Consider the following 72,089-nt stretch of genomic DNA (forward strand, 5'->3'; position numbering starts at 1 on the left):
GGGGTACAATTTGAGGGAGAGGATCTGAGACTGGGCGGGGGGGGGGGATTGTTGCCACAACTCCACACTTGAACGCACACGAACCAACACCTGTTACTAAAAAGTTGAGAATGAGGCTTAGTATTTTTAAAAATGCAGAGTAGGCACATACATCCAACCACTAGGGGAGTTCTCCACTAAATTTTCTCCCTCTCCTCTGACAGTTCACATATCTGAAGGATCCCCCTATCTGGATTCATGCATCAGTTTCTCCTCATCCTCCCTCTGCTCAGGACTGTGTGCTGATTCTCCAAAGTCCACACACTTCCCATGATTACACCTGCCTGTAGAATGGGCTTCTCGAGGAAGTTACATGCCTTTCTCTTCAGGTGTTCAGGAACATGGCAAAATGTGCTTTTGTGGTTTGTGCTTTTAATAGGGTTTTCATTAAGTTTGTGGGTACTGGATGGATTGTTACTGGGTTTTACTGTGTGGCCTATTTTAGTTTTGATAGAACTAATTACAAATCATCTTGACCCAATATATGGGAAAGCTAGTTAAAAATGCTTTAGATAAAAAATGATGTTGCAGAAGCATTACTACACTGCCTCAGGAGCCCAGTGTGAAGGCAGAGAAAAGAGACTTCTCTACATCTTCTGCATATGCAACATGACTTAGGAAAGGGATCTGAGCAACCACCAATAACTCTGGCTATCACTACCTGAAACGTCTAAGGAATGCCAAGACTCCCCAGAATTTAATCTGAAAATCACTGTAGTAGCAGGATTACTACCCACTCTTAACACTGCACCACACTACAGTAGGAGCATGCCTATTATATTAGGTGCTGTGGAACACAGGCAGGATGGTGCTGCTGCAGTTGTCTTGTTTGTGGGCTTCCTGGAGGCACCTGGTTGGCCACTGTGTGAACAGACTGCTGGACTTGATGGGCCTTGGTCTGATCCAGCAGGGCCTTTCTTATGTTCGAAGTATCTTAAAACCTTAATTTTAAAATATACCTACTATACTGATAAAGCTATATCTCTCTACATGTTTTTTTTACTATACACTTACAAAAAACGTAGTTTACAAAAACTGATTTAACAAAACCCTTAATAGAAACAGTAAACTGTTGACAAAAACAAACATGAATATGGGGGAATTATTTGTTATTACACTGTATAATACATATGGTTTCAGAGGCTGTTTTTTTTCTTTTTTGAAATTGCTTTTTAGCTTTAGCTACTTGATATTCAATACAGTAAAAGATGGGGAAAGTAAATGCTCAATATAAATGCTAACATCATTACAAGACAGATATTTAGTCCTCTACAGGACCTAAAGCTCCCTTTTCAACAAAGAACAAACTGTATTATGCTCAAATAATGCTTTTGTTGCTCCAAGTACAGGCAGCAAACACAACAGAAAATTGAGCAAAGAAAAAAAATGGTATTTTATTCAAGGCAGGCAGGTCTTCAGAATGGGAGGGGTGGGATCATTATTAATATAAGTCAGTTTCCAGGATACCATGAATTAAGTATTTTATGTTTTCCAAGAATATCTGCAGGTGACATCTTACAGAACTCTTATTTCCTGGAGTTGAGGACATTAGGTTTACGATGTGGGACTTTGACCCCAATAGTTTAATTTTTCAAGTCTAATTCATTGTTAACCTGGATTAAATTTTCTTCCCAACTATGATTTATTGTGCTATATCATAGATTAATACAGCAGGTTTATAAGGTGGAAGAAGTTTGAATGCTTTTTTCTGCAGTGCCATCGAAACTACATCTGCTTAAATAAGTAGTTCATTTCAAACGCTATGCAAAGAATGATAAAACAACTGATACAGGGGTACATCACAATTAAATGTTTAACTTTTAATGCATACCTTTCACATAGGCATGAAAAAGGCATCCCCTAGATAAAAGAATTGTACCTTCAAAATACATACAAAACTCTGAAGGATCATGAAGTCACAAATGCTTCAACAGTGCTTGAATTGCATGTACATTTTAAATGTATAATATAAATTATCTTTACATTTTTGTCAGATGTTCACTTCTTTATCAACAGAATGGACTTTTAAAAGTTATACAGATAATAAAATACCATAAAGCTAAAAAAACTTCTTTGTAAGGTAAGTTCAGTAAGGTAGACAGGAAAATGCACATCAAATTTGGTGCTCTGCATACCAATTCAAACTTTTTTTGTAAAATGCTCCCTGGGAACACAGATAAAGAAATGGCACTTTCTGCATGCAAGACAACACAGAGTAAACAGCAGTGGCTGCAATCCTGTTCCAGTTACCCATGCTTAATGTTCTCTTTATTTCAATGAAACAGAAGGAGCTTAATGCAGTGATTCTCAACCTGGCCTTGAATGTGGCTGTAGGTGAGGCCCCACACGACACCTATTCCATACATTTCTATGGAGCAAACAAATGCCGTGGAGGCTGCATCAAAAGCTCCAGGCCACAGTCTGAGAAGTCCTGCCGCCTCCATTAACTAGCCTTGGATACGCAGGCAAGCCCACAGCTGCTTCTTAGTTAAAATAAGGACAAGAATTATATTGACAATCCTCTGATGAGAGAGGCATTAATGCCATTTTAGTCAGAACTGCCATTTTAAAATGGAACTTGCAGTACACTTTTATTTTATACCATGAAATGATATCCAAGTCTTGTGATGATAGAGGGAGACATGGGTCCTTTTCAGCTTGTGTAAGTCAATTCTGCCTGTAGACTGAAGCATCAAGTCTGTTCCTTTCTCCCCTCCCCTTTATTGACAGGTTCCTAAATTACTTCTGCCACTCTGAATTGCTCATCAGAAATCAGAGGCACTTTCCGACTTCATTATGCCATTGTATAACCGTAGCTTCCGCAGTGTAATGCCACTAAAAGCCTGTCCTTAAGGATTTCTTTTCTTGGGTATTCAGGCAACTTCAGCATGTTGATACTGCAATGGAGAAAAATGCAGCCCCGTTAAAAATCTGAAAATAAAAATTTGTTATGTGCATGATAATTGACGTGACCCTATATTCTCCGATGTGCATTTTGATTCAGAACTCTTGAATAAAGGAATAAAGGGTGTGCCTGCACTGCAGTCCCCTTTAGCATTCAATTGTCTTACAGAAGGATACCTTTTTAGTTTAAGATAAAAAAGTTATACAGTAATTTAGCATGAAGTGTCCCATAGTGATATTGTACTGCTGCCCATTAAACTATACCATAGTAGTTAGAATTCATCCATAAACACGGTGGAGGAACTAACTGAAGTACCCATACTTTTTGAGTATCACAATTCATTCCGCAGTGACTAATGATACTGACCAGAGGCATTTCTGTAATGAGGTTATTTAAGGTGTTCCTCTGATCTTGAATAATTGTTTGCCATTCTCTTTCCCTCATCTCTCAAAACCATAATGACAACAAGAGACAATCTTAATGCATTTAAATAAGACTATTTAACCTACCATGTGCTTGATGTTGGCAGAAGATTTGGTGTATATGGCACAGCAGCAATTGTGAAATTCTGCAACCCACTACCACCCATTATATGTGCAAAGCCACCATGGGGTACCCTGGAACTGGGGGAAAATGCACAAATAAGACATTGAAAAGAGGCTACAACTTTTTAAGAATTAGAATAAAAAGAGTTGGTTTTTATATGCCGACTTTCTCTACCACTTAAGGAAGAATCAAACAGGCTTACAATCACCTTCCCTTCCCCTCCCCACAACAGACACCCTGTGAGGTAGGTGGGGCTGAGTGTGACTAGCCCAAGGTCATCCAGCTGGCTTCATGGGTAAAAGTGGGGAAACAAATCCAGTTCATCAGTTTAGCCTCCGCCACTCATGTGGAGGAGTGGGGAATCAAACCCGGTTCTCCAGATTACAGTCCACCACTCAAAACCACCACTCTAAACCACGGCTTTTAAGCACTACACCACACTGGCTTTCTTCTCAACTATATTCCCTGCCCTCAGAACAGTAAAGTTCAGTCATACTTTATGGTAGAATTTTGAGAATTTCTCTTCAGGAGAGCTGAGGGGCCATGTAGGGCCAGGGATCCTGAATTTTTTACTTCATGCCTTGTTACACTGCAGTTTTTATACTGAGAAATTCCATAATCAGCCCCCTTTTACACAGATTTCAGAGTTACCCAGATGAGTGGTTGGTTTTATACCTTTTATCTGACTGGAACCCTTACATTATCAATCAAGTTGCTAGGTATTTCCCAGCTGCTCTGAGGATCCGTGGGTTGGTTGTGAATGATCACGAATAATGTTATTTCTATATTATTTAATGTTATGATCACTTAGTGTGTTTTCTGATCTGTATATTTGGGCTAACTGGCTATGTAGTATTTTAGATTGTTTAGTGTCGGTAACAAATACCTAATGAAGGTTTTGTGATGTGTGATCTACAGGACATCACCACTCTATTTTCACCATCTTTGTTTTTTACTTATAAACATGTATCTTCTAATCCAATTAGTAAAAAGAGAAATCAAATTGCCAATCAATTCAAAGCACAAAATGGAAGACATAGATTTTCAGTTAGAAGCCTGAAGCAACCTATCAACTTAAGAAGGATATTTCTTTTGGATTGTTCCCCCTCCCCCGCCAAAAAAAAGAGCAATCCAACAAGAGAAGTTTAAGGGAAGCCACTTGTCTGTGTTAATAGCAATGAGCAGACTTTAACACCAAGCCTAGTATAAATTTCTCAAGTTTCTCATGCCCCTTGGTGTTACTGCAAGAGAAAGGCAGTCATTCAGTTGACAAATTATTTTAACAGCTGAATCTTCCGCTGAATTAAGAGAGATTCTAAAGCTTGCTAGTTCAATTCCTATAATAGTAGAACATCAGTTCTAACACACTAGAACCATAACCTCATATTGTGTAAAGGGACTAGCAGAATTCCAAAAACCGGCCAAGTGGTTAAGTATATTTATGATACAGAAGAAACCCATAGAAACAGAAGAAGTTGGCAGTCGATAATATGTTCACCCACGAGGGATTAACTAGCTTTGATGTGAATACTATAGTAACAAAGTGAACACTTTAGATATCCCCCTCTCACTAAGACAGCGGTTTTGGTAAATGATACAACACAATACTATGCAGTACAATCTCAAAATGTAGGTAAAACATTTTAATTGAATTGATATGTATACTCACCTGCCTGTAACAAACTGCAAAAGTAACACCCGTTCTTCCTGAGTCAATTCTTCTACGACTTCCCAAAACCACTAAATGAAAAATGAAAAACCACTAAATGAAATACTTTTCTTCAAGTATGGATAAAAAAGAGGAACATGTTTAGAGAGTTGCAATTTAAGTTACAGAAATCAACTGCCAAGTCTGACCTAAAACAACTCTATTTCATACTTTTTCACCTGCCTATACTTCAGGGAGCTCAAGAGTAGTATACACGGATCTTCCCTTCTCCATTTTTTCCTCTCATAGCAATCTTGCGAGGCAGGTTTATCTACGAAGGTCACTCGAGGTTTTCATGATGAGAAGGGATTTGAACCTCAAACCTAATCACGCACTGTAACCACTACACCACACTGACTCATTATGCCTCATTCCCATGATACAAACAAAACATGATCACTGTTCTATGATTTTTCTGATTCAATTTACAACCCACATTTCTTCATTAATGGAACTCAGGGAGGCCTGTAGAGGATTCTCATGAAGTTACTTGGGCCCAGACCTGCTTAGTTTCAGCACACTCTCTCTACCATTTGCCCTCCATCCCAGAGACCTCTGCTTTAACCTAGAAGTAGCAGAATCGATGAAATACGAATACACAACCATTTACATTCATCCCAAGGAAATTTTACCTGAACAACTAGATCATCTCTTTCATAACCACTTGTGTACTCTGTATTTTTTATCCAATCACTCACGTCGATTTCTGGCATGCCTGAAAGCAGCAATTCCTTCAAGAAGGAAGAAAATGAAACCAAACATTTCAAAGACAGATTATTTGCAACTTTAAGTTAAAATCAGACAACATTCAGCATGTAAGAAAGCAGTTATTTAGATGGGTGTTTGCTTTTTTCATATCAGCTACGCTAGTGCACCTGCCCATTACTGGACATAAAAAACAAGAGTTCATGGTTATCTAAAGTCAACTTGGGGGAATTTAATTTTATCTGGACTGATATAAAAACCTCTGCCCCAGTAAAATCAGTGAAGCACCTTCCCCAAACTGCTAAATCTAGTCTTTCAAAATTATTTAAAATATTTCTACCTGCTAACCTTTACACAACCTGCTAATCATCATTTAACTGCAGGCACTGATAGTCACCTGCCTGCACTAAATGCCACTTGACACAAGTTAAGCAAGTCATGCGACTTACCAGTTCATATTCATCGAACAGCTGTATCAGAGAAGGTGGAATGAACATGTGGAAGCCTTGCAGGAAAGCATTGATCTGAGGCTGAATGGCTCTCGTCATCCGAAGCTCAGTAACAAGCTGGACATATTCAGCCTGGGGGGAAAATGGTGTATATATTTATGCTGTCGGCACACATCCACAAATTTAGCTCAGCGCCTACATTAAAACCAGCTCTTATCAAAACAGAATCTATAAATGGGGAAGTTAGGGAGGAGTGATGCCTACAAGTAGATTGCCGAGGAAGAGTACAAACTATCATGGAGGCAAATAAAGTCTCATCAAGTCCTTTCCTGTTTAAGTATTTGCTGACTGATTTCCATAATTTCCCCCTAACAAATACCATTTTTACTTAAGACTATTTACAAGTGAAATAATTAAACTGTGTCTATTACTGAACAGATTTTAAAAGTTTTAATTAATGTATTTTGAAATATACACGCACATGATTGACATACATGTTCCCTACGAGTATGCATACTGGCTGGAGAACGTAGAAGAACTGTGCAGATACACATTCCCCAAGGCTTGTTGGGCATCATGCACTGTGACCAGGCTATATAAACCAGTCCCTCTTCAAAGAGGGATGTTGTGTACATTCTCCATGAGCTGTGGTGAATGTGCACAATGGCCAGTTGTGGATATCATTCAACTCACATTACTGCCCCTAAAAATATTTGCATACACCAGTGCCTAAATCAAAAAGCAAAAATTGTAATGTACCAATCAGAAGTCCACACAAGAACGTCCAAATTTTATAAAGTCTAGTAATGTTAATACTGACATCCTTCCTTTTCCTTTATCACAAAATACACTGGCTCAAGAAGGTGCACAAAACCTGCCCTTCACACAATTCAAACAAGACTAAAATTAAAACCGTGATTAGGAAGGCGATTCATAATTATTCAGCTGTCTGAAAGAAGTTCTATGCATTACAGCCCATTCCTGAAAAGGGGGATTGAAGCTTCTTTAGAACCAGCGTGGCCCTGTGCTGGTGTAGGTGCCACCTTATCACGGAATAAGGTGACACCTATGCCGGCGCAAGGGCAAACATGCCGGCATCTGGGTGCCGCCAGCCCAGTCATGCCAGCAGGTCTTTCCCAGAAGGGAAAGCCTGCGCCAGTGTGCGGAGGGGGTGTTCCTGGGGGTGGAGCTACCCCACTGCCCTTTCATCCCAGGAACGCCCCCTTGAGAGGCGGTGGGGCTGCACCACCTATTTGGGTAGTGCTGTTCCCTATGGGGCATTTCCCCCATTTTTATTTTTAAAAGGTTTTGTGTGTCTCCCCGCGGTGGATGGGAATCCTCTGAGGAGGCGGTGTGGCTCCACTGCTCCCGGCTGCTGCAGATCTACCCCCCTTCAGGATTGTGCTCTTCATTACTTAACATTTCCATGCCACATTTCCACCCAAATAGGGTCCTCAACATTGAAACAGCATTAATATATATATATATATATATATATATATATATATATATATATATATATATATATATATCAAACAGTAGACAAATAAATAAATAGATTGATAAATCTATCTATCTATATCTAGATCTATAAACACGGAGACAACACCACAGCCAGAAAGGTGGGCCAACAACAGTTATTGGGGGTACACTAAGCAAAACAAAAAGTCTTCACTCGCTGGTGGAACATAACAATAGAGGGAGATAGATAAATCTCCCTGGGGAGAGAGTTCCAAAGGTTTGGCTCCACAACCAAATGTATAACATTAGAGACAACACATTAGCTTTGAGCTAACGTTAGGTCTCTTTCCTTGCTCCTAGTCGCAGCTCCCAGCATTCAGGCATCTTCTCATGATTCTTGACTATATTTTCCATTACTATGGTCAGCTTTCTGCTTCAGTTTACAAGACAACAAATATGCACACCAATAATTGTGCGCTATACTGTTCAATGAATGTTTAATTTTTACAAAAAGAATGAGAAGGTTGGAAGACATGCTTGGGACTCACTCTGGAGCACCTTAGAAAGGTTGTGTTAGGTCAGCAATAACCTCGTCCCCAAAGGAACAAACAGTGTATTCTGGTAGATACACAATAGATAAATAATGCAAAATCATATAGTTACAAACTTGAGAAAGTACAGAAAACTTGCAGTACAGGAATGATGGTAGAGATATTCTAGACTGTTCAGGAAAATTTGGGCTTTTAATAAAATACTAATTAATGACCAGTCACAAAAAGATTGTGTGATAAAACTGTGCCTGGATGGCATCATATCACACTGCAGATGAATACTCACCAACAACAACACAACATTATCTAGTTATAATCCTGGCAACCAGATATGGTAGATGAACTCTCAAAAGAAGGAATCACATTAGATTTTGGGAACTAACTTCCACCACTATTTTAAAATAAGTCAGGGAAACAAAGCATTAAGGAGAATACTCCCCTCCAGCTCTGGCGATATCTTCAGATACATGCTACAGTCAAAACCCTTTTTGTAGCTGTGTGCAACCTAAACTACCACAGGGAAAAGGATAGAAGAGCACCCCCTCCTAAAAAAAACCAATTCCTGCCCTCACACTGGTTTTACACCTAAATTGAATGGAATGACTTTGTGAACTGCTTCTTAAAGCATTGTCCTGAGCACAAGCCTTTTTACATTTGTTGCTTACTGATGCAATTTCAGCATGTGCTATCCATGGCATTTTTTTCTTCAAATTTCACAGATCTTGTTCTTCACATACCGTGAAAATGGCTGGAAGCCACTAAGATGTAATCTTGCAAATACCGGCATTTAAGGGGGGGTGGTTCATGTTTACACCTCTTAAAGAAGCAAAACAAAAACAAAACAAAAGAATGCTGGATTTTCCTTTGTACCAAGCAAAATGCTGCTCCTGAAAAGCAGACAGAAAACCTTCACTGGAGCACATCACAGAAATCTCCTTGGTATTTAGAGATCTGGAGGATGAAATTAACACCATATGTTTGTACTGGTGCCAAGCCTATTCCTGCTCACCTTGATGAATACTGTAGACGTTAGTATAATCTCATCTCTGGAGACTTTTGCGAGAGGTGCCGACCCCTTGGCCAGAAGGGTTTTGTTTTTGGAATTCTAATGAATTTGCAATGGATTTTTCCAATGAGTTTGCACAGGTGGATGGCTGCTGGTTATGTAAACAAGAAATGCTGTCACACCAATGTTCTCAGCTTAAAAAAAATTCAGCTTTAGGTCATAAGAATCATGTATAAGATGAATTCAAAGTCTGCCACTGGCCCAACCTGCCTTGCGGCTATCCCTCCCTTACCCCACACACATTTCTGCAGGTCCTATTCCTTATTGGACCTTAGCCACTCATCCCAGATGCCAGAGAGTAAACTGACGGAAGACAGACTGCTTGGCTTAGATCCTAAGGTGACATTCTGATGGCAAAGCAGCAACTCCTCTGACTGAATGGGAGGGCTTTTCCCCCCAATTTCCCCCATCCTGCTGCAGATTTCCAATTTGCCCCGCACTGTTACTTTAATCCACTGACCTGATTTATTTTGGGGGACAAAGCAAACTGTAGTGAGCTGGGGAAGATGCTGCTCAGGAGTTAGGGTTTCCAGGTCCCTCTTCGCCACCGGTGGGAGGTTTTGGGGCGGAGCCTAAGAAGAGCGGGGTTTGGGGAGGGGAGGGGCTTCAGTGCCATAGAGTCCAATTGCCAAAGCGGCCGTTTTCTCCAGGTGAATCGATCTCTATCGGCTGGAGATCAGTTGTAATAGCAGACGATCTCCAGCTAGTACCTGGAGGTTGGCAACCCTATCAGGAGTCAACCCTCAGCCCTTCTGAACACTCAGCACTACAGGCCCACCTGATATGAGAAGTGAGGCCCCTGCAGCCTAATTCTGTACTACCTTAAACTTCCATGTTTCTTTGAGATCCTCGGCATTGGGTGCCTCCACTTAGGCAAGTGATGACCCGGCTGTGTTCTTTGTACGGACATGCCCCACTTTGGGAATCCCATCCCCCCCCCACAAACACACACACATATAATCAAATGTCTACTGTCTACCTGGATAAAACATCTCAAAAGCATTGATTGTTTTTCAGGCTGCCTTCTGCTTCTTCATTGTTACAAGTCATAGAGCAGGCTAAGGGCTCACATAAAGGGATAGCTAGGATAAGAAGCACTTTTCCTTTTCCATAAACATGTCAGATACCTCCAAAATGAAGACAGATACCACCAGATGACTATTAGCTAGCTTAATATCAATGCATTTTCTCAGCATGGCAAAGCTGTGGATACTTAAAGCCAGAGACTGGAACCATGAACAAACAAGACAGAGCTTTCTACAAACCTTAGGAAAACTAGAGGTTTGCAGAAAACTCTGATATCTAAAAGAAAACATACCAGAGAGTTAAAAAAAACAACCATATAATAGAAGAAGTGCCTAGAGCTTTAACAAATGCCCTTTCACTGACCACTGTGGGGGCTACAAGGCTATCACAAGCCTTGGTTGATGTCAGTAAAAGGCAGAGGGGAGGACAGGATAATTTCCAGGGCTGTTTGGGCTCTTGAAGAAGGACTCATCAGGGCCAGGCCTGGCAGCAATCACTGCATGACTTGCTACCGTTCATTTTGCAGGAATCACCCAGACCCCACTGCCTGCTACTGCTCAACCCCAAGCCACCCCATGAAAGCCTTTGTGGTACAGTGGTTAGAGTTTCAGATTAGGATCTGGGAAATTCAGCCTTGAATTACCACTCTGTCATGGAAGCTCACTGGGTGACCTTGGGCCAGTTATACATTCACAGCCTAATCTACCTCACAGGGTTGTTGTGAGGGCAAATGGAAGAGTGGAAAATGACATAAACTGCTTTCAGTCTGCATTGTGGAGAAAGATATACATTGAGTAAATAATCAATACAGCTGAATGTAGGTCGGTGGGTCCAGAGGGAAGATGCAAGGAAATTTGAGGATATAGGGGCTGCCAGAAGGAAAAGAAGAACAGCGTGGGGAGGGGAATACAGCGGAAAGTGAGGTCACCCTCACAAGTCCCCTACTGTGCAACTGGGCTAGGGTTGCCAGGTCCCTCTTCGCCACCGGCGGGAAATTTTATTCTGCTACCAAGCGGAGAAAGTACATGTCGTTACACTAAATGTATAACAGACAAATAAACCTGTTAACGTGAGTGGGGATACCCTTGTAAGACAGGAGAAATACAGAATGTAGGTCATGTTTTATTCAGATGTGTCTTTTATGAGAAATGCGCCAGAAATTGATTTTCCCACTTATTAATACAACAGATTTTAGCTCAGAGGTGGAGAAATTGAAATACCTCTTGTGGGAAGGAGATTGTAATAGACTGTTACAGGTAGCTAAATTCTGTTCTGTAGCGATTAAAATTCACTCTGAAAAGGTGAGTAGAGTCAATAATTTTAAATCCTGTTATTAAAAAATTTGGCCATTTTTTTAGGGAGAGAATATTTTATCTGGGTTTTTAGTAATTGCTTATTTTCTGTTTATAGTGTACTTAAGGTATGTTTGTTCTCTTTGCTGGCAATCACTGTATCAATAAACTGAACTGAACCTGTTAACATATCAGTTCATACTCCCAGACCAACTTCTTTGTGAATGTGTAAGATATGGGAGAAAAAAACCTGTCAAAATAACAAGGCTGTCACATTAGTATCTAAACTGGCAGGTCTCAATCTAGATGAGAGCCATCTGGTTTGGAAAGTACCTGGAAAAGTCCCTGACTGAGGTCATACTGTAAACCAGCTAGAACCTGATTAGGCCAAGCTAATGCAAGGTCCTGCAAGAGGTGGCATGACTAAGCACCTCACCTGATTGGTGGTTAGGACTCAGGAACTGCATATATGTGTGGATCCCTGTAACTGTTGTATGGGAGATTATTTAGTGGAAGAAGAACGTGAGTGGAGTTGTTGAAAACTATCACTGTAAATAAATCAAGCACTGCTTTTACGTAGCAAGGCCTCTGGTGGTTTCCCGGAACGTCTGACCAATCCGCTAAGCTCCCACGACAAGGAATACAGAACTGGAGCATAAACCTGCTCAGCATCAACACTGCAGCATCTTTATTAGGATATTGGCTCACCACAAAACTTTGCAGTAGAGATCCAATTGCTACCCAGTTCTGTTTCTTGAATTGTACATCTACACACTAAGGTAAGGTAAAGGTCCCCTGTGCAAGCACTGGGTCATTCCTGACCCATGGGGTGACGTCACATCCCGACGTTTCCTAGGCAGACTTTGTTTGTGGGGTGGTTTGCCAGTGCCTTCCCCAGTCATCTTCCCTTTACCCCCAGCAAGCTGGGTACTCATTTCACCAACCTCGGAAGGATGGAAGGTTGAGTCAACCTTGAGCCGGCTACCTGAAACCGACTTCCATCGGGATCGAACTCAGGTCGTGAGCAGAGCTTTTGACTGCAGTACTGCAGCTTAACACTCTGCACCACGGGGCTCCTACATCTACACACTATTCACCTCAAAATACCAAGGGTTGTTTTTTTGGGGGGTACAGTTGATATTATCACAGCTAGAAACTATCGTACACTTACACTTCTTCATGTGCAGCAGAAGAGGCGAGTGAAACTCCAGTAAGAACAGTTAGTTCATCTACATATTTATGCATATTTATGCTTTGGGCTGGGAGCAGGGGACACATGGAAATGCATGTAAACATGTACAGACACATATGTGCTCAGAATGCAGGCAAGCTGGGTATCAAGGTTGGGTGAAAAGAAAATATATATAAGTCTATGTATAAATACTGAAAGTATAATTTATTGGAAGCGCTATGTAAAAGTTAAAATTATTTAAAAGCATTAAAATAGCACAATGGCATTTCCTGAGGTAGATAACTGTAACCACATACCAAACGCATTTCGGCCTATGGGGCCTTCATCAGTGGTTAATTAAAACCCTTGTTAAGCCTGCACACATTTACAGAAATACATTAATAAATACAGTTCAAACCCAACCAGGCATGTGTATATGTTGTAAAATCTATTCCCAATTACTCAAACATCTGGTATAATAGGTTCTAGTTGTAATGCTGGTTAGTATATATCTCTCATCTACTATGTGTGCAGGTATCAACCTAGGAAAGCTAGTAAAAAATTTGTTGCACAGAATGCAGGAAAACCTGATTCACATCTGGAAATCCTCAACAGCCAAAAAACACGTGCATCCATGATCAACAGGATGTTCAAATTTGAAGAACATCTGTTCTTCAACGCTGTTCAAAATGGGAATACTTTTTCATATTCTAAGAGCTGGTGCTGACATAAGTTCTTTGAAGGTATGCAGCGTGTAATTTTTAAAAATGAAAACCCCAAAGGGAGGAAGGGCAAGTGAAGTGATGTTGTTCTGGCTTGCGCTTCTAAAATATTCTGTTCTTCCAAAATGATGTTCCAAAAGAAAGTCAGAAAGTAGCAAAGATTGAGCAGCCAGTTGAAAGGGTAAAGGAGCCTATATGCTGAACTTTATCCCAGGGCTTCATAGCACCTGATCTATGTAGTATGCAGACTCACAAGAAATCACATAGATAGAGGAAAGCACTCTCCACCCCCCCATCCTGCTATTCTAGCATCCTGATATGGCACACAGCCTCTCTCTGCTCCTCCTCATGTAGCTACACCACTTTACAATTTTAAGTTTCTCAACCAGGGTCAGCATAGCAAATGTTCTCCTATCATGCCAAAAGATGGCCATGTAAAAAAAGGGGGGGCATGGTTACGATGGAATTTCAAATTAGCACAAGCTCTTTCTATAGCAATTCTCATTGATAAAATGTAAATAGCATACTTAGTTATGCATATGCTTACTGTGCAGATTGAAGACCTGCTATATAGACCTGATTAAGCGACAACCACCAGGCTGCCTGACACAGATCCAGGCAACCCCCAAGTCATTCTAGGCACCCCTCCTGCCCTGCAACCCCCAAGTCATTCTAGGCACCCCTCCTGCCCTTCAACCTTAAGTCCTGAATTAATAACTCCAAAGGCAGCTTGGCAAAATTAGGAGGATCAAGACCTTCAAATCTGCAGTGAAAGAAAAGTAGGTAGAACAGATCAAGAGCAATTTCCAATCATCTTCCAGCTCTTGATATATACCACTCAGTGGCATGGCAGGAGATTCTGATTACTACCACGCCCTAACAAGTACAATTAAAATTGTTATGAAGCAGGATTGAAAAGCAGCATCACAATCCAACCGATGCACAAATCACTGCTACGTCTATCTAATTTTTTTATCAGAAAAAAAATGGGATCGGGCAAATTTTATCCATTTTTTTTCCTGCGCAACAAAATTATTCAATTACCTTAACTTTAATCATCACAATCAATAACTGCAAGGTATCAGAAAGATAAAGATGCAGAATAATATAAACACTATTTGTGAAAGGCATTCTTCTCTCAACAGTAATCAGCCTTCTGCAAGGGAGAAAAAAATAAAGTGACACCAAGTGGCCGCTGGGCTAGCAAGACATGTTCTCCAACCAGAATCAGCATACAAGACCGAAATGAATATCCCTGCACCGGGGTCTGCAATAAACACAATGCCATTGCTGCGTTTGATGGTGTGTGGCAGAAAAACCAACCGTCCAGGGCTTATGACAAAATACTTAATTCAGATTAGCTACTGATTTTAGGCCCTGACCAGGATGGCCCAGGCTAGCCTGATCTCGGCAGATCTCGGAAGCTAAGCAGGGTCAGCCCTGGTTAGTATTTGGATGGGAGACCACCAAGGAATACCAGGGTTGCAGTGCAGAGGAAGGCACTGGCAAACCACCTCTGTTAGTCTCTTGCCATGAAAACCCCCCAAAAGGGGTTGCCATAAGTCGCCTGCGACTTGAAGGTACTTTACACACACACACTGATTTTAGAGTCGCAATGTAAGATTATGGGAACATCAGGCAGAAACGATACCGGCAATCCTACTTTCCACCCTGTCTTCATCCAATGAAACAGAATGTGAGCTAAAGCACAGATACACATTCAGATAAACAGGTGGCATACATGAATATTCAAGTATAAATGTGGTCTTCATGGCTCATTCTCATTCTTTCTTTCCTGTGAGTACCACAGGTTATCTCCAGACATCGGTTTCCTGTACATTTGCTTTAACACCAGCGCTGAAGGTGAAGCCCAAGAAATGGCGCCTTCTAAAGTATGAATGAAGTCTCTGCTGATCAGTTTGGGTCTTTATCTTTAGACAGATGGCCTACCAATTCATTTATTACATTTCTCTCTGCCATTGCAGAACACAGAGGCATGTGTAGAATTAACAGGAGGCCTCTCATTCAGAAACACTACCTAGACTCAGTCTTGCTTAGCTTTAGCAAAATTACCTATCATGTGCCCTCCTGCTATGCACACTTCAACAGATCCTTCGGAGCAGCTAGCAGATTAAAATAAACTAAAATCATATTAATATCAGCAGTACCTAAATTCAGAACACAAAATCATCCTTTTGTTGCTTTCTGCAGGGTGGGGGGGGTGCAATATGAAGTGACTGTGGGAAAATGCATGGGGTACATTTGTAATCAGCATCCCACATATGTTCTAGTTCAAAAATATTGCCTGGAAACACCCTCAATCTCAGCTAAAATTTCAACATAGCTTCTCTTGGGAAAATTTACACTAAGGCCCAGTTGAAACATTATTTGCAGAGCAACACACTGATAGTATCTGTAACAGGAAACCATAACGGATCAGATGCATTGCTTAGCTGTACATACTGTCAATGTAGGGAATAACCATTTAACAAGCTGAATTCTTGTGACTCTTCATTACAGAATTAACTGGTCTGTCACAGGACCAGACTTTATAAAAGAGGCAACACAAAGAAAACTTTGGATCTGGCTTTTTTCTGATCCCATAATGACTAGAATTATTGTCAACCTATTCATTGATGCCCATTACTTGAAAAATCCCAACAGTCCCCATGTATATATTGTTGAGGGCAATTTAGACAAAATTCGCCAGTAAACTAAGCTTTAAGAAACAAACATCGGTACATTTTGAGCAAGTGGGAGGGCAGGGACCAAATCACTTCAATCTCTTGTTACTGTTTCTGCTCTTGCGGATATCTTCAAAGTATACAACATAGGTTGGACTGAGTGTTTCTGTTCTACTAACTGTAGTCCCTTCCTCAGACACGGGGAGCTTTCTGCCACTGTAAGCAGCTTTATACTGGCAGGACATGACTCTTTCCACTGCACAAAGTCAAACTGGATTCAGTGAAGGCAACAAGTAGTCATTTAAACGTCACCTGGCTCTTATTTTCTGAAATGCAGGTCAAAATAAACCTGCCTATTGCTGTTACAATACACTTAGCTGGTAGATTATGAAGCTGTTGTTTAACCTGGGGCTGAACTCACAGCATCATGCACCTATAATCCGAAACAACTCACTTTGTTTTCCTGTGTGACAAGTATACTTGCACCTCCCGGTTTCAAAGGCACTTCCTCCATTGCTCCAAACACATCCGTCTCGACAGAGAAGGTCAATTCTAGTCCTAAATCGCTGATATCATTATCTAGAATCCATTGCAAGTTCTTTGCATATTCTGGATCAATAGATGCCACATCCTGATAATTTACAGGAATACCTAGGAAAACATATATACAAAGAGCTCTCATGCATGTTAATTCAGAAATGGATTTGCTTTATTTGTGGTAAAGGAGTGCCCTCTACAGACACACTGAAACAATGCAGGGATTAAAAAGGGGGTCGATGGAAATAGAATCTACAGGAAGAATTTTTTTAAAAGAAATTACTTCTTATCAGCTGCCACAAGGACACAACATAATGCAGGTCTTATAGAATACTACAACTATGATCATAAAGGGTCGAATGCAGTACTGTGAACACAAGTTATGTTTTCCAGGGAAGGTCCAATTTCAAACTACAGCTAAGCAATCAACTAAAAAAACAGGCTTTAAGGCAAGCCTCTAATTCCTAGCCCCATGCATAAGAGGACCAATATATATCTTACAAGGTTGTTTTAAATGTGTACATTAATATGCTCCATGTGAATGTTCTAAGTAATAAGACCCAGGTTCAAAACCCTACTATACCATGGAAGCTTGCTGGGTGATAATGAGCAAGATTCTCTCCCGCTAACCTACTTCACAGAGTGCTTGCTACAAGGATAAAATTGCAAAAGAACAATGTTGTAAACTGGGCAGAAAAGCAGCATGTAGTTACTTAAGTAAATGCATGCAAGATAGTGACTGCTTACTTATAATCTGGGTATATCTCAAGACTGAAGCTATTCTTTAGTAATTTTGTAACCCTCACTGAGCCCATAGGAACAGAATGCAGAAGAATCTTTGCTGCAATACATTATAAACTGCATCTTATTAAAATAAATCCTTAATTGAATCATACCAAGAATATGCTTGTAAAATGACCTCGTGAAGTAAATGTTCACCAGTTGTCGATGATTCAGGGCTAACCCCAAGATCTGTCCAGCAAACCTGAAGTAATTCAAGTGATCAGGATTTACAGAGGAGTTGCTATTTGGCTGGAAGGTGGTTCCTACAAAAACAAGAACTTGATTACAGGTATTTTAAAAGGCATTTGAACACTAAGATTCAATTTATTTTCTGGCTCATGACTCAACAGTGACAAAAAAAATGTTTTCCAGCAAAAAACAAAAAATGTAGCTGGAAAAGAAGTCAGGTGTGTACATGTCATTTAGATTTTAAATAAACAGATTCAGGTGTGTACATGTCATTTAGATTTTAAATAATGTTTTACTCTGAAAAGAGGTTTTCAGAGTAAATAAATAACTTGCTTACAATTAACATATTCAAATAACATGCTTACAATTAACATATTCTTCAATTCCTATATTTTATATTAGGGATGCTTCAGTATGCCATTTTATAGAGAGCTGCTCCTAATCCCATTGACTTCAATGGACTCTGAAAGGTGTAACTCTGCTTAGTTTGGCACTGCAGGTTTCCATTTGGTTTTTGTTTTATTGCATTCCATATGTTTTAAATTTTGATTTGTACATTGCCTTGAGTCATGGAGAAAGCAGTGATATGAATATTTTAATAAACAGATAAATACACATAAATAAATGGACTCCACAGCTTCATGTGTTGCTTTTTAAAAGGCTGTAATAAAGCTAAAACAACTACAATTATAGACAAAATATGTCTTCAGAACACATAGGTAGCCACAGCCACAGGGTGATTTGCTGGTCGGCAAACAAATGCTTTTAAAAAAAATTTCCTTCCCCCCCACAAAAAAAGAAAAACAATATATATACATAAAATGAAACAAAAGATATAACAGCAGTAGCAGATCTAGACATATGTTTCTACAAATGGTTTCCAAATATCTAAGAATAAGTCTATGCGTGATTTCCATCTATATGCCATGTGTTCAAATAGAGTTCTAGGGTCCTCAATCCATTGGTTTACCAGAGGTCTTTTAGTTGTAGTAAGGGCACAGAGGGCAAATTAATTCTGAAACTGAGTTTATGAAGTAATTTGCAGAGTCTATCTCCAATTTAATGTCAAAATCCAGCAGGGCTTGCGCAAACCCATGGCCAATGCTATACCAGCTTTTCAGTGCAATCTTCTGCAGAGTTACTCAAGTCTAATCCCAATGAAATCAATGGACTTAGACTACAGTAATTCTGCAGAGGACTGCACTGCTTGGTCCTTGCCCACCACGTTTAGTAAACACTGCACAATTCTCATACAGGAGAAGTTCTACTTACAGAATTATGTACCACAGAAGCTGAACTGATTTAGAAGGCCCGTTCTTACACTTAGGGCCACCTATAAAAACTTTTCTGTGAAAAGATTATTTCTGGCAAGATTATTAGCTGTTTCAGATTATTTCCAAAACTTTGTTGTAACAGACAGCAACACCAACATACCATCCGCTGACTGAGTAAAAAGTGCATAGTCTGGGTTAACTATCTCATTGGATAGGATATCAAACCATTCACGTACCACACCTTGACCCTAGGTGCAAAAAGGAAAATGGGAGATTAACATTTCAGTTATGATTTCGGATATGGTCATATGCATGTTTAATTCAAAGTGATTATGAAAGTGTTACAATAGTGCTCAAGTGGGTTTTGACTCACATTCTGAAAAGTGACAGTCCTCCCCCCTCCCCCCAAAAAGTGGTCTTGGCTACTTAAAAAGAGATGGCACAAAGTCTGCCCACGCATCTTGCTCTGTTCAGCACAGAGGCTTTCTATCTGCCTTGGGCCAGGGAGCACATCATTATTACCTAACACCTGCAGTTCCTCCTTTGACAAGAATCATATACAGCTAATGCTCACTGAGAGCAAAAGGCCTAAGAAAAGAAAGGGGTTAGGCTTTTCGATCCACAGGGGTCTTTGCCTTCAGAAACATGGATGGTGCGCTTCTTTGTTTTGATCTAACCATGCTGGAGCCAAACACAACGATAAGCCAAGAGACTGAATCAGTTTTTTCTTCTTAATCTAGGGCAGCTTGCTATGAGTTTCAGAACCTGCTGTCCTCAAGACACTATTTTTATATGGATCTCATGAAAACTATGTTTTATGCATTACACAATATATAATTTTACTCACCATGCCTTCTTCGCCATGGAAACGCACCGCAATTCCCTGTTTCAGCTTTGCACAGTTTGCTTTAGATACAACTTCACAGCTGCTCCTAAAAATAGAATCTAAATATGAAATACCAATTAATTTCTTAACTTGTGTCAACACAGAAGTGCTTCGCACAACAAAGATGGCATGGGTGAAACTGCTTACCTCTGTGGACCAACAGAATATCATTTTCACTGACTGGCCGATGGACCATGTCCGAGTCTTGCTGTCCAGAATTCAAATGCTCATAAAACCATTCACATCGATCTTTAAAGGGCTGGGGGGAGAGAGACAAGGGGAGAGAACAGAGAACAATCAAACACACAAGAGTAAATGTTTCATACGGGAGATAAAAGATTTACACCGAGCACTGAGATCCCTGGATAGGCCAGGCTAACCCGCTGCTGTCAGATCTCGGAAGCTAAGAAGGGTCAGCCTTGGTCAGTATTTGGATGGGAGACCACCAAGGAACACCAGGGTCACAACGCAGAGGCAGGCAATGGCAACCCATTTCTGAATGTCTCTTGCCTTGAAAACTCAACCAGGGATTGCTGCAAATCAGCTGTGACTTGATGGCAACCCCCCCCCCCAAAAAGAGAGAACAAACACAAAGAACTAAAGACCTACTTTGGCCATGCCAAAGCCTTGAGCATACCAAGTGGAATTTATTTATTTTCAACGTCATAAGTGAGCTGGATTCTGAACAGATCAGGGCATGTAATGAGGGAGCAACTTCCCCCCTCCCTCACAACAGCCCTTCAATTCCCCCTTCATGATGCTCCTGAGGAGTACTGCATTCCAGGAACAGTATGGGGGGAAATGAGAAAGGGCCATTCTACGGGTGGAAATCCTATCACAGACACTAAAGTCCACGTGCTCTGTTCCAAACTGCTTCTGAAATTCCTGTTTCACAGGTTTTCCATGAAGCTTGGAGGGCTGTCATCTGAATAATGTAAAGTTTTAAAATATAAACTGGACCGGAACAACTTCATGACTGCATAAACTGAAGAATAGTAGTAGCTGGACAGGGAGGAGAAGGGAAACTGGTGAATTTTAACTAAGAGCAGCAGCAATTTGTTTTGCTTTAGGCTTCCCCCATTCATAGTCTTCCTGCCCCGCACCATCCTCTCACAATTAACTGCAGTCAACTAACAGCCAGTAGACGGCATATGTAGTAAGGCTTTGCCAGCAGTCCGACAACGTAAGGAAACCTAGGAAAGCATCCAGAGACTCTGCTGGGAGAGAGGAAAGGTGTCAAGCAGCAATCTAACTAGCATTTATCAACTTGCTGTGCTGTAATTTGTGCACTGTAGACTAACCAAATCTGTGAAGTGGACTGTAGTTTAAATAAGAAATGGTTCATGTCTAAATGCAGTCTGACCCCTGTTAACTAAGAGTCATGCTGCAATAAGTAATCACTCTGCCCCAGGGGCTGTGGAGACTGCATGGCTGTGTACTAATGGGTATGTAAAGTGCTGTCAAGTCACAGCCAACTCATGGTGACTTGGGGTTTTCAAGGCAAGAGACTGAGGTGGTTTGCCAGTGCCTTCCTCTGCATAGCAACCCTGGTATTCCTTGGTGATCTCCCATCCAAATACTAACCAGAGTTGAAACTGCTTCGCTTCTGAGATCTGACAAGGTCAGGCTAAACCATGCTGCCTTCCCTCCCTGTGTTCTAATACACATCCAAAATTGAGCAAGATGGTACTATGTGAGGAAATGTTCCACATATGCAATGGATTTTCATGTTTTAAATGAATATCATAAATGTGGATATAGCAATTAATACACAATGGAGCCCCGTGGCGCAGAGCGGTAAGCTGCAGTACTGCAGTCCAAACTCTGCTCACGACCTGAGTTCGATCCCAATGGAAGTCTGTTTCAGGTAGCTGGCTCAAGGTTGACTCAGCCTTCCATCCTTCTGTAAAATGAGTACCCAGCTTGCTGAGGGTACAGTGTAGATGACTGGGGAAGGCAATGGCAAACCGCCCCATAAACAAAGTCTGCCTAGTAAACGTTGGGATGTGACCTCACCCCCTGGGTCAGTAATGATCCAGTGCTTGCACAGGGGACTACCTTTACCTAATTAATACACAACATCCTAATCAGTTATTCAGGATGTGGAATGGTATAGTATAGCCCAATCTCATCAGATCTTTGAAGCTAAGCTGGGTCAGTACTTGGAAGGAAGACCTTCAAGGAAGACTCTGCAGAGGAAGGCAATGGCAAACCACTTCAGCTTAATCACTTGCCTTGAAAGTCCCTTGCTGGGGTCGCCATAAGTCAGCTGCAACTTGATGGTACTTTACACACACAGCTATTCAGCACAACATTAACATCTGCCAAAATGGATTATACTATACTACTTGATTTGCATTTTGCTTGTTTAAACCGAGTGTTTTTGAAAGCTGCTTTTGGGTCTTCATCAGGGAGAAAAGTGGGGTTCTAAATAAACTCAGAACTCAAATAAAAAGAGTTTTGCTTCTCCAAGTATTTGCAAATACAATTCGCAATTGGTAAGACTTGTACAATTTAAGTTGAAGAATTTTCCCATAAGACACCATTCACAACATTAGTGTATTACATCAATGTCTACAGTTAACGCCACAGAAACCAGTAAGGTGATTTATGTGGTAGCAATGGGTGTATCTAATGGCTTTAGAAATCTTGCTGACTTGGTTAGGAGCCTAGGGATTATACTAGAGCCCAGCATTACCACTGGGGAACCAAGTTAAAATAGTTACAAAAAAATGCTCTTTTCCAACTTGGTTTAAGCCCAGAAGATGTCCCCCTACTTTGACTCGACTGATCTGGCCAGCATGGATCCATGGCACTGTAACATTGAGATTAAGACTACTACAATGAACTCTACGCAGGTCTCCCCTCAAAATCAATTCAGAGTCCAATTGGTGCAGATTGCTGCAGCTGGGTTATTACTGGGAACGAGACAGAGCATACATGTCACAGCCATCCTGTAATTACTCCGCTGGCTGCCCATCAGTTACCGAAGTCATGTCAAAGACCTTCATGGCCTTGGACCCTCATATATGCAAGACCTCGTTTCCACCTATGTTCTACAGCAACAACAGCTCTCATTTGAGCAGGGCCTTCTGCAAGTGCCACCCTGCCGACGGGCCAGATCAACAACTGCCCATACAGACGACTTCTCTATAGTGGGACCCCACCCTGTGGAATGACCTGCCTGAGGTTGTCAGGCCAGGAAGGCACCCATGCTCCTGGCATTTCACAAACCAAGTAAAACAGAATTGTTCAAGGTGGCATTTTTTATAAAGGAAACAGGGCTACCTTATAACAGATCGACCCAGGAAAATGCACTTTGTTTCTGCGGATGTAATATCATGATCTGCATTGTTTAATGTGTAATGTTTAATACTGATGCTTTGTTCAGACAACAGCTCTGTTTCAAATTTCTACAATTCCTTGTCCTATTATATTGCTTCTTAGATGTGTCATCCTATTGACTGCAATTATTTATAATGTGTAATCTGCCTTGAGTCTCGGTGATGAAAGACTATAAATAATGTAAAGAACTACTGAAACTTACATTATTCTCTCAAAGCTTACCTGTGATTTTATGATATGCATGAATCGGGACATGAGTTCAGGACACTCAAGAAGAAAGTGGAAGTGATCAAAAATAATTTTGGGATTTCTGGAAAATAAAACATTTAGATTAAGACCAGTCCCTTATTTGATTCAGGAGATAAGAACCAGACAGTAAGGAAAACACTTCTGGCCTCGATCCTAGAACACTAAACAAGTTACACACAAAACACAATCACCGACTCCTAGGTTACTAAATTCAGCAATATCTTACTAGTTAAACATACACATAACATAGAATGCTTGGATACATAGAGGATCTGGGTGCACGTAACAAGCTGTTCAGATACAATAAGAAACCTCACAAAACATGTTATATTAACATACATATATATACTGCAAATGTAATGCATCCCATACAGAATACTGCAAGATGGTGGGTATGAACGAGTTCAGGAACCTGAAGTATGGCATTTTTGAATTAAGTCAAAATGCAAGATTCCAGGTAAGGTTAGGTGCAGCATACCAGCTAAATGCAGAAAAAGGTTGAGATGAAATAAGTCTATAAATCACCAAGTCCTGGAGGCAAAGGAAGGACTGAATCAAGCTTACACATCCCCTATCCAAGTATTCCCTCAGACCTCCCTTTAGATATGAGTAACATACGTGCAGATTTAGAATGAAGGGACCACCTCAAGTTATGTAGTGATGCCAAAAGGAAATGTGTACCCTCTTTCTGGGGACTGAGCACCTCAACTTTTCCAGTGCTTCCATATTATTTAAAAATCTTAACTATTCCAGTCTTTCAAAGACTTTTATTCTTGGCCAAATATACTGCCTTACCCCTCAACGAATTATTTGGCAGCTTCTCAGATAGTCCAACTGAACAAAGAGTCTGCCTGCATGGAAAGGCAAAGACCAAAACACATCCATTTTTTTTATTCAGCTATGAGTTATATTCTTCTATGAGATTTTCTTTTATTACTTCATTGATCTTACACTTCCCAGCATGTTCATACGACTATCATCTAATCTATTTGCTGTCTGGTAAAGACAAGGCTGTTATTCTTCATGGTTCATTACCAATGCTGATTTCTCCACACCCATCTCTCCCCTGGACATCACAGACTCTTCTGCATACCATACCTAATCCCATCACGCCTGCTATTCACATTTACATACTAATGCTTGTCTGAGTTCACTTTCCTCTACTTAAAGACAGATGGATTCACATTCTAGCTGTATCTGAAGAAGTGAGCTGTGGCTCACGAAAGCTCATACCCTGCCAGAAAATATTTTTGTTAGTCTTTAAAGTGCTACTGGACTCTTGCTCTTTTCTACAGCGGCTATGAAAGTTATAATTAATTTACATCTAAATACTTGTTTGTATACAGGCACTCATATGGCACTGGAATTGGAATCCCTGAAGACCCCTTGTGAAGGTACATACACAAAAGTTCAACTCTGTCATCATGCCAAATCATGGTACACACTACTCAATTTCAGAACCAAAACAGTGATTAGAACCACTTGCCTGCTTTTGTTTTCTATCTGTTCAGTAGTGAGCACCACCATATCCTCCCATCTCTATTGTACAGCAGCCTCTGGCATAAAAATCACCTTTGCAGTTATAATTTGTCATTTTATATCGTTAGCGTAAACCTTGGTTTGCAAACCCAGTTCAACCAGTTTCTGATTCCAGTCTGCTAGTTTTACAAGCCATAGTTTGTCATTACTGATCATACTAAACCATAGTTAAGCTTCCTTAACCATAGGTTGATCTGAATTTGAGCCACAATACATCTCTACCCTCTCCAACCTTACTCTCTTCACTAGAATAAAAACACACCAATAAAAACACACCATTAATTTCAGTGTGATGCTCAAGTAAAATTAAACTTTAGCATGCAAGCTAAATGGCTGATTTATCTGAAACCATACATCATAGTCTGAAGTTATCAGTGTACCAAGAAACATTTCATTAAATAAGTTAGTTTCTGGGGACATACCGGTTTACAAAGCATTTAAGAACGTTGTCATGTTTGCAAACAAACTCTATGAAGCGAGGAGATGTCATTCTGAAATGAAACATTCAAATTAACAAGGTGCCAAAGTCTAACATAACATAACAATAGTTTAATTCCTGAGTGCAACTGAAAGTTTCATTAATTGAGAGCAAGTATGTTTTAAATACGCTATAGATCTCTTGTCTAACATAGGGAAATTATAGGGAAGAAGGTGTTTAGACAAATGTTCCACAGAAGGAATCTATAAAAGGAAAGCAGAAGCTTTGTGGAGGTTACTTTTATAGAAGTAGTTTAGTGGCTGCAATAACTTCATGGAAAACTAAACAGCCACTAAGTAAACCTTAGGCCTTTTCTCTGGGATGGTTCAAACATATCACTATGCAAATGAACATCAGGCTCACATGCTCCATCCTCCCCTTCTCTCTTTCACCTTGCCTTGGGCACTATGGTTCTCTCCTTCCTTTCCTACTTCCCAGGCTGCAGACTGGGTAGGCATTGCTTGTACAAACCATAGAGTTACAAACTACAATCAACCCATAGTTTGCAAATCTTCTAGGCTTGTTGAATAGTGCCAAACCATTCTCTTTGATACCAATCCAGTCTTGGATGTCAAGCTTGGAGCTTCTTGGAGAAGGCAGATACATGCGATAATTATAGTCTTGTATGGTTTCCAAACCTTATGACTTCATACATTTGCACCAGATTTTCTAGTAATCCTTACTTCAACAATGTCATAGTTTTGTTTTAGAGTTTGTCTGCCACTTCATGACCATCACAACGGTTAAAACTCCTGTTTCAAACTCCTGTTTCAACTCCTGTTTCCTGCCGTTACCCGGCAGGAAGGAACCCCTTAACTGACATTTGCTTTAAAACTGGCATCAGCTGTGTTCCAAACAAAGTTAAGAATTATCTGGAAAGAGGAACGGAAAAGGTCTGAAAGTCATACCCTGCTTACCCTGAAGGCATCTGACAGGAACAACACATATAAAATGCTTGAATGACAGCGCTCAATCGGTTTGCCGTCACAGAAATAACATCCTGGTAATCTGCATAAGCTTCTTGTGGGCTGACAACTTCATACGCTTTAGAGTCCCCTGTGTCTGCAGGTAGCATTCTGCTCTTCTCAGATGAAGCAACATCAAAGATAGGGGTAGGAGTGCCATCGCGCTGATTTGGTCCTTTTTGCTTCAATAAGATGGAAGTGATGTTGGCAGAGTCCCTTTTGTTTTTCATCAGTTCTGCTGATATTAGAGCTAGCCATTCGTCTAATGAGTGCCAGAGTAATTCCAGAGGCTGCAAAGCACCAGGGAAATTAAACACAAAACCAAAAATTGAACTTCTAGTGCAATGCTGAAAGTAGTAGCCAGAGGTCACAGTACAACTGTCACAACTCTAATAAGTTACATAGAAGATGAAGCAAGATAGGCCTCTTGTTTCAAACTCCCTAAAGCATATGCATTTAAGGGGGGGGGAGAGATAAAAGATTTTAAGAAATGAAAACAAGAGTGCCAATATTGTGCTTTGGCCAAATTTTGCAGTTTTATTTGGTTCCCTAATAGTTACAGTCATTCAAGATGCTTAACAGAAGGGCTAAAGTGACCCCAAAACCCCACCAATACAAGCCATGCTGGCACATGTGAGGGTGGTCAAATGGTTTATGAGAATGCCTTCTTGCAATATGGATACAGTCACTGCCATAGATCTTGCACAGATTAAAATTTATAGGTTAGATATTTTTGCATATGGATTTAGTAAATCAACAACGCCAGTTTGTGATTTTGTGTTTTTGGATAAGTCAAACATTCAGAAGCTCAACTTCTCATCCAAAAAGTGATAGCAATGATTATCTTAATAAGAAGCAACCATTTTACCTATTCAACAGATATTCTGTAGAAATAACATGCCACCATTATCATGAACCAAAGGCAACCTGGGTAGAATTCCAACACTATATTCACATGTGGTTGGATCCAGCAATCTACTTGCACAAGAATCTTGCACAACGATTGCATATCTTCACCTATTTCCGCTCTACCCAGCAGCCGTTTCTACCCCTGAGAGAACTGATTTGCTGAGCTCACAGGGCCCGCATGGAGTAACAGTGACACAGGCTGGTGGGCTGCAATTAGGAGGAAATTAAATTGCTCTTCCTACTTCTTCCATCAATGGAGTTGCACTGACAGAAATCATTTGATCAAGGGGGGGAGGAAGAGGAGGAAGAGAAGGAGAGTTTATTTTTATACCCTACTTTTCTCTACTGAAAGGAGTCCCAAAGCAGCTTACAATCATATTCACTTCCCCCCACCCCCAAACAGGCACCTTGTGAGGTAGGTGAGGCTGAGAGAAAGAACCGAAACCAGCCCAAGGTCACCCAGCAGACTGCATGTGGAGGAGAGGGAATCAAACCTGGTTCTCCAGATTAGCATCTGCCCCTCTTAACTACTACACCACACTGGCTTATGCAGGGGTTTCTTACTTTCTGGCCAACATTCAAAGTCTTCTGAAGATATCCCTGCCACCTAGCAGCTTTGCTGAGCTGATGACAAGCTTATCTCTTCCTATAAAGCGTTACAACTGTGCATACCAGTTGATACACATATCATAAACACCAGTTGTTGAGCAATTTATATTCTCCATAGGGAAATCTATCAGCATTTTAGAGGAAGACGACAGTCACCTTGGTAGGTGATGTCTCATTACTTCTATAAATAGGTCACTAGATTTAATATTAATCATTGTACATACAAGGAACAACGGTGAGTGCTATACTTATACATCGCTACATAATATATACAATAGAATGAGAAGAGGACAGAAGGATCCATAACTGGAAAAGCTAAGAAGTCACAAAGTCTGGCACAAAACAAACCGTCAACCACAACAGAAGTACTGCTTCAGTTTCTCTGCAAGCATAACCCATGAAATTTGTGTATGGGGGGGTTGGGGGGGAAATCAAGCACATGCAATTCTCACAATAGCAATCCTGACAGCCACAATGAGGTAGAAGCAATGGAATTAATTGGATGAAGTCTTGTACCTGGAAACTTAAAAACTCAATTTCATGCTACACAGGGTGAAAAAAGATAATGAGAATTTTTTAAAAGACATAGCTAATTAGTTATATTTAAAATGCCGCAAGGGTAAAAAAGTGGTCCCAACTTAATAATGGTATCAACCAAACTTACTTCCTCCTCATGAGATGCCTGATTAATGAATGCATGCTTTGAGAAATTCACCTCTTTAAGGTCTATCTTCTTAACAACGTCAGTGACTTTTCTGACCTTGAACACTTGACTTCTCGGAGTCTTATTTCCATTATAACCCATGTCATTTCCATTATTGGGAGTGGATGGGCCCAGGCGAAAGACATGACAAAAAATCCTCACAATCCTCAACAAACTCTTCATCTGAGCGTCATAACTGCTTGACAGGCTGGTGGGGGGGAAACAGAACATGCAGTTCCTCAGCATAACCATAGGTGGCCCTATGGACAAATTTAAAATTGTACAACTTGAAAATTGTCAATTAACAGGAGAACCAGAAGAATCATTGTGGTCCTTCTCCAATGACCTATTACCTATTCTCATAACAGCCTCTCCTCTCACCTGGCCACATGCACCACCCAGACATCCCCTTATTCCTTCTAGGTCCCTCCCATGCAACTGTTATGCCCTTCTCCCACTTCAAGAGACAGGAGAATAAGCAGGAAAGTGCAATGTTTTTATGGTTATGTAATACATACAAGTATTAGTAACACGTTCAACCCACCCATTATGGTCTGCTTTGTTTCTCATGCCAGTAAGTTGTTATCGGAACCTCAAGAGGATATCCCAGAAGCTTTAGCTACCCTCCTCAAACTTTTTTAAGAATACATATTTTGATGGCAGTCCATATATTCCACTCCATGTGAAAAATGAGAAAACGGAACCTAAAGAATCATTATTCTTGGTTGTACCTGAATTACCTGAGCAGTTTGTGACCATTTGTTGTTGCCACCTCAGCAAGGCTAGTCAAGATTTTTAGGTACTGGTTTTCATTCTGCTGAGATAAGTGTTCTAGGACTTGTCGCAACTGGGTACAGAAAAAACAGTCACTAAATGTTTTGGTCACACCAATGCAGCAAATTAAAACTCTAGAAATCTGTATTGTTATGCAGAATAATTTCTAACAATTAGGGCTATCATCCAGTTAAAGTTATCTTAATTACTTTAAAAGACTGTATATTTTTTAAAAACTATTAGTTAGGACATTTAAAACCAAGTTTACCATGTTTTCCCGTAGATCCTCATTTTGAGTCATCTGAATAACTGTTTGGAAAAGTCTAGGATGATGCTGTATTAAAACTTCACAAGTTTCTCCATAACCACCCTGGAAAAAGGAGAGGATTACAATGTGAAACATATTTCAGAAAATTTAGGGGCGTAACTGAAATCAGCTGAACAAATATGAGCAGTTCTAAAGTCACGTAGGGATACAAGGTCAACTGAAGCACCACCAGCATCACTACATATTAGGGTGTTGTTGATCCTCTTTTTCATTAATATCAGTTTTAATATTATATATGGGATGAAACATAGTTAGGGCACCATCTGTTTAGTTAGGCTTTTTAGGTCAGTTTTCAAGGATTTAAAATACTAGCAATAATTTATATTTTCTATGTATTTATTTGATTTATTTTGTATATTATTATTTTGTCTATTGAACTGTTGTGAGCCGCCCTGAGCCTTGCCTTGGCCCCGAAAGGACGGGCTATAAATCCAATAAAATAAAGAGGGAAACCCGCAAGGACACACTGAGGAGGGGAAATCCCATTTTCGACCTTTCTGCCAGCTGCAGTTTGGGCTTCCATTCCTTGGCTGCCAGCTCTGTCCTCCACTTGCTCCTCCTCCTTCTCCTGGCCACCACTAGCGTTCATGTGCAAAGCAACACAAAAGGCCACCTGATCTCTGGAAGTTTGGTTTTTGCCAATTCAGCGCACCTGCAGTTACGGGGCGGAGATGACCAGGGTTCTAGGGTTTTGCTATTTTAAAAAAAATCTATACACTGAGGTGTTTTCCAGGTTTGCAGAAGACTAAACAGCAGCTGTGGCTGATCCACTTGCACAGATCTAGCTACCTCACAGAGGCCAGCACCGGGCTAAAAGATATAGTGGTTGATAGGATGGACCCCCTTCGGATCAGGGTGCAAATGTGATACCTTAGATAGATTATACAGTAAAACTTGAAAAACAACTGTAAATGTTAGATAAATTGTACAGGATATTTATTTGAACTGCACCTGAAACATAATTTGTTTTATTGAGACAAATTCAGAACTTTTATCATACTTGAATGTCAATACCTTGAACTTAAATTCTAGTGTGATATTTATATGAAGGTGAACATGCTAAATTTCATTTGTTTAATGCTCACCCATGTGCAATAATTTGTTTTATAGAGCAGAATTGGGTGAAATACTAATGAAAACAGAACTCTATGCAAGATAAACTTTCCACTGTTGTTCAGATAAGAGATCTAAAAACTACCGCAATCAGTGAACATTTACTTAGCTCCAATCACATGCAATTTGCTGCATAAAACAGAGCCCCCTACCCAAAAAGCTTTTAATCTAATTGTGATTTTGCATGTAACATGGACAATCTCATGTGGGAAGCATAAGTGCACTGTCTTTCTACACCTCTTAATATATGAAGGAGGTAGTCATGCATCCAACCTGTAGCAAAACGACACATGTTGCCCTTGAACAAGAGAACATACCACACAATGGAACAGAATGGGTGGAGCAGGAAAGAGACACAGCTTTTCCTTTTGCACACAAAGAATTATGTAATTCCTCAAGCATCCTCTGTAAGCACCTCCACATAACAGATGTGGATCTTAGAAAAGAACTTAAGGTTTTGGTTTTAGAAAATACATGTTAACTCAAAGCTAATTTTGTACCTGTACACAGAGATCAAGTGGAGTGACTCCATTTTTGTCTGGCAAATATTTGGCTCCTCTCAGTAGAAGAATCTGTGCAGTATCTCTTTGGCCGTGGCTGTACGAAACATAGGAAGGTTATAAGGTCTATTTAGTTTGTGTTCTGTAACCAGACAGCTTACCGCAAAATAATTCATAAAGTAAGTATGCACTAACAACAACTGAAAACCCAGCTGGAGCATAAATAGCATAGAACATCTGAGACTGCTAGCCTAGAAGAAGACTGTAAAACCCATTTAAAAATATCAGACCCCTTATTTAAAAGTCTGGGTAAAAAATTTTTGGCATGATATCTAAAACAGAGTAGGGCAAGTGCCAGGTGAGCCTCAAGGATAAGGGCATTCCACAGGCAAGGTGCCACCACTAAAAGAATAAAAGCCCTTTCAAAGACATTTGGAGCAACAAGCAGAAGAAAAATGTACACGTTTTCTCTAGTTTTCACAGCAAAACACTAGCACAGTTGTAAAGCAACTTTTCTAAACAAGATCATTTGCAGTAATTTAAGTTCATGTACTTGATGATAAAAGATTTTTTAAAAGCCCAGAAGACTTCAACTTGTTATGAGTATACTGCCATGAAGAAGAGTTGGTTTTTTATATGCCAACTTTCTCTACCACTTAAGGGAGACTCAAACCGGCTTACAATCACTTTCCCTTCCCCTCATCAGACACCTTGTGAGGTAGGTGACACTGAGAGAGTGTGAGTAGCTCAAGGTCGCCCAGCTGGCTTCATGTGCAGGAGTGGGGAATCCAACCCGGTTCTCCAGATCAGACTCCACCAGCTGAGCTCCTCAGACAGCCTTTTCATGGTGGTTCTCACCAAGAATTGTCCATCTGGCAACAGGTCAATCTGGCAACAGGTCACAGGCATTCTCTGTAGTTGGTCCATTCCTCTCAAATGGCCTACAAGAGTGGGTGCAGCAGATGCCATCACTTGCTGTACTCAAGAAGTCTGTTCAGTTCCAGAAGGCATTTGGTGGAAGGTAAACTGTGGCAGCTTTTTACCATGTAACCGTGTATTGGTGTTAACTTGTTAAGATACTGATGTCTCTGTGCTGCAACTTCTGATGCTTTGTTAGTCATCTTCAGTTTGCCGAGATAAGGCAGAGTGTATATTTTAAATTTTAAAAATGCATATGACCTTGGGATGGCAGATCCTTGTCAGACATTCCCACTCCCACATTCCTCCTCACCATCTTGTACCATGAGCAATCTAAGCCAGGAAGCCCTTGGCCTTGTATGGCCCATCCTCAACCCTTGAAGTTGGCATGGAGAATAAAGTCTTCTTTGCATTAAACAAACTGTGAATGGGAAGAAGTGACAAGCTCTGGTTTGCTAATTTGGCTCAAGCTAGGTAGCCTGTACCATGCATGAAGGAAAGGAGGAATGGGAGAGGAACACATGAGCCAAAGGCTCTTTGTTATGAACATACCAAAATTGGTTAGCCCCTTGGGAAGGGGCTGTGGCTCAGTGGTAGAGCATCTGCTTGGCATGCAGAAAGTCCCAGGTTCAGTCCCCGGCATCTCCAGTTAAAGGGACTAGGCAAGTAGGTGATGTGAAAGACCACTGCCTGAGACCCTGGAGAGCCGCTGCTGGTCTGAATAGACAATACTGACTTTGATGGACCAAGGGTCTGATTCAGTATAAGGCAGCTTCATGTGTCTCAAAGCAGCCCGGTTGATGTACAATTGCAAATCAATACACACAGAATTAGCAAAGTTAATCTGAACAGAATTCTGCTTTGCTAACATGGACAGTATTTACAGAAGATCCAGAAAATGTTTTTCCATTTCTACCAACATTGTACTGGTTTCCCTGTAACCTGGATGAAGACTAGGAACCACCACTGAGTTCTAGTAGTTTATACAGGTCTTTTAGCTTTTACATTCCACAGAGGATGAGCATGTCTGTGGATAAGAGATGTTCCCTTCTTAAGTCACCTAACTAGGCTGGCAGTATCCTCACAGAGACAGGGCTTAGGGGGGATGGACAGGCTTCACTAGATCTAGAGATGCAGTGCAGATTCACAGTGAGGATTCACCCTAGGTACAGACTTCTCAGAGTCTGGCTCTCATAGTTGCCTCTGTCTTCTACTTTCTGAACCTCACTGGAGCTAGAAGCCAGGTGCCTCCATTTCCCAGTTTACTTCTCCCAACTCCACCCCAAACTCTGGCCAACTAGTCCTTATATATCCACCAGAGAAATTCTTCCAACAGCAAGTTTCTCATCACAATTTATTTTTATGGTGTTAATTTTATTTAAGCTTCAGCCACTAAAAACCAGATTCCAGTAACTTTAACAGGTGGTAGCAGGTGTGGCAAAGACTTCTACCAGTCATAACAAGGAGTAAACCAATAGACTTGTTCCGCTTCAAGTGGTTTGAGTTGGCTGAGAGACAGATTTGTTCCCAAGCTGCCCAGGAAGCTTCACGGTGGAAAAAGATTTTAACTTGGTTACCATACAGCCAAACCAACACTCATTCTATTGTCTCATTTGGAGGTGAATGTAACATTTTATAAAACACAGTGGGTAGCCGTGTTAGTCTGTCTGCAGTAGTAGAAAAGAGCAAGAGTCCAGTAGCACCTTAAAGACTAACAAAAATATTTTCTGGCAGGGTATGAGCTTTCGTGAGCCACAGCTCACTTCTTCAGATATCTGAAGAAGTGAGCTGTGGCTCACAAAAGCTCATACCCTGCCAGAAAATATTTTCTTCAGATATCTGAAGAAGTGAGCTGTGGCTCACGAAAGGTCATACCCTGCCAGAAAATATTTTTGTTAGTCTTTAAAGTGCTACTGGACTCTTGCTCTTTTCTACTATTTTATAAAACAGTAAATCATACCTGCAAGCAAAATAGAGTGGAGTTGCTCCTGAAACATTGGGCCTGTTAATATCTGCACCACTGTCTAACAGGCACTGGACTGTCTTTTGGGAAGAAAAAACAAAAATTAATGAAGCACACAAACACATACTCTACTTTCATCCCTTTTAAATTACCCCTAACTATTTCCTGCAATAAAGGTTTCAGATTCAGATATATGTAGACGAATATAACAAAAATATATAACAAGTACAGAAAGATTGGCAGACCTACAGCTCTGCTTGTGGGGGAGGGAGATACATCTCAGCAGATTTTCCTTCTTCACTGGCCCCACGGCAGGTGGCTTTTTGTTCAAAGGCCCATAAGCTTTTTCAGGGTCACAGAAGAATGCAAATATGCATGTCCCTATATAATGATAGCCTATTAGAGAACAAGCTATAAAGTGCTTGTTTCAAGAGAAACCCTGCATTCCCACAAGAACTAATTGCTTAAGAGTATTATCAATAATAAAACAAGTTTTTAATGTGCCATGCTTTCTATTAAAGAACTTCCTTCAGAAATTTGTGATACGTTCATTATAATCAAAGCAGTTTACGTTAAATGTGTGTATTTTCATCCACCTACTGTTTTGTGACCATTCTGACATGCCACATGAAGTGCGGTCTGTCCCATGGCATCTTCAACATCTACATTGCTAACATGTTGAACAAGATCATGAAGCAATTCCGTTCTTCCATTAACAGCAAGCCAATGTATCTGGATACATAAAAAAATCGGAGGGGGGAGGAGACTCATCAGCAAGTAAATGTGATAAACATAAATTCATAAAGGTGAAGGCAAAGCAAATATGATCATGGCTTTAGCATGGGTATTAAACACAAACACAGGTGCTCCATAAATCTGAGATTCCAAGAGTGCTAAGAGGATAGCATGCTAATATCTACACCACGCCAAGAACAGCAGCTTAAACAAATAACCCTTCTGTCAGTGATTTAAAATGTAACACCAAATGTAATTACTCAGGGATTCCAACATGCACCTAGAACTTTGTAGACTGCCAGGACATCTACATACTCTATGAAGGAAGTACAGCTCTATGAACCCTATTGGGAATTCCAAATACACACATAGAACATACATTCACCTTGTATAAGGGAACCTGTATATACACAGAGGTGTGATTACATCTGAGGTCTGCAATCAGTAGACATGCCAAGATCTGCAGTAATACTTGTCTGTGTTGCCTATCACCACACATCCCAGACAAAGGTTTACAAATCTGAGTGTTAGTAGCTTACAGTCCAAAGAGGGAAATTTATGATTAGAAATTAGGACCATATTTCTGAAAGCATCTACTCTTTCTTTTCATTGGACTGCAGACCCAAGGGTAATATTTTTGTTTTCAATCAACTGGGGATGTGAAGATGTTAGATTAATGGGGGAAAACTATTACCCAACAAGAATGTATGGATTTGGGAAAATGGGGTTGAGTTTGCCCACAAATGTCAATTTTGTTTTGTAGTTGCACCTACCTACAAGTGTATTTTTAGGATAGGGCATAACTGCAGTACAAATGAGAGATGACTGATTGTGAAATCCAATCAAATCAGGTTCCACAATCAAACAGGGTCCTCACACCTTTAGACTGCTCAAATCCCATTCCACGAGATTTTGGATGAGCATTCTAAGTAAGTCCTGTTCCAGCACTTAGAGGAGGCTCTGCAAGTGCCTGAGAAGTCTGGGCTCTGACATTTGAGCCAGGCACTTAGTTATCTCACTGCAAAAGGGATTAGTTTGGTTTGTTTTTTAACCGTGGCAACTATCTTCACAGATATTAGGGTGAGGGGCGAGCAAGGGATGAAGAATTCCCTCCCTGCTCCAAGAAAGATCATGACCTTCGAAAGAAGATTCAACTCAGTTCCACAAGAGCTGATTCAACCCTCCACAGGACACAGCTGTAGGATCCACTCATTCCTAATACCAATTCATTGTCAGAGATCTCAATATCACTCTGATATCACATGCCAAATCAAGTGTTTTGAATCAAAAGCCATTAGAGAAGACAGCATTTAATGGTAACTCTTGTGCACATATATTTTTTAAATTTATAGCCCGCCCTCATTCCCGGCAAGTCCGGCTCAGGGTGGGTAACAACCTTTAAAATACATAAAATCATCAATCATCCAGAAAACATTAACAACATCAATAAAACGTTATAATACAACTGTAAACAGATGGCCTTAAAAAATGCCCAGATGCCACCATGTAACAGGATTTCAGCAGGTCACCCCCTTCAGATGTCAGGAGCGGGGGGAAGGATGGGGAGGCCAGTAACAATGGATCAACTCGCGGCTGTCCTCAGTTATAGGCCTGGCGGAATAGTTCCGTTTTACAGGTCCTGCGGAATTCCTTAAGGTCCCCCAGGGCCCTGATGTCACCAGGAAGACTATTACACCAGGCTAAGGCCAAGAAAACCCTGGCCCTTGTTGAGGACAGCTGCACATTCTTTGGGCCAGGGATCACCAGCAAATTATTGTTGGTAGAGCATACAGCTCTTTGGGGGGCATACCAGGAGAGGCTGTCCCTTATTTTTTTACTATTGGGCAGGAGTATTAGTGGGGGAAGTTAATGAACACAGAGAACAGTACTATTTTAATCTTTGCATAAAAGTCAATAAACACAAGTTTACAGAACTTACCGCTGTCAGTCCTTCGTTATTACAAATGTTGACATCAGCACTATATTCTAGTAGCTTGCTCATACATTTTTTCTGACTGTAAAGAAAAGAAATTTCATTACACCCAAATTTCAAGAAAGTCTGATTTGTCGTCGTCTTCTTTGGTTTCCAAGGCCTGGTTTAGCCACTTAGAGGGCTGAAAAACCTTTTTGCATGGTGACACAGCCTCAGCTTATAAATACAATTGAAAAGTAACTCAAATGTAAAGGCATGCTTATGGCTACGTGTGAACAGCTTATAGCTTAGCTTGCAGAATGCAGAAAGAGAGGGCGAAAAGGTATGAGGGATCCTGGCATCCCAGAGCTTACACAGTGGCTTTAAGAGGAATTTCATGTGGGTGACTGACGAAGAGTACAAACTCACAGCAGACTGCGGTTCTTCCCCCTCAGAGAAGAGCGTCTGGATCAGCTTTCTTAGAATTCCCTTACAAAGGATCCTCCACTATCACCTAACAGAATATGCAAGGCGGGTGCTCTACGTTGCAGCCCAAAAACAAGGCATTCCAGTGTGCGTGATTACTTCCCCTAAAAAAAAGGGAGGGGTGTTCTCCAGTCTACTGACCATTAGAGCAAGTGGCTGCTGCTAATTGAACCTTTGTGGTCATACATCCTATGAAAAATATGTTCCGTAGATGCAGGCTGAAGAAGTAATCTTTTCGAAATATGTAATTAGATCCGGAGAACATGTATCTGCAATTCTTCTTGCTTCTCCGCAAGGTCTTTTACGTATTAGCTACTCAAATGCTCATCTGTTTAGAGAAGTTATAACTGCTGCTACTTCGGAGCTTCACTTCTCAGTAGTAGAATTATATTATCACCAGTGGATTATAATAACACCTGTTTCTCACTTTTTTGTTACATTATTGGTGTCTCTCATGATTTCCATGTGTATATGTATCTCTTATTGTAATAGTGTTGCATTCAGTATATAACCTCACTTGCCTTTTCATGTATGTAAACATGCAATGCCCTGACCTGGATGGCCCAGGCTAGCCTGATGTCGTCAGATGTCAGAAGCTAAGCAGGGTCAGCCCTGGTTAGTATTTGGATGGGAGACCACCAAGGAATACCAGGGTTGCTGTGCAGAAGAAGGCACTGGCAAACCACCTCTGTTAGTCTCTTGCCATGAAAACCCCCCCAAAAAGGGGTCGCCATAAGTCGGCTGCGACTTGACGGCACTTTACACACACACAAACATGAAATGTGTATTGTCTAAGTGTTTTGTATAGAATACACTTTCACATGAATATTTTCAGAGCCATCGTGCTGTCATTTATGAAGAATATACATGATATCAGCATAGGTTTGCCTTTTGTATAGAACAGCTTATAGGACATTTATAAAAGTCTATGAGGTGGTAGTGAAGGCTACTAAGGACTATTATGCAGCCTTCATTGTGTCCGCTAGCTCTTACCCAGCACAATTGTTTAGGGTGATCATATCGCTAACCTCTCTTTCAGAGGGATAGCTAAATTTTGGTTCAAATTTGGCCTAAATCTTTTAGGCTTTTTTTTGGATGGCTGCACTCCTTCCTCCATGGTCAAGGACAAAGGATGGTGCTTGGAGACGAGGTATCGCAGCTGCACGCCTTGGTGTGTGGGATTCCACAAGGAGTGATACTCTCTCTTATGTTATTTACATTTATATGTACCCCCCCCCGCCCAGCTTATCTGGAGATTTGGGCTGGGTTGTCACCAGTGATAACACCCAGCTTTATCTGTTGATGGATGGCTGTCCAGACTCTGCCCCAGACACACTGGCCGGGTGCTTGGATGCTGTGACTGGATGGTTGAGGCAGAGTTGGCTGAAATTAAATCCATCGAAGACAGAGGTCCTGTGGCTTGGCCGGGGCGGTGCTGAGGCGGAGTTCCTGCTCCTGGCTCTTGACAGCATGTGTTTAACATCTGTGCCCGCTGTCAGGAGCCTGGCTGTGGTCCTTGATGCCTCCATATCTATGGAGGCTCAAATTACAGCCATGGTGGGGCATCGGATCAGGTTCACAGTGCTGGTTTTAACCTTTAATGCCTTGTATGGTCTGGGACCATCATACCTGCAGGACCGCCTCTCCCGGTACGCCCGCCAGAGAGCATTATGCAACAATCTACTGGTGATCCCTGGCCCAAAGAGCATCTTGGCTGTTCCCAACCAGGGCCAGGGCTTTCTCGGCCCTGGCTCCAGCCTGGTGGAATTCTTTTCCAAGTGAGATCAGGACGCTGCGGGATCTTAAAGAGTTCCGCAGGGCCTGCAAAACCGAGATATTCCACCAGGCCTATGGTTGCGGACAGGATTGGTTTAATCAGATCTGTCCTCCCTACCCCCCCTTTAGGTTAATACTAAACTGAACTGGGAGGCTCTGGTTGTGTTGGAGGGCTCACCGTGGCCCTGCTCTCCAATGGTGTGCCACTTGGTTATCTGCTGGAACTGATTAATTATTGGAAGTGAATTGAATAATTTTAGGTTGTTATATCTTGTGGTTTTATTACAGCTTTATTGTTATATATTATATACTGTATTGTTATACTGTGACATATTGATGGTGTTAGCCACCCTGAGCCCGGCTTCAGCTGGGGATAGCAGGCAACACAGAAATTGAATCAATAAAGCATTTAAAGCTGCTTGCTAACCACAACAGCTTCTACAAAATACCCAAAGTTATTCTGCCCTTGGACAACTTCTACCCATGTGAAATTATTCTCCAACAACACTACATTGCCTCTACTAATCTTGAACTCACTTACATCATATTCAACAGATTCATAAACAAGTGTGTCAATCCAGAACTATGTTTGCTTCTCTGGAGCAATTCACCAAATACAGTTGCTGTGCAGCTATCTGAGGAGGGACCATACAAGGCTTCAACCCAAGTTCTACCAAATGACTGGAGAAAATCTTGCAGCTGGCTGATTATCTGCTCAAGATTAAAGAACCGAAAGGTCAAATGCAACAGCTACGTCTCTTACCCATTTCTAGCAGCCAAATGAAGCGGTGTGCACCCAGAAATATCTTGATAGTTGGGGTTAGCTCCTTTCTTTAACAGCAGAGCTAGACATTCAACTGACCCACAGCTGAAGGAAAAGGTTGGGAAAATTTTTACTAAAAGCCACACAGAATAATGACAAGCTTCCACAAGAGCTAGTAGCTTCGTAAGTTTGTACCAGATTTGAAAGTTATAGCCTGTTTCTTCAAGAACCATTTGAACAAGTGAACAGTTAAGACTGAATTTGTGTGCTTTATACATGTGTTGATTTTTTTAAAAATGATTGGGCATAAGCGGAACACTATTCCCTATTGGTGCTTAGTGTAGAGCAGAGCTTAACATGTTAAGCAAATTAGCACACATTTAGTTAAGGTACAAGCAGGAAACCCACAAGGACTTGCAGGAGGCATCTCATTTCCCCCTGCATCTCCCTTCCCCACTATTTTTTCTTTCCCTTCCCTAACAGCCCCCCACACACTTCCCTTTTCCTGTTTCTTTCTCTCCTTCTCACCCACCAACTAACTTACCTTGATCTGTCCCCATTTCCAGCTTTCCCGCCTGTCATGTTCTCCCTATAAAAGAACCAGGCCCAGTTGTGTGCTGGCCACCGGTAGGCCAGGCCCAGGGTTGGTAGTGCGTCTCCGGTGGTTGTCGCCCGCCCTATCCCTGATTAATCCATCTCCATCCGAGTACATGACAGGAGAGGGGGCCAGGACACTTTCCAGAGCTGTTTAGCCCTCCAAGTCCTTTGCTGCTCCCACCCAGGGCTTTGCTTTATAAAAACCAAGGCTTGGAAGGCTCAACAATATTGTTACAGTTGCCTAGCAACCTCCAAAATGGCAACTGAGTGCTCTGTAGGCCTTCTTTTCTTAAAGCTATAGATGTAGTATTATTGGGGGGGGTTAATCTCCTGATGTGTTTTTGGATTTGCTTTTAGATTTCAGATTTTACTGCAAACCTGGGACTTCCATCAGGTTTGCACAGAAACCTCCCATATCTGCCCCTAGCTCCATTTTGCGGATCTATTAATCCACACTCTATAGCCCAAGTCAGAATTACATATATGATTTTAATTAAAGTAACGTAAAAATTGCCACATTGACCCCTCCAATTTACCATGCCTACCCTTCAAAAGTAACAGAGCAAATTATCATACACTAAAAGCAAAGAGAGTTTCTTTCACTGAAAGACTATTGTAAAGCTCTTAGCAGTAGTGTTTCCCTAGGCTTCTGAAACCGGCCTTACTTTGCTGCAATATGAAGCAGGCTCCTCTTTACACGTCCAAATGCATAATTGACATCAAACTTCGAATTAGACAGCAACTCAGAAACAGACCTAAAACAGAGTAAACTTAAATGAGAAATAACGCTGTATTTGCAAGGTCTTTTTAACGAAGAGAACACCTGCTGTGTATGCCACATGCTGCAAAAGGCCATACACCTCCTAGAAATATGCTTAGCAGTCAGTTTTAAACCCTATTGATTTCAATGGAATTTATTTTCATGTGATGTATTTATTATCAGCGTAAATAGATTATTCTGCTGGTATGCATTATATTAATTGGCTTTATACATTTCACAATTTTTGTGCGCTACTAATTAAGCCTGTGAAGATGTAAAAAAAAAAAAAAACACTGTAAAGGGACTTTACAAAAATATGCTAACTACTGAAGAATTAATAATTCCATACTAACCATGTTAAGTTTGTATCTCTTCCCTCTCCCTCTAAAGGTTTACAGTTTATTATTCTGAAAAGAATTCTACCCTGACCTAGTTTGAAGAAGCATCCAATAAATGGAAAGTCTTTCTAACTTCAAACTGTATTAGGGGACTGTCCTCTTGCAAATAGTAACAAAAAAGTAATTCTTTTCCTTAATAAAAAGTAATTCTTTTCCTTAGATTTAACAGCTACCATTTCACACTTTTCAAAGGAGGAAATGAGATTTAATTTTTCCTTGATACTATAAACAGAAAAGCTGCCACATCGCTCACGCAATTGACTGATCTAATTGACACTATCTGCTTCTCAGAAAGTGTCTTTAGCTGTTTTATGCTGGGAGTGATATATTTATTTCATGCAGTATTATTTTGTCGACCTGCTAAAACAATGTGGGCTAGGGAGTCTACTTGGTCCGAACAAAATGGACACTTGCGTTCTTCTGCCATAATTTGATTGTATCGCCCTTGTGTCTTGTCTCAGGCATTACACCAAGCCAATAAAAAAACTCGTCTAAATTTATGGATCTCTAGCCAGTGGAAATAGTCTATTCTGTTAAAGAGTATCTGGAAGAGGCAAAGTGAACATTTACAATTTGCGTCCTCAAACACTAAGGACCAATCCTCATTTAAGATCTTATTTTGTAAATGTTTACAGCTGGCTTTCCAAATACTATTCCTTGCAGCTTACAGTCGCCCTAGTGGCAGGGAAAATCTTTTGTCTAACCTACTAGTCCATATGGACACAGAGATATCTGAGATTAACAGCTGTTGATGGCTCAGAGGGAGTACCAAAATTTAATGAGAGATTGATATATAACAGATTATAGATTTGGGAGCCCCAGTTCTAACTGTAAAGTGGAGAAGGAGAAACATAACGGAATATCCAGCAAGTTTCTAAAAAATGTAATGTGAAGACTATCAAGATGTTCTTTATGGCCAGTATGCCAAACTGGAGCAGCATATCTAACAATCAAATGTATGATTGCTCTATATAGGATCATAAGGGAAGGTACCAATTGCCCTCCTTTGTAAAAGTAGAATTTTTAAAGGAAGATAAACAAGGAATTTAACTTTTGCATTAGCATATGGATATGCAAGTCCCAAGAAAGATTGTGCATAAACATTACCCCAACGTACTTAAGTTTCTTACTGTCTCTATAGAATTTTCTCGTAGGGATAAGAAACGCACCCTTTTAAGTTTAGATTTAGTGAAGAATAAAACCTTCATTCTATCAAAATTTATTTCTAAATATTCTTTATTGTAACAATTGTAAAACTCATTTAAAATTTTCACTATACCTGGGACTGTACAAGCTAACAATACTAGATCATCTGCATATGCTAAGTATGGTATTGGCTGGCCACTTAGCTGAGGAGAACAGGATCTACAGGCCTGGCTAGGTAGAAAATAATTTATGTGTAAATTGAATAGATGTGGGGCCACGATGCAACCCTGCCTTACACCTATTCTTACCTTGATTGGGTTCAAGAGGGTAGAGCTACCTGGTATATGAATCCATATAAAAAATTCAGAAGATAAATTCCTAAGAAGCATCAATAATCTGCCAGGAAAGCCCATATTAAAGAGGTTTTCCCCCCAAAGTTTAACAAGAGATATGGAATTGAATGCACCACAAAAAAACAATAAATGAAGAATATAGAACACCACCAGCTCCCCTTGTGTATTTGTTGGCCAGTGACGATAACATGAAGCAATGGTGCAAACAATAATGTTTTTTTTTCCTAAATCCATATTAGGCATTGCTTAAGATGTTTGAGTCCTCCATCCACGCTTTCAGCCCACTAGCTAGGTGGCTAGCATAAAAAAGTAATTGCTCTTTGTCAGATCAAAAAGCACAAATTCACACACACAAAAACGGAGCTTGCTTAACATATATGTTTCTTCAATTTGGCTAGCCTAAAGGCCCCTCCAACAATTCTTTGAATCCTGAGCAAGAGGCAGTCAGCAATGCTGCTTTCTTCATCATCTATCTCTTCATCTCCTTAGCTATGGATATAAAACTAATAGCAATATAAAAGTCACCTGAAAGCTCTCGCTCATGAATTGCCTTGCACAGAATGGGTTATAAAATCCATGAAATCTATTTTAAGATGTAAAAATCGCAGATGTGTTTATAATTAGCTTACTTGCAATGCAAATGTGTTACAGATTTAGGCCAGGATCCAAAAAGCTACCTTAGGGATGGACAATGATTCTGGCATGCTCTCAAGTTCGGAAGTGGTTTGTCATGTTGCAGGAGGACTGCTGTTAAGGTCAGCCACTATCAGAATGTCTCTTTGGATCCTAGCCTAGATTTAACTTCCAGAACTTGCTTCAAAAGACAATAGGAAGAAATGCAGGGTAATGTTCCAAATCTCTGTACTAAAAGGGAATATGTAAAGACACATTAAATACAGCGGGTGCCAAACTACAGATACTGGACATGCTGGCTGTGGTCCAGTGAGCTACTCTAAGCTGAAAGACTCGGAAATCAGTGAGATTTTTGACATTTATTTATTTAATATCCTGCCCTTTCCCAGTGTCATTAGGCTTGTATCTTTGAAGAACAATAAATCATCATACCATATCATAACTTCCTTTCAAAATTTCTCTTAGTTGTGAAAGTTTGGAATGTGGCATGAGGAACAGATATCCAAAGCTACCCTGGGTATCAGAATTAGTTGTGCAGTTCTTTAGATCCTGGTCACTATATTTATTCTACATCATTATTTGCAAGCATAAAATATCTCAATTAAAATTCACATTACACTGGCCCTAAAGTCCCTTTAAAAAAGGTAAAGGTCCCCTGTGCAAGCACCGGGTCATTCCTGACCCATGGGGTGACGTCACATCCCGACGTTTCCTAGGGTAGAAACAGGGTGGTTTGCTAGTGCCTTCCCCAGCCATCTTCCCTTTACTCCCAGCCAGCTGGGTACTCATTTTACCGACCTCGGAAGGATGGAAGGCTGAGTCAACCTTGAGCCAGCTACCTGAAACCAACTTCCGTTGGGATCGAACTCAGGTCGTGAGCAGAGCTTTTGACTGCAGTACTGCAGCTTTACCACTCTGAGCCACAGGGCTCTTAAAGTAAAGTCCCTTTACTATTTGTGATAATGAAGAGGTTATTTGTTTCCAGGGCCAATTTAAGGAGTACCTTTAAAACCCTTCACGTATGAAGGCCCTCATACTTGAGGGATCATTTCTCCCCACATGACCCCAATGGCACTCCTCACAACCAGTGCCTGGGGGAGTTTCCTGCTAATATGGTCAGCGCTCCTGTTGATGCCCTGGTTGACCTTTGGAATGGCGAAATAACCCTGGCAATTGACACACTTGCACCTTGGCACCCGCTCTTGGGACAAAGAGCCTGGGCAGCCTCTTGGTTTACTGAGTGGCTGTGGATGATGAAAAGACAGGGAAGGCAGCTAGCATGACGGTGCAGAAGGACTCAGGACAAATCTGACAAGGCATGGGCTAGAGTTCATTCAAAAGCCTACTCTGTGGAGGAGATGGAAGGAAAGAAGCAATACTTTTCTGCCATCATTGCATCCGCACAGTGTAGATCTGCAGAACTTTTCTGGGTGGTCAGAATGTGCGTTCTGGTCAGTGGGAAGAGGTAGACTACTCTGCAGCTCTCTGAAATAATTCAGCTAAGCGCTTTGCAAATAAAATCTCTCGCATCTATTCCAACTGGGCCTCTACTATAGCAGCAACAGGATCAGATGGTCTCAGGGGTGCCAATCTGTCCAGTTGTGTGGGATACGTTTTCGCTTGTGCGGTGTGAGGATGTGGACAGGATTCTGGAAGGTTTAAAACCTACCAACTGTTTGTATGATCCTTGCCCCTCCTGGCTGCTTATACTGGCTGGGAGGGGGGCTGGAGAGCTGGGTCTAGGAGACAGGAAATGTATTCAAATACTCTACATATTCAACAGGTTAAAAAATCACCAAGCTTTTCTTCCTAGTATTGAAAAACTTGCTTTTTCAGGAGGTTAATTTTTATTTTTTTTCCCAGAACGCTGTCACCAAGAATACCAAAAACTTATCTAGCGTTAAAAAGGATATCTGGAAATGAATAAGATCCCGAAGACCATGCAAAAACCAATGCACATGTTCAGAGGTGGCAGTGCTTTAGATCCAAAACTTATATGCAACTTTATACACAGTTGGGGTTTGTCTTGTTTTGCAAGTATATATGAGAACTTACCTGTGTTGATCTGCCATTACCATTGGCATTAAAGTGTAGACAGCAGTTTCATTATCTGTAGAAATTAAATTATAGTTATTACCACTCGTGGGATAATCTTAACCTGCAGATAATGACTGAAAGTAACGATCAATTGTCACTCAACTAGATTTACTTGGACATTAGACAACATTTGTAATTTTTAGGAAGTACTTTAAGATTTCATTTGAAAATAAATGACATTTTTCTTCTAACTACAGTGCTGGCAAATTCTTCCAATAAATTGAATCACATGTGACTTCCAGGTTTTGAAGTTGCACACCATCAACTTGTTGTTTTCTCAATTGCTACAGAAAGAAATTATGGAAACTGGAGAGAATAGTTCCAGAGTCTGCTTTGTTAGTCAATTACAGCAAACATTAACAGGAGACTGATGGAACCTTAACATTTTTATTCTAGCATAAGCTTTTGTGGACTGCAGCCCACTTTGTCAGCACATAGGTAAACATCCAAATAAAGGAGAACGCATACCATAAACAAGGTAACTCTAGAGAAGGGTGAAAAGCAATTCAGCACATCAATTTCCTTAAATAAAAAATGGCACTACGCAAGAAGGAACAAACCTTTAGTCACTTTTTAAACATCTCTTTTAAGACTATTAGCATAATATGCCCTATTTGTTCACTTGGGATTGTTGTGTGATCAAATTAAAACATTAGGAAAAACAGAGCACACACAAAATGAAGACAGCTTATTTTGCAAGATATGTTTATAGATTTCAAGCCTCAGAAAAGAGGCTATGATAAAGCATCAATAAAGCCCCCTACACTACCATATTATGTATAACAGGGGTGGGGAACATCAGGCCTGGGGGCCGTTTAAGGCCAGCAAAATCATTTGGTCTGGCCCTTCGTGGGTCCTGGCAGATCTCTAGCTCAGAAGGATCGAAGGCTGGCGATCCGCCCCCTCCCATGGACAGGAATAGCCTCTATTCAAGGCAGATGTGAGTTTGTTTTGCTGAGAAAAGGAACCTTTTTTCCCCCTTGCAGAAGAGTAGTTAGCTATGGAGCTGCTAGGACCGCCCAAGAAACTGTGTTAACCCTTTCCCACCCGGGCCGTGGAGAAATGTATTCCCTCTGTATTACAAGAGGGCTGGGGGCGGAAGTGGCAACAATGGTGGGGTTAAAGGGGGCAGGGCTAGAATGCGCGCGGGTGGGGCAAGTTCTTAGCCAGTGTGTCCTCATTTCACTCCTGCAGATGGAGGTAGCAGGAGCCGGCTGTAGTATCTGGCCCCGACCATGAGGAGCAGGAGCAACTCCAGCGTGTGGCTGGACGGCTATACCCGGCTGGTGCAACAGACCATCCTGTGCCACCAGGTGGGCGAGTGCGCCACTGGTTGGATGCCTGCCTGCTTGCCCGCACTGGGTGGGGGTCATCTGGGGCAGCTGCTTGCTTGGGGCTTGGTCAGCTAATTTTTAAGTTGATAATTTTGTATGGCCCACAAATGATGTTATAAATATCCAAATGGCCCTTGGTGGAAAAAAGGTTCCCCACCCCTGATGTATAATATTAAGTACATTAGCTCTCACACAAAAAGTTACAGCTGGAAATTCGGAAGTAGAAGATCCTTCCTCAAAATGAGTCATCTTTTTATTTTTAGAGTTATTACACCTTCAAGGAAATACTGCACTTGGCACACAACCAAAGTGTGGCTTTGACATGGCAGGGATACAAGACAACACAAATGAGGCCGCAACCCCTTCATCTCATCACTTACTTCTAGCCTACTGCCTCAACCATAACCTGCCCTTCCCAAGGGTCTCTTGCACAAACCCAAGAAAAGCAAGCTTTACACGCAGTTCCATCTAAGGCAATAACCATGCAACTGAACAGAGGATCCTAAGCCATGTTTCTTCCCGACATGTATGTCCCTATATTATCAGGATATGAGTGGTACTATTTAATTTCTATAGTGAAAAATACTGGGGCTCAAGCCTACTTGTACTGACTGACTAACCAGGAAACCATTCTTCCTCACCCCAGATATGAGAGTCCAATTATGCTGAGAAAATATCCCTTAGGCTCCACTGTTTTTATTTTTCATGAAACAGCTTTATACCAAAGCAAAACACGAGTCTGCCTCAGTACAATACCATCTGACTGGCAACAGCTCTCCAGCATTCCAGGCAGAGATCTTTTCCAGTCCTCCAATTTAGTACCTTTGAACTCAAGACTGATTGCCAGACGGTATGCATGTTAAGGGCGTCCTATTTTATACAGCGTAGGGTGATCCTTGGTATCAAAAACCCATCTCCTCCTCAAAGAGGTCAGTGTATCCTTACTCTAGGCCCCACCATGCTCTGCTTATTGGAGATCTCACCTAGAACCAAGCTAAGGAGAGGCAGTACCAAGAGTAGGTTTGAATTTATTTCCCTTATCAAACAATAGTCCCAGCAAGTCTGGGATTTCAGAAGAGGGAAGAGGAGAGGGCTATTCATGAGTACTAGTAAAAATGGATACTAGTCATGATGCATACCTATTCTCTCCAGGATCAGATGAGCATGCCTATTACATCAGGTGCTTTGGAACACAGGCAGGACAATGCAGTCGTCTTGTTTGCGGGCTTCCTAGGGGCACCTGGTTGGCCACTGTGTGAACTGACTGCTGGACTTGATGGACCTTGGTCTGATCCAGCATGGCCTTTCTTATGTTCTTATGTTAACGCAGGGTACTCATCTACTGGGAGAAGCACAACCCTCATCACCTATTTATTTCAAACAATGAATATTTTCAAAGTTAAACACTGGTTCCATAACTCTACCTCTCTTCTCTCCCCTACCCCTTACCGAGTCCCATACCCCAAACACTGTCCTACTCCCTTCCAGCTATTCTAAACGCACCACAGACTTGCAACCCTGTGGTCTTCCTTTTACTTTCCCAGCAAGGCTTGGATCTCACATTAGACAGAATCCACTTCTCGGGAGGCTTGAACATATTAGTTTAAACACCACCACTCCAACCCTCACCTGTCCCAGAAAAAGTCCAGTAGCATCTTAAAGCCTAACAACATTTCTGGCCGGGTACCAGCTTCTTCTGGCAGGGTACCAACAAGAGATGGATTGACTCAATAAAGGAAGCCACAGCCTTCAATTTGCAAGATCTGAGCAAGGCTGTCAAAGACAGGACATTTTGGAGGACTTTCATTCATAGGGTCGCCATGAGTCGGAAGCGACTTGACGGCACTTAACACACACACACCAGCTTCTTCAGATACTATGACTCATGAAAGCTCATACCCTTATGAGATAGCAAAGCAAACTTAGAAATGTAAAAGTTATATGTGCGATTGTGACAAAGCTTTAGCGTCTCTTAAGTACTGACAAGATTATTGTAGTTGCCATATGTGTTAATATATTATATGATAACAAATGTACTGAATATACTCGCAGTGGGTAGCCGTGTTGGTCTGTCTGCAGTAACAGAAAAGAGCAAGAGTCCAGTAGCACCTTAAAGACTAACAAAAATATTTTCTGGCAGGGTGTGAGCTTTCGTGAGCCACAGCTCACTTCTTCAGATACAGCTAGAATGTGAATCCATGCAAGGCTCATTACCAATGCTGATTTCTCCACCCCCATCTCTCCCCTGGACATCACAGACTCTTCTGCACACCACACCTCATCCCATCACGCCTGCTATTCACATTTACATACTGTTAACATTTACATACTAATGCTTGCCTGAATTCACTCTCCTCTACTTAAAGACAGATGGATTCACATTCTAAGCTGTATCTGAAGAAGGGAGCTGTGGCTCCCGAAAGCTCACACCCTGCCAGAAAATATTTTTGTTAGTCTTTAAGGTGCTGCTGGACTCTTGCCCTTTTCTACTACTGAATATACTCGGACACAGAAACCAATTTTTAACTCCTTCCCCAATTCCCTCCCCGTTCTCCCTTTTTTATTCTCCCTTTTATACATATACCCTAAAAACTCAATAAAAAAAATTTTATAAGAAAAAAGCTCATACCCTGCCAGCAAAATTGTTAGTCTTGCTCTTTTCTATAGACAGACTTACAGGGCTACCTGTCGTGATCTACCCCAAAAACGTGCCCTTCTCTCCCCCTAACCCCGCCCCCCACGTTCGGTCATACCACCTTGAGGCTCCCCTTGCTCGGGCGCTTCCCAGCCAATCGGCTCTTTACTTCCGCCTAGCGACCCACCCCTAGCGACCCCTCACGAGGCAAGCCCCAAACGGTCGCTCGCCGCCCGCGTTCCCCCTCCCCCCACCAGCCGCCCCTCCGCTCACCCTCGGGCAGCTCGATGGTGCGGGCGCGGCGCAGGGACCTCGTGAGCCGGTTGAGCTGCTCCATGGCTCTCTCCATCCTCGGGGGAGAAGCCCCCCCCCCCGCCGCAACCGCTCGGCGCCCCTCTCAGCCCATCGCCAGTGAGGCCCCCCACGAGCCGCCCCGGCTACCGAGCCGCTGGCTCTTCAGTGCGCATGCGCCAGCTACCCGGATACGCCATGGAGCTCGCGGCAATGACTGGCGCATGCTCAGAAGCGGAGTGACGCTCCAAGGAAGCTCCAGCCTTTGCCCGTAGTTTCAAATATGTGCGTGTGTTAAGTGCCGTCTTCAGCGGCTGGCTCTTCAGTGCGCATGCGCCAGCCGCCCGGATACGCCATGGAGCTAGGAAAAAGGGACGGGCGCAGCACGGACTGGCGCATGCCCAGAAACGGAGTGACGCTCCAAGGAAGCTCCAGCCTTTGCCCGTAGTTTCAAATGTGTGTGTGAAGGGCAGTCTTCAGTGGCTGGCTCTTCAGTGCGCATGCGCCAGCCACCCGGGTACGCCATGGAGCTAGGAACAAGGGACGAGCGCAGCACAGACTGGCGCATGCCCAGAAGCGGAGTGACGCTCCAAGGAAGCTCCAGCCTTTGCCCGTAGTTTCAAATGTGTGCGTGTGAAGTGCCGTTCAAGTCGCTTCCGACTCATGGCGACCCTATGAATCAATAGAAAAGGGCAAGAGTCCAGCAGCACCTTGTGTGTGTGTGTGTTAAGTGCCGTCAAGTCGCCTCCGACTCATGGCGACCCTATGAATGAAAGTCCTCCAAAATGTCCTATCTTTGACAGCCCTGCTCAGATCCTGCAAATTGAAGGCCGTGGCTTCCTTTATTGAGTCAATCCATCTCTTGTTGGGTCTTCCTCTTTTCCTGCTGCCCTCAACTTTTCCTAGCATGACTGTCTTTTCCAGTGACTCTTGTCGTCTCATGACGTGACCAAAATACGACAGCCTCAGTTTAGTCATTTTAGCTTCTAGGGTCAGTTCAGGCTTGATTTGATCTATAACCCACTGGTTTGTTTTTTTGGCAGTCCACGGAATCTGCAACCTTAAAGACTAACAAAAATATTTTCTAGCAGGGTAGGAGCTTTCGTGAGCTGTGGCTTGCTTTCTCCAAGAAACTACTAAATTATTACACGCCTTAAGACCTACGAGTCTTTCCGCGAACTGCAAACGTTGCGGTCTGATGGATCATGTATATAATATAATATTCAGAAGAAGACAGCAAAACAAGTCTTACCAGTGCTCGTCGAAGGACGGCATCTACAATTTGCTCTCTACTCAGTTCTTATTTAGAATCGTCTTACTAAACGCATAATCAGCGTTCGCCCTTTGATTTCAACAGTGCGCATGCTCTATGGGTTTCTCTTTGAGAAGCGCTACTTTGGACCCTGCGGCTTGAGGGGCTTTTCAGCCTTGCTTTGTACATTATTGTAGACTCAGGACTTTGAGTGAATATTGGTTCTCAGATATGTGGAGAAACATTGTACTATTCTTGTTTATGTCATGATATGTTTAATCATATGAATTCGATGCTAATTATAGTGTATATGCACTGCTACTTTAAATAGGTTTCGATTTCAATCACATTGTTGCTGTGGCTTGTGTGCCTGTTACATTACTTACCTTCTGCTCAACCTCCAGGTACTAGCAGGAGATCTCCTGCTGCTACCACTGATCTCCAGCTGATAGAGATCAGTTCCCCTGGAGAAAAATGGCCACTTTGGCAATTGGACTCTATGGAATTTAAGTCCCTCCCCAAACTCTGCCCTCCTCAGACTCCGCCCCAAAAACCTCCCGCTGGTTGTGAAGAGGGACCTGGCAACCCTATTTATCTAGGATCAGAAAACAGGGACTGTACCTGTTGGAGGTTAATATTTGTTCTTAAGATACCTGTGCCATACTTCAGAGGGGAATCATCAGAGGCAATGATAGATGAATTTATTAAAAAGTGAACTGAAATTATATGGGATTCAGGTAGGGTTGCCAGCTCTGGGTTGGGAAATACCTGGAGATTTTTGGGCTGAAGCCTGAGGAGTGTGGGGTTTGGGGAAGGACTTCACTGCCATAGAGTCCAATTAGGGTTGCCAGGTCCCTCTTCGCCACCAGCGGGAGGTTTTCGGGCCGGAGCCTGAGGAGGGAGGGGAGGGACTTCAATGCCATAGAGTCCAATTGCCCAAGCGGCCATTTTCTCCAGGTGAACTGATCTCTATCGGCTGGAGATCAGTTGTAATAGCAGGAGATCTCCAGCTAGTACCTGGAGGTTAGCAACCCTAGATTCAGGCCAGTCTAGTAACTTTGTCCTTTAGGACAGAAGTAATCAAAGTACATCTGGCATAGAAAAAGAGCTTGTACATGCTCATAGGATCTCTGATCAAACAGCATGCCATTCTCATGCTGTTTTAAAGTGTGTAATAATAAACAGTAACTGGAATAAGAGTTGATACCTTTTTGAATAGCAGTTTCTCCCTATTGCATTCATGTCTTGAAATGTGATGTATAACCATGCTAATTAGCACTAAAAAGAGATTTAAAATGGAGTAAAATATGGCTAATTAGCAGCCAGCATGTAGTAATGGAGTGTGAGACTGGGATCTGGGAGGCCTAGGCTCAGAACTAGGTTTACTCTGCCATGAAGCTTGCTAGGTGACCTTGAGCTAGTCACTCTCAGCCTAACATACTTTGCAGGGTTGTTGGTGAAGATAAAACGAGGGGGAACATTTCTAAGAGGCCCTTGGACAAAGAGTAGGATAAAAATCTACTAAATATATCAATAAATTTTGTTATCAGTCTTAGCTCCACTGAAGCAAGACGCTTTGGTTTAATCCGTGGATTGACGTGGCAGTTTCCACGATGACAAAGTGGAGAAGGAGCCATTGTTAAAGACAGGCAGCTAGTCTAGAAAGTCCTAACCCACAGGGCTCTTCCTATTCTATTTTGTATTTTCCATCTATGAGAATGTGATCAAAATGAGATCAAGTTCTCAAAATGTGATCATACACTAATGCACTTCCTTTTATTTTCAGATCAGCCTTGCTGGGTCAAAATTTCAGAACGAATGAAAGAATTGCATGTTTACTATTTGAGATACCCTGCTTTTCTCCCCAGTGGGGACCACTATGACCACTACATCATGCTGTCTCTTTGTATTGAACTGTGGTGTTGTTTTGGCGGCTGTCGTACACCAGAATTCCAGAAGGGTACCCATGTCACTTTGAAGCAACAAAACCACTAATTGTCTTAAGACACCTTGAAGACTATTAGACTGCTTTGTTTTGGAATGAGCTTTCATGGACTAGAGCCCACTTCAAAAGTAGCATCTGCCTCAGTATGTTAGTCTTGCGTTACACATGCCTCTTTCTATCTCTTAAACAAATGAGCATCCAGAGACCTTCAAAAGTATAATAGCTGGCTTCAAATCAGGATGTGATCAGGAACTAGCTATGGGCTTGCAAATGGATTATCTGGTTTTGCCTTAGAAAGAGCCAGAGCCCCATTAGCCAGACTGGATATGACATACTGCTGACTCATCTAGAAGACAAGACAGATATTATACAGCGTTAATATATCTAGTAGTACTGCCCATTTGTAAAGTGTCATAGTACCTTACATTATTAACTGATTAAGTTTGATCTCAAGTATGAATCTGCTGAATCTCATAAGGTTATATTATTATTTTTGGTTTTTATGTATTCATAGAAGGGTTTCCATTTGTCTCTATTTCGTTGAGTATCTTTCTGTAATGTTTCAGTTAACTGTGCCAGCTAGTGGACCTACGCACTACATTTTTAATGCCATTAATTCTGGATAGGAATTTTTCCCTCCACTCCTTGTTTAGACTTTTAATGAATGGTTATAATTCAGAAATTACTGAAACAGTAGCCATGTTTCTGAAGCAAGCTTTAATGATAAAAATTAAAAAAGATAGTAGCTGCTATTTCTGTTACTTGTAGACACTCTTTTTTTATATATATACCTTGTGTGTAAAGTGCCTTCAAGTCGCAGCCGACTTATGGCGACCCCTTTTGGGGTTTTCATGGCAAGAGACTATCAGAGGTGGTTTGCCAGTGCCTTCCTCTGCACAGCAACGCTGGTATTCCTTGGTGGTCTCCCATCCAAATACTAACCAGGGCCGACCCTGCTTAGCTTCTGAGATCTGACAAGATCAGGCTAGCCTGGGCCATCCAGGTCAGGGCATATATACCTTATATCCACTGTATTCCGGCATACCCCATTTCATTCATGTCTATTGATAGACTTTGATGTTGTTGTTTTAACTAATTCTGGAATACCAGGAACAATCTTATATGCCAATAAAGGTTTTTGAATTTGAGGTAGATTATAAGGTACAGATATATCAGTGTTGTGCTTGTTCTCAAAATATTTGTAACAAGGAAACTTCAGACAAAATTTGGATTCTTGTGGGTGTGGTAGTAGGAGGACATCAGAAATGCAGGGAAAGAAGGGAGAAATATATCCCTTGTAATTATCTCAGTGCAAGTAAATGACTTCCTTGTTCCTTGGGATCAATGCAGTTACCCTGGGTAAGTCTAATATAATATAACAATGGGGTCACAATGTGTGGCTCCGCAATGCACTGAGACCAGTATTCTCCCTGCTTTCCACATGGAATAATCAGTGTTGCTGCTACCCATATTTCAGGCAGGCTTTCCCCCTTTTGTTTTGTGTTTTGAGAGCCAGCATGGTGTAGTGGTTAAGAGTGGTGGTTTGGAGTGGTGGATTCTGATCTGGAGAACTGGGTTTGATTCCCCCACTCTTCCACACGAAGCCAGCTGGGTGACCTTGGGCTAGTCACTCTCAGCCCCACCTACCTCACAGGGTGCCTGTTGTGGGGAAGGGAAGGTGATTGTAAGCCGGTTTGATTCTTCCTTAAGTGGTAGAGAAAGTTGGCATACAAAAACCAACTCTTCTTCTTCTTCTTCTGTGTTTCTTTCTGATAGGAATACATGAATGTTAATTTGTCCATTCAGATGGCATTTCCATTCTCACTGGCAATAGTAGAAAGACATGCTCATTAAGGGCTTTGTTAGCATTGCAATGCAAATGTAGGACAGCCTTGAACATGACACTTTTAGAAGAACTTAGGACAAATTTGATTTGGGATTTGATTCTCTGCTCCTCCACATGAGCGGCAGATTCTAATCTGGAGAACCAGGTTTGGTTCCCCATTCCTCCACATGAAGCCTGCTGAGTGACCTTGGGCTAGTCACAGTTCTCTCAGAACTCGCCCAGCCCTCACAAGGTAGGTGTTATGGGGAGAGGAAGGGAATGCGATTGTAAGTTGCTTTGAGGCTCCTTAAGGTAGAGAAAAGCAGGGTATAAAACCCAACTCCTTTTTCTATCTACATGTGTACTAAATTATTTGCATGCTTAATGGGGGGGGGGGGTAAAAATAATTTGCCAAAGATATCAGTAGGGTGTGAACCATTTAAGATTCTTATTCCTGAGAGGCAAGGTAGATCCTCAGCAGGTAATAAGGCTGGTATGGGTTCAGTCTAGTTGTGAGACTCCTTGGAAGAAATTGTGTGCCTTGTTCACTGGTGCTTTAAGTCATTATATGTGAAGCACCCATGGAGCTCCCAACTGGGCATCATTGTACGCAACATGAGCCATGTTGCTAGAAAAAGTAATTAGGACTCCCCTGGACTGATTGTAATTGTTGCCATCCTTTGAAAATTTTGCATAGATCTAGACTCCATAATTCATAGATATTATACAAACAAGATATACTAAACATTTAAACCAATCATTTGTTCTTCCAGTTGGACTGCATTCCTTTTCCAAAGCTGCCTTTCATCTTGCTGTCAATTATATTGACCTTCTGAAAAATGCAAATTCAGCTCTTTTTTCTTTTGCTTAGTGTAGCTAGAAATCAATTGACCTGAAATACAATCAATGCAATTTCTCTCTGGTGTCGATGGGACCCTTTCTACACAATTAACTATTCATAGAGACCATGTTTGAGTTGAGGGAAACTGCTAATTGCAATTTGATCTGTAAGACTTCACTCATGGAACCTCACACTCAAGAGCAGCCACACTAAAGCAAAGGGGATGCTCTAAAAAGTATGTGTATTGAGGAATGCACCCAAACCTTTAGAACTGTAGTAGAAAATTTTTGTTGTTAATATTATTGTCTCAAAGCTGTTTCTCATTGATGAGTAATTTAGTTCATTTTATTTATAGAATGTTGACCAACTTAACATGTGTCAGTGTTAAGTGCCATCAATTAGCTTCCAACTTATGGCAATCCTATGAATTAATGACCTTGAAAATGTCCTATTGATAACAGCCTTGCTCAGGTCTTGCAAACTGAGGACCGTGGCTTCCTTGATTGAATCAATCCATCTTATGTTGGGTCTTCTGCTTTTCCTGCTGCCTTCAACGTTTCCTAGCACTGTCGTCTTTTCCAGCGACTCTTGTCTTCTCATAATGTGACCAAAGCCTCAGTTTGGTCATTTTAGCATCTAGGGAGAGTTCAGGCTTGATTTGATCTAGAAGCCACTGATTTGTCTTTTTGGCGGTCCACTGGATCCATAAAACTCCTTCAGCATCACATTTCAAAGAAATCAACTTTCTTCCTGTCAGCATTTTTCACTGTCCAACTTTCATACCCATATGTAGTAATGTGGAATTAACTTGATCTTGGTCACCAGCAACATATCCTTACACTTAACAATCTTTTCTAGCTCCTTCATGGCCTCCCTTCATTTTAGCATTTAAAAAGAGTACAGGCTTGATTTTATATAGAACCCACTGATTTGTTTTTTGGTTTTTTGTCAGTCCACAGAATCTGGAAAACTTTCCTCCAACACTACATTTCAAATGTATAAAATTTCTTCCTGTCAGTGTTCTTCATTGTCCATTGTCCAACTTTCACACTCATACATAGTAATGGGGAACACTATGGCATGAATTAACTTGATCTTGGTCGTCTGCAACACATCCTTACACTTAAGAATCTTTACTAGCCCTTCCCAATCTCATCCTTCTGATTTCTTGGTTGCAGTCTCCCTTTTGGTTGATGAGGGAGCCAAGGAATAGAAAATCCTGAACAATTTCAATTTCACTGTTGTCAACCTTAAAGAGGTGTAATTCCCCAGTAGTCATTACAATCTGTTCTTGGTGTTCAGTTGTAATCCTGCTTTGGCATTTTTTGTTTTAATCTTCATCAGTAGTCATTTCCAGTCTTCCCTGTTTTCTGCCGGTAATGTGGTATCACCTGCATATCTCAAATTGTTAATGTTCTTTCCATCAATTTTCACTCCACTGCCATCTAAATCCAATTCAGCTTTCTTTATTATATGTTCGGCATATATATTGAACAGATAGGGAGACAAAATACATCCTTGTCTGACACCTTTACCAATTGGAAACTTAACATACCTTAAAACAAATCACCTATGTCTTCTTAGGTGTCCAAATAGGGTGTCCAAGATCAACAGAGGCTGGTCCCAGCATGAAGATGAAGAATACATGATCCAACAGTCTTACCAAAGCTAAGCATGTCTGAGTCCAGTCAGTGTCTGGAAGGGAGGTCTCCTGGGACAGTTATCAATGCAATCTAAAACAGATTTACATCCTTCCAAGCCCATTGACTTCAGTGGACTTATGGCCAAACTACATGGTATGTGTGATATGAGCTGGGTTGGGGATCACTCGTATGATCTGGAAACTCACCTTCCAAAGCTTAATATAATGTGGGAGCACTGCACGGGGGGTGGGGAGAGACTTCAGCCTTCCTTCCTGTACCATTATCTCAAGGGGAAAATGACAGAGAGGCTATTTGTTCTGTGGTGTGTTTCCATGTGTATTGGGATCATGTGATTGAGTACATATGGAACCTGACAGTGGGGCAAACCGGACCCCCATGGTTGTTTCCTCTCAGGAAAACAGTGTGGAAGGGAAGACTGAAGCCTCTGCTCTGCTATGCAGAGCTCCTGAGCCTCATTGAGCAATGGAGCATTTCCCTGATTGCACATGAGACTGCAAGCTGGGTCAGTGGTCCTCCAACCAGACTCGTGTCACACGTATCATATAGTTTGGCCCTTAGATGGGTGTAAACCTGTTTAGGGTTGCCAACCTCCAGGTACTAGCTGGATATCTCCTGCTATTACAACTGATCTCCAGCCGATAGAGATCAGTTCACCTGGAGAAAATGGCCGCTTTGGCAATTGGACTCTATGACATGGAAGTCCCTCCCCTCCCCAAACCCCACCCTCCTCAGGCTCCACCCCAAAAACCTCCCACTGGTGGCAAAGAGGGACCGGACAACCCTAGTTGCACTGTGATTCTTGATTTCTATAATGGAAGAAAGGTGGGATAGAAGTAAAATAAATAACAAAGATAGCACCTGTGTGTCAGGTTTGGGCAGCAAGTGCACTAAGATGTATGCTTGGCGATTGCCTTCCAGTTATGGACGCCCTGCCCATTGTTCCCCCAAAATGCCAAGTCAAAGAACCTTTTTTCAGAGACACTGGAAAATGGATGTGCCTGAGGGGCCGTGTGGGGCTTAGAGTCAAGTTAATAAAGAGTCAGGAAATTTCAGTGAGTTTGATAAAATCTTACTCTGTCCTGCTGATTTTTGCTTTTCTATCCACCTGAGTCGTTTAGGATGTCAGGCTATAAATCCAAATAAATCCATTAAAACAGGATAAACAGCCTGGGTTTCAACAAAAGAAATAGATATGTTTTATTCTAAGCTCCGCTGCAAAAAAATTGCATTCAAGGCCAAAACTTAACCCAGAAATAATAAAACAGAAGTAAATGCTTCAGAACATACATATAGACCTTATGCCTCACCACCAAGTGAGAGCAACCACCCTGTTATATCTGTGACCAGAGGGAAAGGTTTCCAGGTAAGCTTCAGTTTTAGTAATTTTTTTGGGAAACTAATTATAGAGCATAGTAGGTATAATTAGAACACAAATTTTCATAGAGAGTGAAGCATAAAATAGGTGCCACCAGTATCCCAGACGGCCACCCTACAAATTGTGGAAACTGTAGGTCAGATATACCTCATGTATTAATTTTTTAAAGCATTACTTAAGCTTTACACTGAAATATTAGGCTGTTAACTTCAATGTTAGCAAATCTTTAAATTATGATTATTTGTTGTCATTTCTTTTCTGGTAAGCAAACACATTTTAAGTTTTCTCTATCTTTAATTCAAAAAAGGTGGAGGGGGGGGTTCCTTTATGGGAAATTTGAATTTGAAAAGAGCTGTTTCCTTGTTTTTTTCTGGAATGAAGCACAGCAGGCTAATGTTAATGAGGGGAGGAAAAGATAGGTTAATGCAGATCCAATAATTGGCACCAAGAAAGCAATCTATATTGTTTTAAATAGAAAATGTATATCAGTTAGAATGCCCCACCTGAGTCTGGGGAATACACAGCCCATCTGTAACTCCTGGTCAAATTTATCTCCTGCTGACAATGGATGGGGCTATAGATTTTGATGAAGCACAGGGCTCTGCTATTGGCAGATCCATCTAACTAGTCAGGTCCCAACCAAATAATAAAAATGTACAAGGAATATTGGTGCAAAGAAGATAAAATTCTGCCTTTTGTTCATTTGGAGAGGTCAGGCTGTATTCTAGAAAGAAAAAAACATATGCTGCATTATAATCACTGAGGCTAATTGTATACAGACAAGCTCTTATGTTACATTGGTTTCAGTGAAATTTAAGGCCTAACTAGATGTGATATTTTTAAATGAGTACAGAAACATATTCCATACATGCGCCACTCCAAAGTGGGGAAATTAATGCCCACCCTTTCCAGAGGTAGGGATGCCAGCCTCCAGGTGGGACCTGGGGATCCCCTGGAATTACAGCTCATCTCCAGACTATAGAGATCAGTTACCCTGGAGAAAATGGATGCTTTGGAGGGGGACTCTATGGCATTGCACCCCATTGAGGTCCCTGTCCTCCCTAGGCTCCACCCCCAAATCTCCAGGAGCTTCCCAACCTCGGTCTGGCAACTCTATCCCCCAATTCCCTCCCGGTGGCCAAGGGGGATCTGCCAAATGGTATGGGGAAGAGGCAGTAGCCCCTCCTTCCCCTACACCACAGTCTGTCTGAATATGGCTCCTGCAGTGCTTTTAAAGTAATGTTGCCATCCTCCAGGTAGGGCCTGGAGATCTCCTGCTATTACCACTGATCTCCAGTTGATAGAGATCAGTTCCCCTGGAGAAAATGGCTGCTTTGGAGGATCGACTCTGGAATCATACCCTGCGGAGGTGCCTCGCCACCCCCAAACCACACCCCAAGCTCCACCCCCAAATCTCCAGGAATTTCCCAACCCAGAGCTGGCAGCTCTAAAAAATCTGGTCCCCACTGTTGCTGTGTGGCTGCAGGAGAAGTGAGTGGGATGCAGAGCCTGACTGACTGAAAAATCTCATGTCTAGCTTGGCCCTTGACTTTCTCTGAAAACATTTTAGTTTGGGCTTAGCTATATCAAGCTGTTTTAATGGTGCCATCCTAAGTCCCAGGGTGCTTCTCTCACATATTATAGAACCCTAAGGTTGGGTCTGGGTCCTCACCCTAAGTCAAACGCAATCACACATGGGTTGTGGGTTCTGTACAATTCTGCAGTGCTTGATTAGGATCAGTATTAAGGTGTTAATAGAGGAGGGGGTTCAGTCTCTCCTCACCTGAGCCATTTTCCTAGCCTGAAATAACCCAAGATGGGTGTTATTGGACCTTTGGGGGAAACCCCAATTTGCAACCCCCAATTTGCCATTTGCAATCTTCTGCCCCCCCCCCCCCCCCCCCGCCGCCCATTACCTAACCTTGACGATTTGAGAAGCAGGAGACAAAATGAGGGCAAATGACATCTACGGCAAATGTCTAGGAATTTCCCCCAATCTATACCACAGAAATTGGACTGTGCCCACTCAGGAGCATGACTAGAGGTCTGCTCCCAAATGCATGAAGTGCAGGTTTTAATCCATCCTCTTGCTTTTGTTTCGCTGCTGATCACCCTATTGTTGCCCAAAACGGCTGTTCTACCATCTTGACAACTGTCCCCTCTATGGAATTTGAACCCTGGCCCTGTTTTCTACATTGGTTCCTTTCACTATTTGGAGGGGTGACAGGAAAGCTTCCTGTGAATTTAAGGTTGCTTGTTCCCTTTGTGTTGCTCTTATATCTGCATCTCCTTTGCCTGGCAAAAGGCTGGCTTCTTCCCTGTCTACCTATCACAGGAGCATTGTGAACACTTCATGCTATGATTTGTGAGTGCAGGTGGAGTTGCTATGCTATCTGCATCTTGGTAAAGAGATTTTCACTTTTACGTGTACCCCCTCAGCTGAGAGAAAGTTGGATACTGACTAGCTGAACTGCTGCCATGTTTTATCAGTGATGTATCAGGGTCTAGAGGTCTTCAGTTAGATCAAATCCTACAGTTGTATAAACACTGGTTTAAATGTAATGGAAGCTCTAACCTTGTGTATCAAAGATAAATGTACTGTAAAGCTGAAAAAGTGAAGGGCGGAGATGAATTGTGTACCCTCACTCTTATATTTGCTGTTGTTGATTGCCTAGCTGTTTCATTCTCTTTGTCTCCTAAACTGTATACAGAATTATATAAGAAAGAACAGATAATGGGAAAATTCGGTGTCACATCCATTTTAAACTGAGGAATGTCTGTAAGAGGGTTTTAAAAAAATGCAATTTCATCGGCGAAGAACACTTCTTTGTTTTGGCTACTTTAGTATGATAATGCTTTGATGTAACCAAACAAGCTAATTCTTTGGCAAAGATTCAGTACCTCTTATCATGCATCACATCTTATCTCAAAGAATAACATTGTAGCATTCACAGTGGACACTGAAGGTCATACATAAAAGCCCCAACATATTTGTCAAGGTCTTGAAATGTTGAATTGTTTTAAGAATTGGATGAACGGATCATCTGTTTTTTAGATGGATCTGTGGTTGAAAAATGACTAACTGATGAATCTCTGTGGTTTGCTCAAACTATAGCTTGCAAACTGGGCTCAAGGAAGGAAATGAGGAACTGAACTGTGGAAAGAGAGGCAGAATGGGGAGCACGTAGACCAGAGATTCAGGCATGCATGGCCAAACTGTGGTTTGGCATTATATGAGTTAATATTAGTACTTTCAGGTACACAAACAGAGATAACTGCACCAAGCCGACTACCAAGAAAACATAGTGTGTTTGTGTTAAGTGCTGTGCAGATATTATTGTCCGGGCAGCCAAATCAATTCCAATACATTGCAAACACTTGTTAGTCCTCAAAATATTTGAATGAAATCCATAATAACATTAATCATATAATAATATGCAGCATACATAGCCCCCTCCCTCCAGTTTTATCCTCATAATCTTATGGGGCAGTTAGGCTAAGTCAGAGTAACCGGTCCAAGAGCATTCAGTGAGTTTCATGGCAGACTGAGGATTTGAAACTGGCTCTTTCCCCCCAGTACAAATAAAAATGCCCTATTAAGGCAGATGTTTACGTTTTCATGAGAAAGAAACAAGGATAATCATGGGCGCTTGATTCAGAAATTGGCCACAAGATGTCAGCCTTAATGAAGCACAGCAAATTGTTGCCTTTCAAAAACACTACTGGAACAGAGCTATTGAAATATATAACTGGCCCTCCTCGATATTCTATTTCAGAGTTACATCTGAGAATGCTGAAAAGAGTTTCTCTGTATATATCACACGCAATTTAAAAAAAAAAAAGATGACAAAGCAGCTTGGCAACCAGTACTAACGGGAGATCATGTCAGTCGCACAAAGAACTGTCCCTGACATTGGTCCATAGTTCACTGAATTCATCTAACTATACACTTCAGGCTATAGATTTGTTTTCTGTAATATACATCAGTTCATTGATGAATGACAATTCTGATTCTCGTGTTCCGCAGGAATTCATGTCACCCAAGAGTTCTTCTAATCATTGTTTCTCTGACAATTGTTCTGAAACCGTTCTTGCTTACAAATGAAAGTTTTGAGCCCCTCGTGAATAAGGGGTTATTATGACTGGAGGGGGAAAAAAGAATAAAAATGAAATAAATTAACAGAAGCAAACATATCAACAAGGTATTTTAAAGAGTTATCCCAAACCAAGGTCCTTCTACTCATACTTGTTATATATAAAGCTTGAAAAATGTTGTCACATTTTATCTATGCAGTTAGCCGAGTCTGATGAAATCATGATATCCCAGAATTCTTTGCTTATTAGAGAGAAAACAACAATTCTCTTTAAGACATACAAAGGAATTTTTGGAAATGTTTAAGTGTAAAATACTGTGGTCTCTTCACTGTATTTTCTTAATGAATAGAGAGAATGGCTTGCTAAGGATTTGTTAAACTGAAGTAAACATATGGCTGCAATCCTAACCACATACTCAGAAGTACATCCAATTCAATGATGGGGACTTTCTTCAGAGGAAGCATGCATAGGATGCCATTTGTAGTCTTAGCAACATTTTTAAAAATCTGCTTCTTAACATTGCTTTTGAAGCACTTGAAATGTCACACATAGGAAGAAGCAATAAAACAACTGAAAAACTTTGAGTAGACTACGCTCATGAAAGGCTAGATATAGGGTTGCCAACCTCCAGGTGGTGGGGGAGAAAATAGACACCACTGTACTAGTATCGAAGGATTAGGAAATCAGTACAGGAGCGAAGAATACTTATAAGTGCAAAAATTATTTATATGCTACCGTGTCTAATATAATACGCACTCATAAACTGATCTCTAGGTGATATAAATTAGTTCCCCTGGAGAAAATGGCAGCTTTGGCATTGAAGTCCCTCCCCTCTCCAAACCCCCCCCCCCCAAATCTCCAGGTATTTACCAACCCAGAGCTGGCAACCCTAGCTAGATATGGAAAGCTTCCTAGTTTTGAACTAACCATGGTTTGCTGTGATGTCCAAATCAGAATACTGTGGTTTGTTCTCTTGCCTACAAACCAGGGGTCAGATCTTATGGAGCATGCGCATAGAGATGCTTATAAACACAGTTCCTTCTTCACCTTCTCCTACCAGCCCCGAGACCTCAAAATTCTGATGAGTCATGTGAACTAGAAGCTATGTAGAAATTTGTATAAAAAGAAACAATTAAAAAAAAGAAAAAGAACTAGAAGCCATGTAACCCAGAGGACCTTACTGAAGAGGGGAGCCAGCATGGTCCCACTCCTGCACCAACGTAATGTCTGCTACACAAGAGAAAGGAAAGAGCAATTTTGCTTGATTGCCCCTCCTTAATGCAGCCCACCACTCTAGAGGGTGTATATGGCTTTCGGTCCACATGAGCCTCACAACCTGCAGCATCACTGTTTTGGAGGACTCCGGAGACTGCTCAGGAAAGAGGGGAGAGCTAGAATGAAGCACATTCTTGTACACGTGGTCCATTGGACCCAAGCAAATTATTCTAAACTAGGAATAAACCACCATTTTCTGTTTCTGCCCAGTTCACATGATGCCACCAGGAAGGCTTCTTTTTCTCATGTATGCGGGAAGAACGAGAAACAAGTACTTCCTGGCTCATTTTCATCACAAACAAGTGCTTTTTCATTAAGGCTGAGTGTAGCCAATGGCTGTTACCGCACTAGGTATTCCCAGCGATGTATTAAGAGTTTGAAAACGTTATAAAAAATACTGTTCGCACTTTCTATGTATTCCCACCGATGTATTAAGAGTTTGAAACTGTTATAAAAAATACTGTTCGCACTTTGTTTGGCCCCTTTAGCTGTGAAGATGTCTTCCAACCATTTTTTAGCCGTAGTATCCAAAAACCCTTTTAAAGCGATGTTTTTTATAACATTTCCAAACTCTTGATACATCGCTGGGAATACCTAGTGCGGTAACTGCCTATCTCTCAGCCATTGCATTTCAAGTTTGAATGCTTCTCTCGAGAAAAAAGCACCTAAGCTATGCTGCAACATTCTCCCTGACACCCAGGTTTAAGTGTGGTGAATTTGTTTTTCTATTGTTGTTGTTGTTAAAGTTTATACTGCGCCCTCCCCGGCACAGCCGGGCTCATAGCAGCTTCCAACAAATAGGTACAGAACCACATACATACATATGAATATATCAAAATTAAAACTTACAATTTAAAATTAAAACCAAATTGTCATCTGATTGAGCATCACTCCTATGAGCTCCCCACCTGTAGTACAATGCAGGTTCACCACATCAGTGAGAACTAAGCCTTTGTGCTTTGTCATCTTCCTGTGTATTAACTGTGACTGATGTAAGGTTTTGTTCTTTATTTGCAGGCTGTGAGTACAAAGTATGCCAAATCACCAGCACATATTCTAACACCAATAGTAGGATTACTATTTAAAAGGATCCATGAATAGCTTCCATGCTGATTACTAAGGAGCTATAACTACCCTAGCTCAGGGATGGATTAACACTCAATATCTAATAATAGGGCAGGCATTTAAGGTAACAGTTTTGCTTTGAAGAAGTAGGATTAGTTTTGCAAGCAAAGTGAAAGAAAACTACAACCAAGCCTGCATTCAGGTGTTCATGATGAGCCTAGGACGGTACCCATAGCAGGAGACCTCCCACTAGCAGCTATAGTTGCCTGCTGCAGCTCAGAGAAGTGGCAGAAGTTATTTTTTTAAGATGACATCATTTGCATCACGTCATTTTTTGATAGCTCCTTGCCTCTCCCAATAACTGACAGAAAATAAATACATTTGCAGAATTTACAGAGCTCTGCAGAATTTCTGTTGACATCCAGGCATCATCTTGAAGAGTTCCCATACTCTTGCTTCTCATCATGCTGAGTAGGCATCAGTTGTAATTCCTCTTGCTTAGTAGGCAGCAGTAGGCAATGATGATGATTGCTTTACTCTGCTCTGGTTAGACCTCACCTAGAGTACTGTGTTCAGTTTTGGGCACTGAAATTTAAGAAAGGTGTAGACAAGCTGGAACATGTCCAGAGGAGGGCAACAAAGATGGTGAGGGGTCTGGAGACCAAGTCCTATGAGTAAAGGTTGAAGGAGCTGGGTATGAATTTTTAGCATGAAGAGAAGAAGACTGAGAGGGGATATGATAACCATATTCAAGTACTTGAAGGGCTGTCATATAGAGGATGGTGCCGAGTTGTTTTCTGTTGCTCCAGAAGGTCGGACCAGAAACAACAGGTTGAAGTTAAATCAAAAGAGTTTCCGTCTAGACATTAGGAAGAATTTCCTAACAGTTAGAGCGGTTCCTCAGTGGAACAGGCTTCCTCGGGAGGTGGTAAGCTCTCCTTCCCTGGAGGTTTTTAAGAAGAGGTTAGATAGCCATCTGTCAGCAATGCTGATTCTATAACCTTAGGCAGATGATGAGAGGGAAGGCATCTTGGCCATCTTCTGGGCATGTAGTAGGGGTCACTGGGGGTTTGGGAAAGAGGTAGTTGTGAATAGGGCTGTTGAAAAAAAATCGTTAAAATTCGGGTTTGGGTTTATTTGCCATTTTTTTATTCACAAAAACCTGAATGCCGAATTTCCTATACTAGTAAAGGTAGGAATTCAGGTTTAAATTTGGGTTTCCCAAATAATTTGGCCATTTAAACCCATTCACGGCTTTTCGCGACTCCCCATCCTCCTCCATTGCAATGCATTGGCAAAGTGGCTGTGTTCAGACTCTTTAATGTGACCTTAGCAATGTATCCCAATGGGGAAGTCAGGCTTTAAACGGTGGGAAAGTTCACCCCACACCTCCATAGAGACAAAGTGTATCACACATTGTATCTCTATGGAGGCACCGGGCGAACTTTCCCACCCACCGTTTAAAGCCCGGCTTCCCCATTGAGATACATTGCAAAGATCAGATTAAACACTTTGCCAACACCTTTCCAAGGAGGAGGATGGGGTGACCCCTTCCAGACCCCATAACTCCAGACCCCCTGACCCAATCTTTACCAAACTTGGGGGCTCTTGCAAGGAGAGACCCTTCTAGTTACCCTGAAAATTTGGGACCTCTACCTGCAAAAATGCCGCCCCCCAGGAGCCACGGAAAGACATTCCTGAAAAAGCCAGATTTTTATCCGGCTTTTTCAGGAATGGCAAATCCGGCTTTGCCAACCTCCTGGATTTTGCTGACTCAGTAAACCCAAACCCGAATTTTAACAAATTTGCATTTATTCAGTATTTTTCTGGTTCGGTTTTTATCGAATCAACAGCCCTAGTTGTGAATTTCCTGCATTGTGCAGGGGGTTAGACTAGATGACCCTGGTGGTCCTTTCCAGCTCTATGATGGTGCTTAACGATGCATCATTGTTGCCTTTTATTGCTACATTTAAGGAAGAAATGTGTTAATCTCAGCCCTCAAATGGAATTTGCGTCTCTGTGCAGAAGGCTCATTTTGATCCCAAGAGTGATAATGAATCTTTTTTCTGCTTGCGTTTGCCATTTCCTACCTCCTGTCTCAATGAATACTTGCACAATGGAGAAAAAAAGAGAGGCTTCTTTTTCTATAGACTGGCACCTGGAAGCTCTTTGGTCTTGCTCATTACCACATCAGGGATGACTCACCGGCAGTAGATGAGACTTGTCTTTTAGTATTAGGTCTCAATTCAACGTTGAGTAAAAAAGAACTGGAAATGATTCTGTTGCAAGTCAGGGAGAATACTGTTGCCTGTGAAATGACATTTGAGCATCTTTTCTTCAACGTCACTGCTCTTTCAGAAATTTCAGCACATATTTTTCTATATATTGCTGGCAATGGTATGCTGTCAAGCAGAGGCAGAGGAGTCTTAGCCCTTCTAGTTTATACTGATTTCAACTGCACTTGTGTCTTCAAGTGAGGGGTGCCTATTTCCACACTAAAGCTACAGCCCTAAGCAGGGTAGAAACATACCTAAGAGGCAGGAGTGCTTGCTTTAGGTACACAAGGTTTGCAGAATGCAGATTCACAGCTCAGTCCTGAGTGCTAAGGGCAAAAGCGCTTAGTAGGCCAGGAAGGCGCTGTGATGGCATCCGGGAAACTTACGCTGCTGTTAGTGGCCTGGATGCCAGGGCGCTGAGGGGGCCATCCGCTGGCATCTGAATGCTGTCAAAGCCTGCGCTGGCGTCTTGGGAGGCGTTCCAGCATCCCGGGAGGTGTTCCCGGGGAGTTCTGATGCTGGGCTGGGAGAGAAGCTGCCGTTAGGCAGCCTCATAAGCCCTTTCAGGCCAGGAACACCCCTTTGAAGGGTTGCACGGATTTTTTATGCCCCTGGGAGGGTTCGGTGGGGCCGACACCTCCCTTGGAGGCAGCGCTGCTGAGTTGCCTCCAAAGACCGGTGCAGGAATTCCTTTCAGGAATGCACTGTCAGTTGCTGATATCTCAAATTAGTGGATCTCAGAAAAAGGCATCTTCCTGAGGCCTTGGCAAGCCACCACAGGTCTGAGGTAATAATGCTGATGTAGAATGAGCAATGAGATGACAGTACAAGGCAACTTCATAATGTTCATATACCCACATTGAACTTAGAAGCTTATGAGCAAACATGACCTGTATGTCAGATCAGCCTTCTGTTCAGGGTGGTTTGGTTTGCTCCAGTCTCATTGTTTTCAACTGCCAGAAGGACACATCTGCCATTAGAGGAAGGCAGCAGCCTTTTCTGATGAAATCTACCTTACATCGGGTACAGATCCATTAGGGATGGAGGAACTGAGATACGGCAGGAGAAGTTCTATTCTCCTCACTGCTATAGATCTGTCCCAATATATATATTTTATTATCTTCATGCAAATAACTTTCAGAGGAGAAAAGGGTTCACCTGTAAAGACATCCATACCATTGTTTTTCCAAGACTTCACATAGTTATTCCTTAGGAGCTCCTATGTTTCCTAACCAGCTGGAAGGGTGCTGTTCAGAGCTTTGGCCTTTGGCCTATAATGTCCTGCAAGGTTCTATCTTGTTCCCTACGCTCTTTAACATCTACATGAAACTGCTGGGTGAGGTCATCTGAAGATTTAGGCTGGGTTGTCACCAATATGTGGATGACACTCAGTTCTAAAAGGATCCCTTTTAGAATAAACATTTTAAAAATTTATTGTGCATACACACAGCTTATCTTCAGTCATGCAGTGAAGATCCTTGTGCTGTGATGGCAGCTGCTGCCAAAGCCATTTTTAAAAAATTTGCACAGCCAATCAGATCTCCAATGGCCAATCAGGAGCCCTACTGGGGGAAAGCCCTGTCTGACCCCACCAGCTTTCTACAAACATTTGGACACCAGGAAAGGCACCATGTTGCCCACAGGTTGAGGAACTCTCTTGTATGTAATGTCATTATGTGAAATCAGAGAAAGTATATTAGAGTATCTGTATTTATATTTCAAGGCTATTGGGAAGGTCATCTCAGATTCTGTAGGATGTGCGCTAGAGAGAGTTTTGCTGAGGAAGACAAGCATCTCAGAAAGGTGAAAAGGTCCATGCTAGAAGGACAGCGTTTTTAAGTGGTGGAGCACCCCCTTTGTTCTCAGGTTCAAGTCCCTGCATCTGTACCTGAAAGAAACTCAAGTAACAGGGTTGTGAAAAGCCTGTGTGATGGTCCACCTGAAATAGAGGTCAAGGCAAAATATTGGTCTGACTGAGTAATCAGCCGCATACTTTTGCAATAAACGAGTCCTTTAAAAAACAAACAAACCTCATAACAAGGAGTGGTAAGACACTACCGTTTAAACAAACATCAAGTCCTCCTCACCTCTTTTCTAAGGATTTTTTTTAGTATGAACACATGAAGCTGACCTCACAAAGGGTTGCCAACCTCCAGGTGGTGGCTGGAGATCTGCTATTACAACTGATTTCCAGGCGACGGAGATCGATTCTCCTGGAGAAACTGGTTGCTTTGGCAACTGGACTCTATGACATTGAAGTTCCTCCCCTTTCCAAACCCCGCCCTCCTCAGGCTCCACCCAAAAAATCCCCAGGTTTATCCCAACCTGGAGCTGGCAACCCTAACCTCATACCAGTATTGTCTACTCTGGCTGGCAGCCGCTCTCCAGGATCTTTTTAAAACTGGAGGTGTCTGGGGGACTGGACCTGGAACCTGCCGCATGCAAAGAAGATGTTCTACCGCTGCACCTAAGCAAACCATACAAGCACAGTTACTGGGCAGCTTTGGCCATTTATGCCTGGGAGGTTTTGCCTTGGATTTGCCACTCTCTAGATGCCCATTTTTCCCATCCAAATTTTCAAAATGCAACAATAAGCCCCCCCCCCCCATGCAGAGTTTTGAGAACTCAGATAGGGAAAATGTGCATCTAGAAAGCAGCAAGTCCCAGGCATAAATGGCATTTGTTTCTTTAGAACAGCCACTCAGTGGCCATTTATGCTTGGGCGGTTTCCGCTCTCTAGATGCACAGTTTCCCCATCCGAGTTCTCAAAACTCAAAAATAAACCCTCGTGCAGAGTTTTGAGAACTCGGATGGGGAAAATGTGCATCTACAGAGCAGCAAATCCAAGGCTAAACCTCCCAGGCATGAATGGCATTTGTTTCTTTAGAACAGCCACTCAGTGGCCATTTATGCAAGGGAGGTTTTGCTTTGGATTTGCCGCTCTCTAGATGCAGTTTCCCCATCTGAGTTCTCCAAACTCAAAAATAACTCCCCCCATGCAGAGTTTTGAGAATCCAGATGGGGAAAATGTGCATCTGCAGAGCAGCAAACCCAAGGCAAAACCTCCCGTGCATAAATGGCCAGTGATCCTTCTTTGGCGAGGAGGAAATAATAATTAAAAAGCATCACAAGGATGGGGGGGGGGGGAGAGAGAGAGAGAGAAGGTTATTTTTTTAAAAAATAAATTTTTATTATTTTTCCAAAATTATTAATCACATAGTTTAACAATGACATAAACAATAAAAAGTAAAAGCAAATAGGTAACATTGTTAAAAAATTTGTATATAATAAATATTTGTATATAATAAATAAAAAATTTGTATATAACTTACCCTACACCTCCCTTCATCTTGTGATAAATTAGTAATCTCTTTTGCACAAAATTCTAATCCTAATACTATTGTTAATAGTTATTGATCTCTTTGACATTTATATTTTTCAAGGGGAAAAAAAAGATTAATACTGATATCATATAAAGGAAAGGAAAAAGGAAAAAAGGCAATAAAAATAAAAGGAAGAAGAAAAGAAATAATAGATATCACTAATAATAAACGGATTAGTATAATAAGAAGCATTTGATTATTTCCATTAAAATTAATTATTTTGTAAGTCCTCCATGTCTCCCTAACACTCATTTAATACATATTCTTTTTCTAGTAAATTGATATCATATATAGTTCCATTTCCATCCTAGCCAATCCCTTTAACCAGTTCCTTTTCGGTCTTAGCCAGAAGAGACGCTAGACCAGGGGTGGGGAACCTTTTTTCTGCCAAGGGCCATTTAGATATTTAGAACATCATTCGCGGGCCATACAAAATTATCAACTTAAAAATTAGCCTGCTATATTTGGTCAAACATTCAGCCAAGAGGCACAACCGGAGACAGCCCCGAGCATCTGCCATGTAGAGCGACTCGCTTTTGAGCTCTGCCTTTCCCAGCTGGGCCCCGAGAGATTCAGGCAGGGCAGCAAACACAAGACACAGTTCGTTGGGCGGTCCTAGCAGCTCCATAGCTAACGACTCTTCTTCAAGGGGGGGGGAAAGGTTCCCTTTCTCCGCAAGACAAACTCACATCCGCCTTGAATAGAGGCTATTCCTGTCCGCGGGAGGGGGCGGATTGCCGGTCTTAGATCCTTCTGAGCTAGAGATCTGCCAGGACCCACGAAGGGCCAG

General features: G+C 41.6%; 1 protein-coding gene across 3 annotated transcripts; it reads right to left on the bottom strand.

The window, feature by feature from the left end:
- Window positions 1-2,648: 2,648 nt before the first annotated feature.
- HACE1 (HECT domain and ankyrin repeat containing E3 ubiquitin protein ligase 1) lies at window positions 2,649-50,362 on the bottom strand. Of its 3 annotated transcripts, none has more exons than XM_056856069.1 (24): window positions 50,286-50,362; window positions 46,002-46,056; window positions 41,322-41,411; window positions 40,060-40,164; window positions 37,062-37,137; window positions 34,988-35,119; window positions 34,385-34,467; window positions 31,507-31,603; window positions 29,834-29,935; window positions 29,532-29,638; window positions 28,849-28,999; window positions 26,523-26,860; window positions 25,550-25,618; window positions 23,562-23,649; window positions 20,142-20,253; window positions 19,956-20,053; window positions 19,269-19,356; window positions 17,759-17,908; window positions 16,780-16,976; window positions 6,353-6,484; window positions 5,831-5,929; window positions 5,160-5,230; window positions 3,454-3,567; window positions 2,649-2,936 (listed from the first exon to the last, which is right to left on the bottom strand). In XM_056856069.1, the coding sequence occupies exons 1-24, from the start codon at window positions 50,359-50,361 to the stop codon at window positions 2,834-2,836; spliced, it is 2,733 nt and encodes a 910-aa protein (XP_056712047.1). In that variant the 5' UTR covers window position 50,362; the 3' UTR covers window positions 2,649-2,833. The 3 variants fall into 3 exon arrangements, with proteins under 3 accessions (XP_056712047.1, XP_056712045.1, XP_056712046.1); XM_056856067.1 differs by having other exon boundaries at window positions 28,753-28,999; XM_056856068.1 differs by lacking the exon at window positions 25,550-25,618 and having other exon boundaries at window positions 28,753-28,999.
- Window positions 50,363-72,089: the final 21,727 nt, after the last annotated feature.

Source organism: Euleptes europaea, chromosome 10 (assembly GCF_029931775.1).
Source record: "Euleptes europaea isolate rEulEur1 chromosome 10, rEulEur1.hap1, whole genome shotgun sequence".
NCBI lineage: Eukaryota > Metazoa > Chordata > Lepidosauria > Squamata > Sphaerodactylidae > Euleptes > Euleptes europaea.

Bases quoted from the DNA above. Each gene is read 5' to 3' on its own strand.
- HACE1 (XM_056856067.1), bottom strand. From the start codon at position 50,361: ATGGAGAGAGCCATGGAGCAGCTCAACCGGCTCACGAGGTCCCTGCGC. The intron at 35,120-37,061 runs GTAAGTTCTGTA...TTATGTATCCAG, and splicing joins ATAACGAAGGACTGACAGCG to ATACATTGGCTTGCTGTTAA. The intron at 6,485-16,779 runs GTGAGTTGTTTC...TTTTCCCCCCAG, and splicing joins TTGTCACACAGGAAAACAAA to GCTGAATATGTCCAGCTTGT.